General features: G+C 41.8%; 1 protein-coding gene and 1 long non-coding RNA gene across 2 annotated transcripts; both read left to right on the forward strand.

The window, feature by feature from the left end:
* Positions 1-5,737: 5,737 nt before the first annotated feature.
* LOC120056525 lies at positions 5,738-21,422 on the forward strand. The gene is made up of 3 exons (XR_005477806.1): positions 5,738-5,828; positions 11,399-11,487; positions 21,376-21,422. It is a non-coding gene; the product is annotated as an uncharacterized LOC120056525 (long non-coding RNA).
* A 994-nt stretch (positions 21,423-22,416) lies between these two features.
* On the forward strand, positions 22,417-34,019 carry LOC120057478 (solute carrier organic anion transporter family member 2B1-like). Its single transcript, XM_039006085.1, has 14 exons — positions 22,417-22,437; positions 23,162-23,299; positions 23,549-23,711; positions 23,831-24,055; positions 24,587-24,685; positions 28,540-28,670; positions 29,298-29,394; positions 29,655-29,819; positions 30,997-31,186; positions 31,288-31,438; positions 31,904-32,061; positions 32,971-33,035; positions 33,450-33,570; positions 33,833-34,019. The coding sequence occupies exons 1-14, from the start codon at positions 22,417-22,419 to the stop codon at positions 34,017-34,019; spliced, it is 1,911 nt and encodes a 636-aa protein (XP_038862013.1).
* Positions 34,020-62,601: the final 28,582 nt, after the last annotated feature.

Consider the following 62,601-nt stretch of genomic DNA (forward strand, 5'->3'; position numbering starts at 1 on the left):
GTAGTTATTCTAGTTGCTTTGGTGAGAGTTGTGATGGTGGCTGCAATGGTAAACTATGATTTATACCCGAAATATGCACATTTGTCTAACAAAACATATGCTATACAATAAATATGTTATCAGACTGTCATCTGATGAAGTTGTTTCTTGGTTAGTGGCTATTTATATCTTTATTTGGTCGAAATTGTGATAGCTACCTATGCAGGAAAAAAATGGTGGGAAAAAAAAGTTGTGTCTTTTGCTATCGTGGTTAGCTAATAGATTTACATATTGTGTCTTCCCTGTAAAACATTTTAAAAATCAGAAATGATGGCTGGATTCACAAGATGTGTATCTTTCATCTGGTGTCTTGGACTTGTGATTTAATGATATTTAGATGCTAGTATTTACTTGTGACGCTATGCTAGGCTATGCTAGTCAGCTTTTTTACTGATGGGGGTGCTCCCGGATCCGGGATTGTGTGCAAGTAGAAGTTAATAAATTACATTACTCATATCATATGTATATACTGTATTTTATATCATCTACTGCATCTTGCCTATGTCGCTCGGTCATCATACATCCATTAATTTGTATGTACATATTCTTATTCCATTCCTTTAGATGTGTGTGTATTAGGTAGTTGTTGTGGAATTGTTAGATTACTTGTTAGATATTACTGCACTGTCGGAACTATAAGCACAAGCATTTCGCTACACCCGCATTTACATCTGCTAACCATGTGCATGTGAACAATTGTCACGACTTCTTCCGAAGTCGAAGCCTCTCCTTGTTCGAGCGGTGCTCGGCGGTCGACGTCACCGGTCTTCTAGCCATCATTGATCCTTTTTTCATTTTCCATTGGTTTCCTACCTATACACACGACTTTGACAGAATCTCTGACCAAAAATGAAGTCAGCAGGAGAAGGTACACCGGTCATGGAGGTGGAGGAGCGCGTCATGGAACATACGGAGATGATTTACAATCTGAGTGCCGCCATGGATCGCGTTGTCCAGAATATGGACCGCTGGGAGACACTGAGTTTTTCCAGCGCCTCCACCAGCACAACCGGGGTCTCCCCTGAGCGTCTTTTCCCCGCCTGAACCCAGCAGGATCCATTTATCCCTGCCACAGGGGTACGACGGAGATACTGCTGGCTGCCAGGGTTTCCTTCTCAAACTAAGCTTATATCTGGCCATGGTCCACCCAGCTTCATCAGACCGTGAGAAGAGTTACGCCCTCGTCTCGTGCCTCACCGGGAAAGACCTGGAGTGGGCCAGCGCTGTGTGTGGAGAAGAGGATGCGGCGTTGGACCGTTTTGAGGAGTTCACCCGCCACTTCCGGACAGTATTCGACCACCCACCCGAAGACAGAGCGGCGGGTGAGCGCCTCTACCATCTGAGGCAGGAGATGAGGAGCGCACAGGAGTTTGCTCTGGAGTTTAGGACCCTGGCTGCCGGCGCTGGATAGAGCGACAGGGCCCTGATCGACCATTACCGCTGTAGTCTACGCGAGGACGTCCGTCGGGAGCTGGCCTGCAGAGACACCACCCTCACCTTCGACCAGCTGGTGGACCTGTCCATCAGGCTGGAGAACATGCTGGCTACCCGTGGACGTCTAGATCGGGGTCTGGTTGTTCCATCCTCCCACACCCTCTCTCCTGTACCCATGGAGTTGGGAGGGATGGTGCACAGGGAGAACGGAGGGGGTTCCCGCTCGTGCACCATATGTGGTCGCAGAGGTCACACTGCTGGTCGGTGCCGGGGTGGTTCCTCTGGGAATCGAGGCAGCAGGCAGGGCACTCTGGCGTCACCCCAGGTGAGTAGGCACCATTCTCATCCAGAGCCCTCCGTTGCACATATGTTTGTCTCTGTCACTTTTCCTGAATTTTCCCCGCGTTCCCAGCATAAGGCGCTAGTAGATTCAGGCGAGGCTGGGAATTTCATTAATAAAGATTTAGCTCATAGTTTAGGGATCCCCATTGTTCCTGTGGATATGCCTTTTCCCGTTCATGCCTTAGATAGTCGACCATTAGGGTCAGGGTTTATCAGGGAGGCCACCGCTCCTTTGAGTATGGTAACCCAGGGGGGTCACAAGGAGAAGATTAGTCTTTCCTTATTGATTCTCCTGCGTATTCTGTGGTGCTGGGCCTACCGTGGTTAGCTTGTCATAACCCCACTATTTTGTGGCCACAAAGAGCTCTCACGGGGTGGTCGCGAGAGTGCTCAGGTAGGTGTTTAGGGGTTTCCGTTGGTGCTACTACGGTGGAAAGTCCAGACCAGGTCTCCACCATGCGCAACCCCCCAGAATATGCCGATTTGGCTCTTGCCTTCTGTAAAAGAGGGCGACTCAATTACCACCCCATCGACAGGGGGATTGTGCGATAGATCTCCTGGTAGACGCTGCATTTCCCAGGAGTCATGTGTATCCCCTGTCGCAAGCGGAGACGGTGGCTATGGAGACATATGTCTCCGAATCCCTGCGTCAGGTGTACATTCAGCCCTCCATTTCCCCCGTCTCCTCGAGTTTCTTTTTTGTGAAGAAGGATGGAGGTTTGCGCCCGTGCATTGATTATCGAGGTCTAAATAAAATAAAATCACGGTGAGGTATAGTTACCCGCTACCTCTTATCGCTACGGCGATTGAGTCAATGCACGGGCTCGCTTTTTCACTAAACTGGATCTCAGGTGTGCGTACAATCTGGTGCGTATTTGGAAGGGAGACGAGTGGAAGACGGCATGTAATACCACCTCAGGGCATTATGAGTACCTCGTCATGCCGTATGGGTTGATGAATGCTCCATCAGTCTTCCAATCATTTGTAGACGAGATTTTCAGAGACCTGCATGGGCAGGGTGTAGTGGTGTATATCGATGACATCCTGATATACTCCGCTACACGAGCCGAGCATGTGTCTCTGGTGCGCCACTGAAGCTCCGCCCCTGTGCCTTCTTTTCGAGGAAGCTCAGCCCGGCGGAGCGCAACTATGATGTGGGGGACCGGGAGCTGTTGGCTGTCGTAAAAGCTTTGAAGGCGTGGAGACATTGGCTTGAGGGGACTAAACACCCTTTTCTCATCTGGACTGACCATCGCAATCTGGAGTACATCCGGGAGGCGAGGAGACTGAATCCTCGTCAGGCAAGGTGGGCCATGTTTTTCACCCGTTTTGTGTTTACCCTCTCTTACAGACCAGGCTCCCAGAACGTTAAGGCAGACGCACTGTCCCGGCTGTATGACACAGAGGAGCGGTCCATGGATCCCACTCCCATACTCCCAGCCTCTTGTTTGGTGGCGCCGGTAGTGTGGGAGCTGGACGCCGACATTGAGCGGGCGTCACGTGCAGAACCCTCTCCCCCTCAGTGTCCAGCTGGGCGTCTGTACGTTCCGTCTGCTGTCCGCGACCGACTGATCTTTTGGGCCCACACGTCATCCTGGGATAGGTCGGACGGTGCTCTGTCTTGAAGGGAGGTACTGGTGGCCCACTTTAGCTAAGGACGTGAGGATTTATGTTTCCTCCTGCTCAGTGTGCGCCCAGTGCAAAGCTCCTAGACACCTGCCCAGAGATAAGTTACAAACCTTACCCGTTCCACAACGGCCGTGGTCGCACCTGTCGGTGGATTTTTTAAATGATGTTCCACTTTCACAGGGTAACACCACGATCCTGGTCGTTGTGGATTGTTTTTCTAAGTCCTGTCTCCTCCCTTTGCCCGGTCTCCCTACGGCCTTACAAACTGCGGAGGCCCTGTTTACACACGTTTTCCGGCACTATGGGGTGCCTGAGGATATAGTGTCTGATCGGGGTCCCCAGTTCACGTCAAGGGTCATGGAACGTCTGTGGGTCTCAGTCAGCCTTACCTCAGGTTTTCACCCCAAGAGTAATGGGCAGGTGGAGAGAGTTAACCAGGATATGGGTAGGTTTCTGCGGTCTTATTGCCAGGACCGGCCGGAGGAGTGGGCGAAGTTCGTGCCATGGGCAGAGATGGCCCAGAACTCGCTCCGCCACTCCTCCACTAACCTTTCTCCCTTTCAATGTGTATTAGGGTATCAGCCGGTTCTAGCTCCTTGGCATCAGAGTCAGACCGAGGCTCCTGCGGTGGACAATTGGTTCCGGCGCGCGGAGGAAACCTGGGACGCCGCCCACGTCCACCTTCAGCGCGCCATACTACGCCAGAAAGTTGGCGCAGACCGTCACCGCAGTGAGGCCCCGGTGTTCGCACCAGGGGACAGGGTCTGGCTCTTGACCCGAAACCTGCCCCTCCGCCTGCCCTGCCGGAAGCTGGGTCCGCGGTTTGTGGGGACGTTTAAAGTCCTGAGGAGAGTGAACGAGGTATGTTATAGGTTACAGCTATCCGCTAATTACCATATTAACCCCTCATTCCATGTGTCTCTCCTCAGGCTGGTGGTGGCTGGCCCGCTCCAGGAGGCTGAAGTGCGAGATGTTCCTCCGCCCCCTCTGGACATCGAGGGGGTCCTGGCGTACTCCGTTCGATCCATCTTGGATTCGAGACGTCGAGCGAGGGGCCTTCAGTACCTCGTGGACTGGGAGGAGTTCGGTCCGGAGGACAGATGCTGGGTTCCGGTGGAGGACGTGCTAGATCCTTCCATGCTGCAAGATTTCCACCGTCTCCATCCGGATCGCCCTACGCCTCGCCCTCCGGGTCGTCCCCGAGGCCGGTGTCGGGGGGGGGGGGTACTGTCACGACTTCTACTGAAGTCGAAGCCTCTCCTTGTTCGGTCAGTGCTCGGCGGTGACGTGGTCTTCTAGCCATCATTGATCCTTTTTTCATTTTCCATTGGTTTTGTCTTGTCTTCCTACACACCTGGTTTCAATCCCACTCATTACCTGTTGTGTATTTAACCCTCTGTTTCCCCTCATGTCTTTGTCAGAGATTGTTTGATGTTCAGTTTCGTGTTTTTGTATTGGTGCGCGACGGGTCCTCGTACCCACTTTGTTTTATTGTTATTATAGTTTTGGAGTTATGTTTTATTTATTGTTATTAAACAACTCCATTACCTTATGTTTGATTCTCCTGCGCCTGACTTCCCTGCCACCTATACACACGACTTTGACACCAATAAAATGTGATTTGATATAGTAATTAATGTAGTGTTTTTGCAGATTTTAGTATACTGTAGTATTTACTGTAGTGTTTTTGCAGACATTACTGTAGTATTTACTATAGTGTTTTATTATCTTTGACATAGAAGTGGAGGCTTTTTCCTTCAGGAAACCTACTGGGGTTTACTAAAAGAGCAAATTTGCTTTAACCTGTAGGTAGGACTGAGGTCTAAAAGGATAGTTCAGAGCTTCTGCTCTTTTCTATAACATGTAGCGAACACAATATACGATAAATATACTTGGCATGTAGGTTTCTCACTTATGGGTGGCATGTTTTGGGAAATGGATATGGGAATGGGCCGGGTACATGCAAATGAAATACTTTCGTTTTTACTATAGTTTTAAAAAGTCTAGTGCTTTTGCAGACTGTAGTGTTTTTGCGAACATTATCGTAGTATTTACAACAGTGTTTTTTTGTGGATAATACTGTAGTATTTACTATATTATTCTATAGTATATTACAACATTCTATAGTAAGTACTACACATGATTGAGGGATACCACAGTTTACTATAGAATTCCCCCTCCCACTTCTAGCCCCACTCAACACAGGTCATGGAATTCCTTAACAATGAGCACGCCTATTTCATCAAGTGAGAGCTACCTCCTGTGATTCCAAGCTTAGTAGTGTTCAGAGGGAATGAGGAGTGGATACTGAACGCAACACTACACCATAGCTCTATGACAGGACTGGACACAGAACACCCCTACACCACAGCTCCATCTACAGAGTAAGTAAACAACTGTACTGTTCTGTACTACTGCTTTTAACTGTGATCCACTAACTCTAGTAGTGAGGACTCAGACACTATTATCTCATTTAGTGTGCAGTGTGTAGTGCGTATGTGTGAAAGGAAAGGTTGCTGTTTGGAGCATGTGTGTGGTTGAACTGTCCTTCTGGCATTTAGGGCATGCGCCTAACAATTAACACCAAGGGGTTAGTAATACCTCATCTTAAAAGTATTGCTTTTGTGTGTATGAATTTGAGGAGTCTGAAAGGAAGGTTATTATTTCCATGACCCGTAATTCCAATCCCGCTGTTGTGGTATATGATGGTTCAGAATTTGTTTTTGATGACATTCCACATCTGATTGGTAGTTATCTCCCACTCATCTTATCTCTGCTGACAGCAGATGCAACAACTCCTGTGTTACACAAACAGACACAACTCCCTACAAAACACTATATATGGCAGCATAAGTGCATTGGCCCTTTTTTACTGCTTTACAGTAGGAACACAATGTCAGGGTTCCCCAACTGAGTCAAAAGTTTGGACATTTTACTATTTTCCTACATTGTAGAATAATAGTGAAGACATCAAAACTATGAAATTACACATATGGAATCATGTAATAACCAAAAAAGTGTTAAACAAATCAAAATATATTATATATTTGAGATTCTTTAAAGTAGCCACCCTTTGCCTTGATGACAGCTTTGCAAACTCTTGGCATTCTCTCAACCACTTTTTTGGTTACTACATGATTCCATATGTGTAATTTCATAGTTTTGATGTCTTCACTATTATTCTATAAATAGTACAAATAAAGAAAAACCCTTGAATGAGTAGGTGTGTACAAACTTTTGACTGTTGGACATTAAAAAAACACCAGGAAATCAGCTCCAAGTGATTTTAATTTACGAAATCTGTTCCCAAGTATTCCCACTCATAACAGAGAGGCACAACGTGATCGTATACAAATGTAAGCAAGGTTTGAAATTATTATGTTTTAGTCAAACATTATATATGTTTGGGCTTCTTGCAGTCAATTTCCAGTTTACAAATTATATGTAATTATGTTCCCTGACCATCCGCTCAAGAAAAAATTGTCCCGTGGCTGAATCTAGTTGATGATACCGGCAGTATGTAATGCATCTGACTTGCCTAGTTAAATGAAGGTCACACGTCTGGAAATGCTTCTCCATAGTGTGTTTCAGTGGCCAGTGCTACGCAACCTCTACTCTTTGTGGTCTGCAGGTCAGATCTTTTTTTTTTACTGCATTGTTTGGTCTGATCTTGTGTGTAATATGCACAGTAATTTACCAAACTGTTACAATTCAGAGGGAAGCATGTCATTACAGCTTGGGAGTCTTGAGGGGAGGAGTGATGACTTTCATTGACTATCTATCTACTGTATCTATCTATCTATCTATCTATCTATCTATCTATCTATCTGTCTATCTGTCTGTCTGTCTGTCTGTCTGTCTGTCTGTCTGTCTGTCTGTCTGTCTGTCTGTCTGTCTGTCTGTCTGTCTGTCTGTCTGTCTGTCTGTCTGTCTGTCTGTCTGTCCCCCCTCTCTCTTTTTCTTTCTCTCTCACTCCCCCTCTCTTTCTCAGCATTGTGCAATTTGTGGGGGAGGATGGACAACCACACTACATCCCATATTCCAGAAATCTCCCCTGGACAGGAAAACTAAACTAGCAGAGTCAGTCCAAGGGGGATTTACCCCTTAATAGTAATCTGTACCATACACACACATATTTCAATATGATTCAATATGTTGGAGTGGGGATTTGCTTAGAGTCAAGGCTGTCAAAATGGTGTGTTAATTTTATCTCACACATGTACAACCACACACACACAAACATTGCAATATGAGTGAGTGAGAGTTACTTGGGAGTCAAGGTTATCTTAATATCTGTAATCCAGATATATTTCTCCCCTACACAGACAACCACATGCAACTGATGCAAATTAAAATCCTATATCTGTAGTCCTGGAGGATCTCCAGCTGTTTCAGTTAAACACCATGGAGCTGCAGACATGTGCACTTTGACAGGGCATAAAACTCCCCATCTCAAGTCATATAACACACCTGCCTGGGTATACAGGAAACCTGACCATTCACAGGGAAACAGCTCTTTTTCCCCATTCTAATGAAAATGCAGATCATTTCTCTTCAATCTGAATACTAACACAGAGCACCGTGTCTCAATATGATTTAAATGAATAGCACATCTGCATTAAACAATAGCAGTAGATACATAACACCAGCGGAGATTACAGTTTTTCTCAGTCGCTTTGGTGCATTTCTTAGATCAAAAGTGCAATTCTTGATACTACTTGTACAAATTCCAAATCATCTAGTCACTTGTGCACATCATTAAAGCAATTTCTTATTCCTTTGAACAAATTGCAATTGATAATGTACAAGTGTCAGCTTTTTTCCACATTATCAATTGCTCATGTCATGTTGATCAAAATATAGTAGATGGTTCTCTGTTGAATAGTCTTACCCCTCAAAACATCTAGGCATTAGTTCCTTGCATAAGCCATTACATGCAAAATTGTTGAACTATTTGTCATAAACTGTCAAGCATAGTTTTACACATTTCTATTAGACCTTTTGTACAAAAACGTGAATTGATGAATCGTGCAGGTGAAATTGACCCTCACTCATGAAGGAATGTAAAGTGTTAGTTCAACCAACAATCAACCAGTTGTCTAAATTGCTCAAAGGTGCATCTCATGAAGAATCAATTGGCAAGCATATATAGACAGACCACAACACAGAGTTGCAATTTTCCAATAATGGATGGACCAGGAAACGAACAGGGTCAACAGCCAAGAGGAGGAAGAAGAGGAGCAAGGATGCGTGGTGGAAGGCAAAACAGAGGAAGAGGCAGAAGAGGACATAGGCGCATATCTGATGACATAAGGGCCACTATTGTAGACCATGTTGTCAATCATGGCCTTACAATGGCTGAGGCGGGTCGAAGAGTGCAGCCGAATATTGGGAGATCATCCGTGTCCTCAATAGTTCAAACGTTTCGAAGAGAGAACAGGTATGTCCACCAATGTACAGTGCACTGTTACTGTATATAAGCAGTATACTGTATACTTCCTACAATGCTTCATATTACAGTAGTCCACTTGTATTTCACAGCATACAGAAATATACTCTATACAGATACATACTGCACCTTACATGCACCCACCTGTATGTTTTACAGTAAAATGTGTGTTTGCATAGTTTTTGTCGATGTGAAAGTGTGCGATGCATCACTGCATTTTTCCCCACATAGGACTGCAAGATTACCTCAAACCGGTGGCAGAGGACGCCTTTTCACACCTCAACAGGAGGAGGCTATTTGCACCATGGTCCGAGCAAACAATGCCATGAGACTCAGGGAAATACAAAGGACCATTATAGAAGACAACGATGTCTTTGAAAACATCCATACGGTTAGCATCTCAACCATCGACAGGGTGCTGCATAGAAACCAGATGAGTATGAAACAGCTGTACCGTGTACCATTCCAAAGGAATGAGGACAGAGTTAAGGAGCTACGGTACCAGTATGTACAGGTAAAATATATATCTATGTAACTACTTTACAGCAACATTTTATAGTGATACATAGTACAGTAAGCATAAACTGCACACATTTCCATTGCTGTGGAAGGAACATGCAATATATGTACATTTTATGTCACTCTTCCTTACCAAAACAAATTCAACTGTGTGTTCTGGGATATAGCGTATAATGGAGTTGGAATCAAGTGAACCCTCTCACAACTTTGTATAGGTGGATGAGGCTGGCTTCAACCTGACCAAATGCAGAAGGCGGGGTCGGAATATCATCGGTCACAGAGCTACTGTGGATTTGCCAGGCCAACGGGGAGGAAATATCAGCATGTGTGCTGCTATTTCGGAGCATGGTGTCCTAACCCATATCCCCCTTATAGGGCCATACAACACCCAGCATCTACTCAACTTTTTAGAGACTCTCTACAGGGCTCTCATCCCTGATGATGAGAGGGGTCTGTTTAGAGAGAATTTGCCAATGTATGCGGTCATTTGTGATAATGTGAGTTTCCATCGAACAAACATCATAAGGCAATGGTTTGTGACCCACCCGAGGATGCTCATAGAATTCCTCCCACCTTATTCACCATTCCTTAACCCAATTGAGGAGTTCTTTTCAGCATGGAGGTGGAAGGTGTATGATTGTCAGCCACACACACAGATGACCCTGCTGGCTGCAATGGATGCAGCATGTGAGGACATCACAGTAGATGCCTGCAGAGGATGGATAAGGCATTCCAAAAGATTCTTTCCACGTTGCATTGGAAGGGAAAATATCCGGTGTGATGTGGATGAGAATATGTGGGCCGACAGACAGGAACGTCTGGATGTGTAGAGACAGCACAACAGTGCTGCGGGCAAAGTTGTGCCTTAGGGGTGGTTTCCTGTGTTTCTTTCTAATTTAGTTTTTTTTCCTTTGTGCCCCTTGGGTTGTCCAGTCTCTTTCAATCAATAACCCACATACAGTAATATGTAAATAGTACTGTTGAAATTGATATATGCCATAGAAGTGCAGCCTTGTGCATTTTCAATACAGTAACTGTCATCCAAACTGTAGCCTAAGTTTACATCAGGTAATACTGTCAAAGTACACAGTTACATTGACAACATGCCTAAACATTTTGACGACCTTGTTCGTGAACAATGACTCAATGACTTATCATTCTGATGACACTGACATGATCATTGGCATGAATATTTACTTTTGAGAGATGTACTAAGGATTTTTAGTGACTGACTAGCTTTAGAAACATATCTATTGTATATTGCAGTTTGTCCAAATTGTTCTGAGAAATGCACTTATTATTTTGCACATGTTAGGGATGATGTGAAAAATGCACCAAAGAGACTGAGAAAAACTGTAAAGTAAGCAGAAGTCCAAAGTATAGAGATACAAAGTGAGTATAAAGATTGAGGATACACAGTAACCAGAGTACAAGGAATATAGTCTGACTGGAATTATTGTGTAATTTCTATAGTATTTTAACGAAGGCCACTGGAATTCGCACATTGTTTGTTGACTAGCGTAAACAGTCTAGTACACTGATTTACCATGAAATAATCAAGTTGTGTTTTATTTGGATGAACAGATTGTGCGGCTGGTCAGTGCTGGGGTGCACTACATGCCTTCCCAAAAACTCTCTCTCAGCATGCCTCCCACATACAGCAACTCATTTGCATAACATTGTGTGATAGGGTGAGAGACTTTCAAAAGTGTAAACATTACAATAATTGTTTATATTCCCTGGGTCGGATCAGTAAGTTGGGCAAGTGTGACAGACAGGTATCAACAACGGTGGATAAATTAAGATATCCTACTCAGGCCGTTAACCATTAGAAAAAATGGTCAGTTTCAGTCTGCTTAAGGGGGTGACTCTTCCATCGGCACCAATGCGTTAGCAGCTGGGTCTGTTCTGCTTAGTTCATTGGCAGTATATGAACCAGAAAAAACTAGCGAGTGTGATGTCTCGCTTCCTCCTCCGTCTCTGCAGATATGACAGCCAGCGACCTCCAGCTGAACTCTGATTCACAGAGGTCGACGCCTCCCTCAAGAAGCAGGGGCCCCTTCAACAGCATCAAGGTAGGCTCAAGAGTTACATGTATCATTTTCACCTGCAACTAGCTCCAAATGTCAATTCAATACCAGAAGTAGCAAAGGAATAGAAATCCATGAGAGTAACATACTTTTTAGAACGCCACGTGATGCTGCTAATTAGCATTTTACCGTCTGGCTGTTGCTGTTGTGTACAACTTCCTAAATGATTGGTTCTTGTTTGCGAGGTTGACAATAGCAAAAACATTAACAAGACAAAACCTCTTCACATCCTTGCTGCAACTGATGCTATTTGGATTATGAAAAGGTAAAAAGCAATACTAGGCAATTTTAGGTGTTTCTAAGCAGGGTCTTTTAACAAAACACCAAGAAATCTAATATGTCTTAAATATTACATACTGCTCCTGTCTATCACCTCATCTACCTGTCTCACCTCTCATCATTACTCCCAACTCTCAGTTAGTGGCCATGTTAGAGAGCATCAAATCTGCAATACTTTGTGGGTAAAATGTAACTGACTGACTGATTGATCTACAAATAATAATGAGTAGCTATTTAGGTTGCAAGCTGATTTGAGGATAATCTGTAATGTCGAATAAGCCCAAGTAATGTATCGGTCTGATTTATGGGTCGTGCTGTCACAGAACTGAGACAATACTAGGAAGTGAGGTAAAATCTGTGTCTACAGATTGCTGTTCAGGAGTCCAGACATGATGACCTCATGGGGTTAGAGGAGCATGCTAGCATGCTAACAGTAAGGAAATTAACCTACCTTCATTGACAGGATATGTTTTGGGACTGGAGAAAAAAAATCTTCAGAGAGGAAAGGGAGTGAATCTTCCTTATTTTACGATCTGTATTTTAGTTTATTTCTTACTGTAGTGAAAACATTGATGTTTTGGCATCCCGTACTGTGATTTTCCTCTATAGTCCCAGCTGGGGTTGTGTTTCCTGGTGTTTTTAGCACATCCTTGTATTGTTTCCAGATTTAGAAACACATAAACATGTCCTCTGAATGGGGTATGCATGGGAAAGCTTCTAGACACTTATGAAACCGATTAACTAGCCTGCTAATATTGTTGCACTCGCTAAGTCTAGGGGTCTTAGGCCTAGTTAACTGGTCTGTAACCGAATTGAAGATGTGCATCTAAACTCAGCAAGAAAAGAAACGTCCCTTTTTCAGGACCTTGTCTTTCAAAGATAATTCGGAAAAATCCAAATAACTTCACAGATCTTCATTGTAAAGGGTTTTAACACTGTTTCTCATGCTTGTTAAATGAACCATAAACAATTAATGAACACGCACCTGTGGAACATTCGTTAAGACACTAACAGCTTAGACGGTAGGCAATTAAGATCACAGTTATGAAAACTTAGGACACTAAAGAGGCCTTTCTACTGACGCTGAAAAACACCAAAAGAAAGATGCCCAGGGTCCCTGCTCATCTGCGTGAACGTGCCTTAGGCATGCTGCAAGGAGGCATGAGGACTGCAGATGTGGCCAGGGCAATACATTGCAATGTCCATACTGTGAGACGCCTAAGACAGCGCAACAGGGAGACAGGAAGGACAGCTGATCGTCCTCGCAGTGGCAGACCACGTGCACCAACACCTGCACAGAGTCGGTACATCCGAACATCACACCTTCGGGACAGGTACAGCATGGCAACAACAATTGCCCGAGTTACACCAGGAACGCACAATCCCTCCATCAGTGCTCAGACTGTCCACAATAGGCTGAGAGAGGCTGGACTGAGGGCTTGTAGGCCTGTTGTAAGGCAGGTCCTCACCAGACATCACCGGCAACAACTTTGCCCATGGGCACAAACCCACCATCGCTGGACCAGACAGGACTGGCAAAAAAGTGCTCTTCACTGATGAGTCACGGTTTTGTCTCACCAGGGGTGATGGTCGGATTCGCGTTTATCGTTGAAGGAATGAGCGTTACACCGAGGCCTGTACTCTGGAGCGGGATCGATTTGGAGGTGGCGGGTCCGTCATGGTCTGGGGCAGTGTGTCACAGCATCATCGGACTGAGCTTGTTGTCATTGGAGGCAATCTCAACGCTGTGCGTTACAGGGAAGACATCCTCCTGCAGGCTCATCCTGACATGACCCTCCAGCATGACAATGCCACCAGCCATACTGCTCGTTCTGTGCGTGACTTCCTGCAAGACAGGAATGTCAGTGTTCTGCCATGGCCAGCAAAGAGCCCGGATCTCAATTCCATTGAGCACGTCTGGGACCTGTTGGATCGGAGGGTGAGGGCTAGGGCCATTCGCCCCAGAAATGTCCGGGAACTTGCAGGTGCCTTGACGGAAGAGTAGGGTAACATCTCACAGCAAGAACTGGCAAATCTGGTGCAGTCCATGAGGAGGAGATGCACTTTAGTACTTAATGCAGCTGGTGGCCACACCAGATACTGACTGTTACTTTTGATTTTGAACCCCCCTTTGTTCAGGGACACATTATTCCATTTCTGTTGGTCACATGTCTGTGGAACTTGTTCAGTTTATGTCTCAGTTGTTGAATCTTATGTTCATACAAATATTTACATATGTTAAGTTTGCTGAAAAGAAACACAGTTGACAGTGAGAGGATGTTTATTTTTGAGAAATCAGTTTATGTGCGTAGTTGTTGAATGTACATGTGCCCAGGGAGACAGCAACCTTAGCTTGGTCCAGGGCCAGCTCTGTCTCTCTTGACCTCTTGGTTGGGCAGTCCAAACAGATTGTTGATTTGCGCAGATGTTGACAATAAATACAAAAAGAAAACAAACAGCATGCCCAAAGTAAAGAAACAAAACCAAACTAAAGGCCTCATGGCCACCAACCAGCAGCCTCACGACTCCAAGCTGGTACTCTGACTGACAATAACTTTTATTGGCAGTACATGTGCTTATAAATAGCCTAGTGGTTAAAGCATTGCGCCAGTAACCAAAAGTTTGCTGGATCAAATCCCCGAGCTGACAAAGTAAAAATCTGTTGTTCTGAGCAAGGCAGTTAACCCACTGGGCGCTGAAGATTTGGATTTTGATTAAGGCAGACACCCGCACCTCTGATTCAGAGGGGTTGGATTAAATGCAGAAGACATTTTCAGTTGAATGTATTCAGTTGTACAACTGACAAGGTATCCCCCTTTCCCTAAACCAGGGAAAGTCTGTCCTAACACTAACCTTACCCCATATCATAACACCACATAAATGCTTCTGTGTGTCTCTTTTAACTACACTGTTTTATGAGTCTACTGCCTCATGAATGCACTTGTATTACAATAAAACTGTACCTCAGCAAATTAAGAATTACTTTAAATAAAGTTGAGGGATAGGACGCTTGTACTACAGGTGCAGTACCAGTCAAAAGTTGACACACCTACTGGCAAGGCTCAGGAGAAGACCCAGATGAAGACAGTTTTGAAGTAACAAAAGTGTATTACTCAAACAAGGGGGCAGGAGAACAACAGGTCAAGGGCCGGCAGAGGTCAGTAGTCCAGAGCAGAGTCCGAAAGGTACAGAACAGCAGGTAGGCTCAGGGTAGGCAGAGTTCAGTAATCCAGGGTGGTATTGCAAGTTACAGAACGACAGGCAGATTCAGGGTCAGGGCAGGCAGAATGGTCAAAACCAGGAAACCAGGAACTAGAGCCAGCCAGGAGCACAGACAAAGACGCTGGTAGGCTTGACGAAACAAAACAAACTGGCAACAGACAAACAGAGAACACAGGTATAAGTACACTGGGGTTAATGAGGAAGATGGGCGACACCTGGAGGGGGGTGGAGACAAACACAAAGACAGGTGAATCAGATCAGGGTGTGACACCTACTCATTCAAGTGTTTTTCTTTATTTGTACTATTTTCTACATTGTAGAGTAATAGTGAAGATATCAAAACTATAAAATAACACATGTGGAATCATGTAGTAACCAAAAAAGTTTTAAACATTTTAGATTTTAGATTTTTTACAGTAGCCACCCTTTGCCTTGATGATAGCTTTGCACACTCTTGGCATTCTCTCAACCAGCTTCATGAGGTAGTCACCTGGAATGCATTTCAATTGACTGGTATGCCTTGTTAACCTCTCTTGGGCACGTGAGACGGTAGCGTCCCACCTCTTCAACAGCCAGTGAAACTGGTGGGCGCCAAATTCATATACAGAAATACTCATTATAAAAATTCAGAAAACAAAACATATTTTACATAGGTTTAACTTTTACCGCCTCTCAACCCCGTATCCGGGATCACCCCCCACCCCCCCCCACACTGATTAGCATCGCTAGCATAGCTTCACAAGTAAATAGTAGCATCTAAATATCATTAAATCACAAGTCCAAGACACCAGATGAAAGATACAGATCTTGTGAATAAACCCATCATTTCTGTTTTTTAAAATGTTTTACAGGGAAGACACAATATGTAAATCTATTAGCTAACCACGTTAGCAAAATACACCATCTTTCTTTGTCCACCATTTTCTCTCTCCACCACTAGCTATCACCAATTCGGCTAAACTAAGATATTGATAGCCACAAACCAAGAAAAAAACTCATCAGATGACAGTCTGATAACATATTTATGGTATAGGATAGGTGTTGTTAGAAAAAAGTGCATATTTCAGGTAGAAATCACAGTTTACAATTGCACCGACCATCACAAATCGACTAGAATTACTAGATAGAGCAACGTGTATGACCAATTTACTCATCATAAAACATTTCATAAAAATAGACAAAGCATAGCAATGGAAAGACACAGTTCTTGTGATTTCAGACCATATTTCAGATTTTCTAAGCGTTTTTCAGCGAAAACACAATAAATCGATAAGTTAGCATACCACATGTGCAAACGTTAGTAGAGCATGAATTCAAGGCAAAGGGAGCTATAACGTTATCATCGCCAAAATATATTAATTTTTTCACTAACCTTCTCAGAATTCTTCCGATGACACTCCTGTAACATCATTTTACAACATACATATACAGTTTGTTCGAAAATGTGCATATTTAGCCATACAAAACCGTGGTTATACAATGGAAATAGTCACAACTCAAGCATCAAAATGAGGGACGTCAGCTTTCAGAGTGATCTAGTTTAATCGAAAGCTAATCATATACTTGACTAAAAAATACAGAGTTGACAGGAATCGAAAGACAAATTAGTTCTTAATGCAACCGCTGACTTACATTTTTAAAATTATCCTTACTTTTCAATACAGGGTTCGCCAAGTGAAGCTATACCAAACAAAATGGCGAAATATGCGTTTAAAATATTTCGACAGAACAACGATTTATCATATTAAATATTGCTTACTTTGAGCTGTTCTTCCATCAGATTCTTGGGCAATGTATCCTTTCTATGTTATAAATTTCTTTTGGTCGATAGATGTCCTCTGTCCTTCGAAATGTCCACTACCAACGACCGAGACCCCCGAAACGTTCCCAAAGCTAAAAAGTGCACGACAAAGAAATTCCTCAGAATCGCACTAAACGGATATAAATTGCTATAAAACGGTTCAAATTAACTACATTATGATGTTTTTAACAACTATAACGAGTAAAAACATGACCAGAGAAATATTACTGGTTAAACAACGATTTGGAATGAGGCAAGTCCGATGTCCATCCCGCTTGTGACGCGCGAACAAAAGAGAGTGTACTCCCACGTTTTGTGGTTTTATATGGGCTGGGATTGTGCAATCGATTCCATTCAAAACGTGATGACGTACAGACACCCAGAGGAAGACGTAGGCAGTGTCGGTTTCTTCATAGCATTCACTGTCGCCTTAAAAACAGACTCCAGATCAGGGGTAAAAATTTCTGAAATCTGACCCCTGTCATGAAAAGTGCTGTAGATATTGTTCTGTACCACTCAGAGACAAAATTCCAACGGCTATAGAAACTATAAAGTGTTTTCTATCCAATAATAACAATAATATGCATATTGTACGATCAAGAATTTAGCACGAGGCAGTTTAATTTGGAGACCCAAATATGCTAATGCGGAACAGCACCCCCTATAGTTCCAAGAGGTTAAAGATGAACTGCTTGTGAATCCAACCACGGTGTCAGATTTTTTAACCTGTCTAGCCCCCACATTCCACTGAAAAGGCAGCGCGCGAAATTCAAAAAATATTTTTTTGAAATATTTAACTTTCACACATTAACAAGTCCAATACAGCAAATGAAAGATAAACATCTTGTGAATCCAGCCAACACGTCCGATGTTTTAAATGTTTTACAGCGAAAGCACCACGTATATTTATGTTAGCTCACCACCAAATACAAAAAAGCACAGACATTTCTTTCACAGCACAGGTAGCTTGCACAAAACCCCCAAATAGAGATAGAATTAGTCACTAACCAAGAAACAACTTCATCAGATGACAGTCTTATAACATGTTATACAATAAATCTATGTTTTGTTCGAAAAATTTGCATATTTCAGGTATAAATCATAGTTTTACATTGCAGCTACAATCACAAATAGCACCGAAGCAGCAAGAATAACTACAGAGAGCAACGTGAAATACCTAAATACTCATCATAAAACATTTATGAAAAATACATGGTGTACAGCAAATGAAAGAAACATCTTGTGAATCCAGCCAACACGTCCGATGTTTTAAATGTTTTACAGCGAAAGCACCACGTATATTTACGTTAGCTCACCACCAAATACAAAAAAGCACAGACATTTCTTTCACAGCACAGGTAGCTTGCACAAAACCCCCAAATAGAGATAGAATTAGTCACTAACCAAGAAACAACTTCATCAGATGACAGTCTTATAACATGTTATACAATAAATCTATGTTTTGTTCGAAAAATTTGCATATTTCAGGTATAAATCATAGTTTTACATTGCAGCTACAATCACAAATAGCACCGAAGCAGCAAGAATAACTACAGAGAGCAACGTGAAATACCTAAATACTCATCATAAAACATTTATGAAAAATACATGGTGTACAGCAAATGAAAGAAACATCTTGTGAATCCAGCCAATATTTCAGATTTTTTAAGTGTTTTACAGCGAAAACACAATATAGCATTATATTAGCGTACCACAATAGCCAACCACACAACCGCATTCATTCACCCCAAAGGTAGCGATCACAAAAAAACAGCAAAAGATATAAAATTATTCACTAACCTTGACAAACTTCATCAGATGACAGTCCTATAACATCATGTTACACAATACATATATGTTTTGTTCGAAAATGTGCATATTTAGCGGTACAAATCGTGGTTTTACAATGTGAATACGTAGCCAAACTGCACAAAATTATCCAGATATATTTCTGACACTCACCTAATCTAATCAAAGAACTCGTTATAAACTTTACTAAAAAATACATGTTGTACAGCAAATGAAAGATACACTAGTTCTTAATGCAATCGCCGTGTTAGAATTCTAAAAATAACTTTATTACGACATACAGCTTACGTTATAGCGAGACAGCGCCTGCAATGAGGGCGGAAAATAGTACTAAACATTTTCCACAGAAATACGAAATAACATCATAAATGGTTCCTACTTTTGATGTTCTTCCATCAGAATCTTGTACAAGGAGTCCTTTGTCCAGAATAAATCGTTGTTTGGTTTTAGAATGTCCTCTTCTCCTGTCGAATTAGCAACCAAAGCTAGCCAAGTGGTGCGAAGTTGTCCATCTTCACCAAACGCAGAGAACGGAAAACGCCAAAACTCCCAATAAACGTTCAATAATCTGATAAAACTATATTGAAAAAACATACTTTACGATGATATTATCACATGTATCAAATAAAATCAAAGCCGGAGATATTAGCCGTCTATACCGAAAGCTTTTCAGAAGGCAATCCAGGGTTCCTTCCCGCGCCTTGCTGAACAAAGGAAATTTGGGGTCACGTCATTCCAAGAGCTCTTGTTCGACCTCAGATCAAGCTAGACACCCCATTCCACCTCCCACTGCCTGTTGACATCTAGTGGAAGGCGTATGAAGTGCATGTATATCCATAGATTTCAAGCAAATTAATAGGAAGGCCCTGGAACAGAGCCTCGATTTCAGATTTTTCACTTCCTGACAGGAAGTTTGCTGCAAAATGAGTTCTGTTTTACTCACAGATATAATTCAAACGGTTTTAGAAACTTGAGAGTGTTTTCTATCCAATAGTAATAATAATATGCATATTGTACGATCTAGAATAGAGCACGAGGCCGTTTAAATTGGGCACGATTTTTTCCCAAAGTGAAAATAGCGCCCCCTATCCCAAAGAAGTTAAATGCTTTACGGCGAAAGCATACATTACGATTATGAGAACATAGCCCACTAAACAAATCATTACAAACAGTAGCCAGCCAGCTAGAACAGTTACACAATTTAGAAATAGAGATAAAATTAATCCCTTACCTTTGATGATCTACATATGGTTGCAATCAGCAGACATTCATTTACTCAATAAATGTTCATTTTGTTCGATAAAGTATCTTTATACCCAAAAACCTCCGTTTTGTTTGCGCGTTTTCTTCAGTAATCCACAGGCTAAAACGCAGTAAAAACAGGAAGACAAAAAAATCCAAATTGTATCCGTAAAGTTCATAGAAACATGTCAAACGATGTTTATATTCAACCTCAGGTTGTTTTTAGCCTAAATAATCAATAATATTTCAACCGGACAATAACGTTGTCAATATAAAATGTAAACACGAAACGCACTCTCTCGGTCTTGCGCAGGAAAAAGCTCTGTGACACGGCAGGGTCCACTCATTCAGACTGCTCTTACTTCTTAATTTTTCAGAATACAAGCCTGAAACATTTTCTGAAGACTGTTGACATCTAGTGGAAGGCATAGGAACTGCATTTTGAGTCCTAAGTCAATGGATACTGTATTGGCATTGAATAGAAAACTACAAAACCAAAAGAAAACTACTTCCTGAATGGATTTTTCTCAGGTTTTTGCCTGCCAAATCAGACACTATTTTAACAGTTTTGGAAACTTTAGAGTGTTTTCTATCAAAATCTACCAGTTATATGCATATCATATATTCTGGGCCCGAGATGCAGGCAGTTTAATTTGGGCATGCATTTCATCCAAAATTCCGAATGCTGCCCCCTACCCTAGAGAAGTTAAAAGTTAATTTGTGGAATTTCTTTCCTTAATGCGTTTGAGACAATCAGTTGGGTTGTGACAAGGTAGGGGGGGTGTACAGAAGATAGCCCTATTTGGTAAAAACAAAGTCCATATTATGGCAAGAACAGCTCAAAGAAGCAAAGAGAAACGACAGTCCATCATTACTTTAAGACATGAAGGCCAGTCAATTTCAAAAAATTTCAAGAACTTTGAAAGTTTCTTCAAGTGCAGTCTCAAAAACCATCAAGCGCTATGATGAAACTGGCTCTCACGAGGAGCGCCACAGGAAAGGAAGACCCAGAGTTACCTCCAGAGGATAAGTTCATTAGAGTTACCAGCCTCAGAAATTGCGTTCTAAATAAATGCTTCACAGAGTTCAAGTAACAGACACATCTCAACATCAACTCTTCAGAGGAGACTGCGTGAATCAGGTCTTCATGGTCGAATTGCTGCCACTACTGAAGGACACTAATAATAAGAAGAGACTTGCTTGGGCCAAAAAACACGAGCAATGGACATTAGACCGGTGGAAATCTGTCCTTTGGTCTGATGAGTCCAAATTTGAGATTTTTGGTTTCAACCACCGTGTCTTTATGAGATGCAGAGTAGGTGAACAGACGATTTCCGCATGTGTGGTTCCCAGCATGAAGCATGGAGGAGGAGGTGTGGGGGTGCTTTGCTGGTGACACTGTCAGTGATATATTTAGAATTCAAGACACATTTAACCATCATGGCTACCACAGCATTCTGCAGCGATATGCCAACCCATCTGGTTTGCGCTTAGTGGGACTATCATTTGTTTTTCAACAGGACAATGACCCAACACACCTCCAGGCTGTGCAAGGGCTATTTGACCAAGAAGGAGAGAGATGGAGTGCTGCATCAGATGACCTGGCCTCCATAATCACCCGACCTCAACCCATTTGAGATGGTTTTGGATGACTTTGACTGCAGAGTGAAGGAAAAGCAGCCAACAAGCGCTCAGTACGTGTGGGAACTCTCAAGCTGGTTGAGAGAATGCTAAGTGTGCAAAGCTGTCATCAAGGCAAAGGGTGGCTACTTTGACAAATATAAAATATATTTTGATTTGTTTAACACTTTTTTGGTTACTCCATGATTCCATATGTGTTATTTCCTAGTTTTGATATCTTCACTATTATTATACAATGTAGAAAATAGTAAAAATAAAGAAAAACCCTTGAATGAATAGCTGTGTCCAAACCTTTGACTGGTACTATATGTAAAAGATTTTGCTCTGGTTGTGAAAATCCTCATAAAGTTACTCATAGGCCTCCAGACCCTCTTGACTACTGTAGCAATATGTTTTGTTGCATTACATACTTTCTTTACAAACTTCTTAGGGATAGGGGGCAGTATTTTCACCTCCGGATGAAAAGCATGCCCAAAGTAAACTGCCTGATACTCAGGCCCAGAAGCTAGGATATGCACATTATTAATTGACTTGGATAGAAATCACTCTGAAGTTTATAAAACTGTTTGAATAATGTCTGTGAGTATAACAGAACTGATTTGGCAGGCGAAACCCCGAGCACAATCCATCCAGGGGGGAAAAAATTTGAGGTCAATCTGTTTTCCATTAGTTTTCTATGCTAAGGAATCTGGTTGCAGTTCCTATGGCTTCCACTTACATGTCAACAGTCTTTAGAAATTGGATGATGTTTATCCTTTGAGAAATGAAGAAGTAGCCCTGTTCTTTCCATGTGAACACAGTTTATCCCGTCTTAAATTGTATCGATTATTTATGTTTTACGATACCTAAGTTTGGATTAGGAACGTTGTTTGAAATGTTTGGACCAAGTTTACAGGTAACTTATTAGATACTTTGTAGTCATGTTGGGCGAGTTGGAACCGGTATATTTTCTGAATCGAACGTGCCAAATAAATTGACATTTTGGAGATATAAAGAAGACATTTATCGAACAAAAGGACCATTTGTGATGTTTCTGGGACATTTGGGAGTGCCAACAGAAGAAGATCTTCAAAGGTAAGGCATGAATTATATCGTTATTTCTGAGTTTTGTGTCGCACCTGGCTGGTTGAAATATTACTTTCATGTGTTTGTATGCGGGGTGCTGTCCTCAGATAATCGCATGGTCTGCGTTCACTGTAAAGCCTTTTTGAAATCTGACACTGCGGCTCGGTTAACAAGAAGTTAAGCTTTATTTTGATGTATTATACATGTATGTTTTGTGAATTTCTATTATGAGTATTTCTGTTCTTGAATTTGGCACGCTGCAATTTCACTGGATGTTGTCAAATCAATCCTGTTACTGGGATCTGAGCGGGAAGGGATCACTAAGAAGCTTTAAAGGTGTCAAATGTGCAACTAGATGTAGTGCCCCGTAGGGAACAAGAAGTTCTCCTGAATATTTAAATCAGACATTTGAGCTCTCTGTAGTTCATTGATCAGATCATATTATTTACTACTTAGAGTAAGCTGGGAACAATATTTTTAATACACTTCATGTATCTACAGTCTGTCTGCATACTGATGAAACCATAAACAAATATATACCATGGTTTTCCTCTCTCTCTCCCTTCCCTGTCTATCCTCTCTCTCCTGTCTCTCCTCTAGTTATTTGTGCTGTGCCATGGCATGCTCCAGCTGGCCCAGCTGTTGGTGTCTGGATATCTGAAGAGCTCCATCTCCACCATAGAGAGACGCTATGGCTTCTCTAGCCAGAAGTCTGGCATCTTGGCATCCTTCAATGAGGTAAGCCTAAACCTAACCCTGACCCTATCCCACCACTATTTTGGGCTGATCAAGATAACAGGAAGATTGACTGAGAAATTCCAGATCCATATAGGTTCAGATTATTATTTGTATTTATATATGAAAAAATTGTATACTTTAAATGTTTACATGTGAGAGTGGGCACATGAGTGTGTTAATGGTTGTGTTTGTTTGTGTGAGTGTGTTGTGCTCATGATTCTGTGTGTGTGTGTTTATGTGTGTGTGTAGGTGGGGAACATAGTCCTGATAGTGTTTGTTAGTTTCTTTGGTAGCCGTGTCCACAGACCACGGTTCATTGGTGGAGGGGCACTGGTGGTCAGTCTGGCTGCTCTGATAATGGCCATGCCTCATTTCATCAGTGGCCCCTACCAGTACACAGACCACATCAGCGGTAAGTCACATACACACACACACATACAGTACATACATATATTTGTTTGAATCTCAAAACAAAAATAGTAGTCATCACCTAACTCTTAACTCCTTCCTACCTCTACCTGTGTTCAATAGAATCCAAGGATGACGACTCTGGCCTCTGCCAATTAGAGAGCTCTTTCCAATCAACCTTGTCCAATCATAGCTGCACTCAGCAAGAGAGTCACTCCCAGCAGGGAGTATTCCCACTCCTGCTCCTAGGACAGCTACTCCTGGGAATCGGCGGCGTTCCCATCCAACCCTTCGGAATCTCCTACATTGATGACTATGCCAGCAAGAGGAACTCTCCTCTCTACCTCGGTATGAGCACTGGGAGTGACTGGGAAACAGGGAATTTTTGGAATACAGGAAATACACATTCTGATGCAGGTCTTTTAGGTTTTTAACTAGGAATCAATAGTATCACTGTTGTTTTTTTTAAATGGAGAGTTGCACCATTCTTCTCTAACGTTCCCGCAATTTTGGGCTCCACTCAATCCCCTCCAATTCTGAGAACTTGCAGGGACATTAGAAGGAGTTAGATTAGGAATTTCACACATAACCCTGGTGCAGGATGTGGAAAAATAGTAATGAAACTAAAGTGAATGTTTTGTATCCAATCATTGTTTTGCTGCTCTCAAGGCTGTTTCATGTCAAGTGTGTGTCATGTCATGTCAATCTATATGATAAAATGATACTTGAGATCAGCAAACAATGGGCAGTCTTTCATTTTCTTTTCATCAACTTCGAAGTATGATCTGGGGAGAAACTAAACGATAAGCAGTCTTTTCCGTGTCACTGTATTGATCCCACAACAGGGGTGACATGTCTGACTGTGGTTCCCCCCTGCAGGCATCCTCCTGGCTGTCACGTCTATTGGTCCTGCTTTTGGCTTTATGATGGGCTCCTTCATGTTGCGCTTTTATGTCGACATCGACAAGATGTCCAAAGGTGAGCACATACACAAAATGCATCATACTGTGACACTTTCTGTAAGTTCTACAGTGCCTTCAGAAAGTACTCACACCCCTTGACTTTTTCCCACATGTTGTTGTGTTATAGCCTGAATTTAAAATTGATTAAATTGAGATTTGAGATATGATACCCCATAATGTCAAAGTGGAATTCTGCTTGAAATTAATTAAAATTGAAAAGCTAAAATGTCTTGTCAATAGGTATTCAACCACTTTGATACAGTATGACTGAAACGAGCTGCAAAAAACAGTCAAACTGGACAGTTTTATCTCCGTCTCTTCATTCAATGACTCAATCATGGACACTCTTACTGACAGTTGTGGCTGATTCGCGTGATGTATTATTGTCTACCTTCTTGCCCTTTGTGCTGTTGTCTGTGCCCAATCATGTTTGAACCATGTTTTGTGCTGCTATCATGTTGTGCTGCTGCCATGCTGTTTTGCTACCATGTTGTTGCATGTTGTGTTGCTACCATGCTGTGTTGTCATGTGTTGCTGCCATCCTATGTTGTTGTCTTAGGTCTCTCTTTATGTAGTGTTGTGGTGTCTCTCTTGTCGTGATGTGTGTTTTGTCCTATATAAAAAAAAAATATCCCAGCCCCCACCCCCGCAGGAGGCCTTTTGCCTTTTGGTAGGCCATCATTGTAAATAATAATTTGTTCTTAACTGACTTGCCTCGTTAAATAAAGGTTCAATAAAAAACTTAAACAAAAGATATAGCAAGCTTAAATAAGTTCAGGAGTAAAAATATGCTTTACAAGTCACAAAATAAATTCCATGGACTCACTCTATACATGTATATTTGCAATAATATGCAATAATAGTGTTTTTCAGAATGATTTTTGAATGACTACCTCATCTCTATACCCCAAACATACAATTATTTGTAAGGTCCCTTAGTTGAGCAGAGAATTTCAAACACAGATTCAACCACAAAGACCAGCGAGGTTTACCAATGTCTCGCGAAGAAGGTAGAAGGGCACCTATTGGTAAAAAAAAGCAAGCATTGAATATCCCTTAGAGCATGGTGAAGTTATTAATTACACTTTGGATGACGTATCAATACAGCCAGTCACTACAAAGATACAGACGTCCTTTCTAACTCAGTTTCCGGAGAGGAAGGAAACCGCTCATGGATTTCACCATGAGGCCAATGGTGACTTTAAAACAATTTAATGGCCCTGATAGGAAAAAACTGAGGATGGATCAACAACATTGTCGTTACTCCACAATACTAACCTAAATTACGGAGTGAAAAGAAGGACGCCTGTACAGAATAAAAAATATTCCAAAACATGCATCCTGTTTGCAAACAGGATGCATGTTTTGGAATATTTTGTACGGGTTTCCTTCTTTTCAATCTGTGGTTTCGATTAGTATTGCAGAGTAAATGCAATGTATGAGGTATACAGAGATGAGGTAGTCAGTCATTCAAAAATAATGTTAAACACTATAATTGCACACAGAGTGAGTCCAAGCTACTTAACTTGTTAAGTAGATGTTTAACCCTCAACTTGTTTAGGCTTGCCATAACAAAGGGGTTGAATACTTATTGACTCAAGACATGTAAGCTTTTAATTTTTAATGAATTTGTAAACATTTCTAAAAACATAATTCCACTTTGACATTATGGGGTATTGTGTGTAGGCTGTAACACAACAAAATTAGGAAAAAGCCGAGGTTTGTGAATATTTTCTGAAGGAACTGTATTTACCTTTAAATACGATCATTTCCATTCTCAGAGCTTTAAAACCTCCCAGGAAAACCTCCCTACAACTTAAAAACAGCTTTAGTTCTCAGAATGTTTAAAAAACGTTCAGTTTTACCGGTCAGGAAACTTAGGGCTTCGTTCCCGGAACCAATCTGAAACCAAAAAACACATGTTCCCACAACTTCCAAGGAACCAAATGTGCCAGGTCTCTTACTCATTCACTCACTGACTCATTCACTCACACTCTCTCTCTCACACACACACACACACACACACACACACTCCCAGGAGGTCCTCAGATGTTCACAATATGTCAGGAGTGTCTCATCTGGAGCTGATATGGGTTAGGGTTGTGGTTGAGGCTAGGGTTAGGATTGAACCGGGATGTGGACATGAAGCTAGGGTTAGGGTTAGAATACAATATTGGGTGGGTTATGTACCAAAGGTTGGTGTTAAGGTGTGCTACAGGTCAACTTCAAGGTGCATGCAATCATTTTTTTACATTTATTATTTAACCTTTATTTAACTAGGCAAGTCAGTTAAGAAAAAAATCTTATTTACAATGACGGCCTACACCGGCCGATGATGCAGGACCAATTGTGCGCCGCCCTATGGGACTCCCAATCACGGCCGGTTATGATACATTCTGGAGGTCCTCCTCTTGTAGTTTCCTTTACAAGCCGAAATAAAACTCTGAGTGATTGTGTTTTAATAAACAGAGTTTAATGGAGACTAGCTGGAATAATGTCGATGATAACGACCATCTTATCTTTACTCCACTCCTGTGAATTCTAACAGGCAAACATTTACAGTGCATCGGGAAAGTAATCAGACCCCTTGACTTTTTCCACACTTTGTTACGTTGCAGCCTCATTCCAGAATGTATTAAATTGTTCTTTTTTTCTCATAGATTTACACACAATACCCCATAATGACAAAGCAAAAACATTTTTTTCGATTTTTTTGCAAATGTATTGAAAATAATAAGCTGAAATATCACATTTACATAAGTATTCAGACCCTTTACTCAGTACTTTGTTGAAGCACCTTTGGCAGCGATTACAGCCTTGAGTCTTCTTTGGTATGACGCTACAAGATTGGCACACCTGTATTTGGGGTATTTCTCATTCTTCTCTGCAGATCCTTTCAAGCTCTGTCAGGTTGGATGGGGAGCGTTGCTGCAGCTATTTTCAGCTATTTTCAGGTCTGGCTAGGCCGCTCAAGGACATTCAGAGACTCGTCCCGAAGTCCCTCCTGTGTTGTCTTGGCTGTGTGCTTACGGTCGTTGTCCTATTCGAAGGTGAACCTTCGCCCCAGTCATAAGGACCTGAGCGCTCTGGAGCAGATTTTCATCAAGGACTTTTCCAATCCACCTCATTCTGTGTGAACCACAGCTTTCCCTGCAAGCTTCAGACACCTCAGAAACTGGATTTACCCCAGTCATGGTCATGGACCAGTGTCCTGTCTTTCCAGTTTCATGTAATTGAACTCGTTCTTTCAGTTTGATGCATCTCATTTATCAAGGTGTGAGAGCATCGTTAGTGATTGGGGACATGTTCAAACTGTTCAAATGCCTGCTGAAGTATGTATGTGTGTGTGCGTGTGTGTGCATGTGTGTATGGCGTGTGTGGTGCATATCTATAGTTATTTACTTCTGTAGAAAAGTGCATGATATCAGACGAATTTCTGTGATAGAAATTAGCTTATTCCCTTTTTGGAGGAAAATTTGTTCTTAACTGGAATCTCGGTCTCTCTGAACATCTGGTATGACCTCATTCACTCAGTCTTTCACTTTAGTCATTCAGAATGAATGTGGAGTTTCTCACAGTGGAAAAGAATATGACTTCTTCCTGGAAGCTGCTGTAAGTTAGAAAGAGATTCAATGTTCTGTTGAAAAATGCCAAGGAAAAAAATTTACTTTCTTTCCTAATATCAACATTTTGTCAAAAGGTTATAACGTTTTAAACCAGGAAGTGTTCTCAGGGTGCACTTCAAAACATACAGTACCTTTGATTGCATTGGTTATTTCATTGAATAGTTGATTGAATATTGTTATTTTATTATTTTTGAATACTTTACTTAGCCACTAATACAGTAACATGTCTTTCTTCTATCTGCAGATCAGATAGGTCTGGAGCGAGGAGACCCTCGCTGGGTGGGAGCCTGGTGGCTAGGCTTCTTGGTGGCAGCCTCCTTCCTCTTCCTCACCTCCCTGCCCTACCTCTTCTTCCCCCGGCAGATGCCCAAAGAGGTGTAGTATGGGATACAAGCTGACACGTTGTCACAGTCATGATATATATTTGTGATTGATTGATTTTATGTCTTATTAAGCATTAACTTAGAAAATGTAATGAAAGTTGAACAATCTTCTCTTATAGAAAAATTTGGTTCAGAGAAAGAGTGATGAGGTTTGACCTTGTTGAATAAGGTCCTGGCTGATATCTATCATTCTGTAAGGGAATGTTTCAAAAGAGGTTGAGTCTTTGGTTCATGTTTCGCTCATCAGTCATCTGGCACAAAGAAGAATCATTGTGCCAGGTCTTGCTCAATAGCATAGCATAGCCGCACACACACACAAACACACACACACAGTCTCTTGAATGCTGGCCAAGGCTTTAAAAGCTCTGAAGCTTGGCGTGTAACTTGAGTGCACTGCACTGTTACATACACTTTAAATGTTACCATTTCGCAATCAGCAATCTTGTAGGCAAAACTCTCTCTTTCCCACATCATGTTCCCTAGACCTGACAAAGGCTATTAGAGAGTTAATGCAATAATGACAGGATTACATGTTTGCTGTGCCGTGATCAAACTCTAATCTGTTGTAATACAGGTACAGCGCATAATTGCGGTGTGGTTCTTTCTCTCCCCTGGTTAGGAAAATGGAGGCGATGTCACAGAGCCCAGAGCAGAAGAGGAAAAGAAACCACTGCCAGACCCCGTCCAGGAACTCACCCTCACACAGTTTCTCAAAAGTGAGACACTTTTATAAAACCACATCCGTCTGTTTTCTTTCCGTTTCTCTTCACTGTGTCTATGGGTGACTACAGGGCATTAAGGGTGACAGTCACTGATATACATACTGATAGTATATAAAAAGTAGAAGTGGTCACATTGTGTCCTCTCTCTTCCTCTATTGTTGCAACCCCCGTGGTAAATATTGTCTTAAGCAGTGAGGTCATTAGCCATTAGCCCCTCTCTCCCTCCCTCCCCTCCCTCCCCCTCTTTCTCCCAGGTTTCCCTCGTATCGCCCTGCGGACCCTGCGGAACCCCATCTACCTTTTGGTGGTGCTGGCACAGGTCCACCTGGCAGCGATGGTAGCCGGCCTCGCCACCTTTATGGCCAAGTTCATAGAGCGCCAGTTCACCCAGACTGCCTCCTTCTCCAACATGATGATCGGTGAGAGACATTATTCGTTATCTCTGTGAAACATCTTGATTTAGATTACGGTTAGGGTTTGTCTAATAAAGAAAAAATAGAACCAATGGACCAAATTAAAATTCCACTCAATGGAGAGTTATTACTTTAAAATCAAATCTGCAAAACTCAAGTATTTGGCATGTGTATTTAACTCGGGTCTGATGGGAATAAGAAATATGGGTAATATCACATTATATACACACTTAATACTAGCTGAGATTAATAATAGAGTATGCTCCAACTCTCCAGGGGTCTATGAATAGCACAGAGAGCATGGAATTCTACCACAGAAACACTGCTATTGAGCAACTGGAGGTAATCATTCCAGAAGACAAAGACTCAGAGCACAGGCAATCAAACCCCTGCCGCCCACTACTGTTTATAGCAGGGTCAAATCTGGATGGGATTAACTTTCCCTTTACCCCAGTGTTTTAGTTCTTTGGCAGGGTGCAGAATCTCCAGCGTTTGCACCTGAAGCTGCCAATATCAACATTTTACAAGACTACAAAATAAGGCCAACTATTATTAGGAGGGGGTTAACAGAGCTAGGCTGAGGGGAACCACCCTGCCTATGTAAGGGGAAACACTGGTTGCGTTCCAGGTTCTTTTTCAAAGGCAGGCAGCACAGAGCTCATGTCTCCAGAACCATGTTGTCTTCTGAGATCTAACTTCTGAGATGTGCAGGGCGACTGCAAAAAACACAACCTTAGAATGTTTTCACAACTTATATCGGAGTGACTGTTATGCTTTATTAATAAACAAATTAGGCACATTTGGGCAGTCTTGATACAACATTTTGTTACAGAAATGCAATGGTTCATTGGATCAATCTTAAACGATCCTCATACACTGATGCCATCTAGTGGCCAAAATCTAAATTGTACCTGAGCTGGAATAATACATTATGGCTTTTCTCTTGCATTTCAAAGATGATGGTTAAAAAAAAATACAAAAGAATGGTTGGTTTTTTCTTTGTATTATCTTTTACCAGATCTGTTGTGTTATATTATCCTACATTCCTTTCACATTTCCACAAACTACAAAGCGTTTCCTTTCAAATGGTACCAAGAATATGCATATCCTTGCTTCAGGGCCTGAGCTACAGGCAGTTAGATTTGGGTATGTCATTTTAGGCGAAACCTCTGTGTGCCTGTAGGTGGGGTGAGTATCCCTCTAGCGGTGCTGGGCATCGTGCTAGGTGGGGCTCTGATGAGGAGGCTGAGTATGTCTACTAGAGGCTCCGCCCTCATGTGCACGGCAGCCATCTTGATGTGTATGCTCACCGCTCTGCCTCTCCTCCTCCTCGGCTGCTCCACACAGAGTGTCACTGGCGTCTACCCCACCACGTAGGTTACCATCACCTCTCCTTAAAACAGCACTGAAGCCTTAAGTTGCCATTGTGAACTCCACCAGGTACCATTCCTCTTTCTTCTTCCTCTGTTCTCAGACAGAATGGTTCCTTGGGGTGTAAAGCTGGGTGCTCCTGTCCGACCGAGACTTTTAACCCGGTGTGTGGCTCAGACGGGGTGGAGTTCATATCACCCTGTCATGCAGGCTGCATGACCAAAGTACAGGACAACAACACCATCAAAGTCCTGGTAAACCACTACACCTGCCTGTTCATGAATAGGCTGAATCCTAACTTTCCCAGGCCAATCATATTGAGGTTAAAAAGAACACAGAGAGAAAACTAAATCACATAACATGCAGAAACATGAAGAAACATGAAGAAATTTCCAGGAAGTAGACATGTCAGACATACAGAGCTCTAAAGGGGCCTCACTTCTGCTTTACTGCCAGATGTCTACTCAATGGAAAACAGGGTTACCAGCCAGACTCAGTATTATTTAGAATACTCACACACACTCCACCACCATACAAATCTCGGGAGAAGAATATTCCCTTGCCTTGAAGCCAGAGAGACTATCAAGCCAGTTTCTTGATAATGTACTTTTATTTTGTGAGATGAGTGATTCTCATTCACACCTACTATGTCAACAGTTACTGCCAGATGCAATGGTGATTGGCTGGTGGTTAATGTCATGTGACTCTTTCTCTGACAGAACTACACAAACTGTGGCTGCATCAACGGGTCCCATGCGTTGCCGGGGACATGCGGTAGCAACTGTGAACACCTCCTCTTGCCCTTTATGGTTCTCTCTGCCCTCACCTGCTTCATCGCATCCTTCTCACAGACGCCATCATACATGATGATACTGAGGTACAGCACACACACACACACACACACACACACACACACACACACACACACACACACACACACACACACACACACACACACACACACACACACACATATGAACACACACACTAATCACCTACGTACAGAGAAAGAGAGAGAGTCATGTGCAGTCGTGTCCGCATGGTAAAGCCTGAGGTATCTGAGTTCTCTCACGCACTCCCTTAGTTATTATTGCAGGGACACAGACACTAGTTCTATTGCTTAGCCCTGAGGCAGTAGTTGCCACTGTATCATAACATTATCATCCGTCATGATGGCTCAGGTGGTTCAAACGCATTCCTCCTTCGTTTCAGCATGTTTGAGCCGACCCAAACCACACACACACACACACACACACACACAAACCATACACACGTCCGCACTGTGTGTGTCTGTTGGTTGGTCTATGATCAGCATGATTGGGCCTGTGGGGATGATAGCAAACATAATAAGGGAATAAAGAACAGAGCTTTCCGCTTCCTCACTGGGTAACACTTAGACAGTCCGCTAAACATGACCTATAGATGTTTAACCAACTCTTCACACACTGTCACTCTCATTTATCAGACAGCAACTGCACATGCAACAACAAAGATTTCAAGATAAAGTGGATGGGGGTAGTTTTTGCATATTGATATATACATATATATAGTGTGTGTGTGTGTGTGTGATACGTCTGACATAATTTACTGCATCCGTTCAGCTGTTCTGTTTCACTCTGAACTAAACGCAAACTCCATCCAGCTGGTCAGTAACTTCTTCACGCCAGAACTGGCACGGTTACTGTGACTGATGTTGACCCGCTCCCATCCTTTTCCTCTTCATCCCCTTTACCCTCTTCTTCACTTTTTCCTTCTCTCTCGCTCTCTCCCTCTATCTCCCCTGCAGGACAGTGAGAACAGAGGATAAGTCTTTTGCTGTGGGAGTTCAGTACATGCTCTTCAGAATGCTGGGTGAGTTATATCAACATTTCACAGACAGCCACACTATCACATCTTTGGCCGGGATTCCAAGAAATGTAGATAAACGACCAATGCACAGTGATTCACTTTCACAGTGATCAACCTTTCTGCTCGACATCCACGGTTTGAACAGAAAACGTCTTGGAAAAAATGCCTTTTCAAAAATCCATCCCCGAAATTCCTCTCTGGCTGTCCTGTTAGGTGACGTGAAGCAGGACCATGTACACTCAGAAAACACATCTCTACAGGGATAATGACACATATCAACACTGCCACTCAGAAGAATCATCTCACAGCCTCTCAGCCAATTGTGTATGTGTGTGCACGTGCGTGTGTGCATGCATGTCTGTGTGTGCGTGTTCACATGGATGTGTATTTGTAATTGGTGTATGTGTGTGTCTCCAGCATTCCTGCCTGCCCCAGTCCTGTACGGCATTGCCATAGACACCACCTGTATCCTCTGGGGGAAGAAGTGTGGGAGGAACACATCATGTCACTACTACAACATGGACCTCTTCAGACAGAGGCAAGCACCAGCAGATATACCCTCCACCTGCACAATGACTCATGCCTCCATGTCAGCCATATCAGCCATACTTAGAGTTTGCACTTTTGGGACCATTCCATTGCACTTTTGGGACCAATTTACCAGGCAACCTAAATCAGCCACAGCTTCATTTTTTTTAAGTATTTGACATACAGTATGTATTTTGACGCAGGTTTGTTATAGAGTATTCATAATATCTTGGATGTATGATATTTACAGTTTCCATCTCTTTAATGGCCAGGTTCCTGGGACTGCAGGTGTTGTTTGTTTGCGGAGCGTTCATCTGCTTCCTGCTCTCTCTCCTCATCCTGAGACATAGGGCAGGACAACAAGGCCAGCAGGCGGGACAGAGATACACTGTGGTGAACGGAGTAAAGAGTCCAGACAACAACACCGCCTCCAAAGAACTGCAGAGGATGCCAACATGAGAGAGGACTGAGAGAGAAAGATAATTGAACTGAATTGCAAGCTGGGTAGACAGAGAAGAAAAATGTATCAATCTAATTCTCTAGAGAATCATGAAGAAGACTACAGAGATGAGAAGCGCTCCGTGGGCATCTTTCTCAGTGAGAGTCCATCTCTTACTTTGTGTCCTCTATTTTGTCCATGGGAGGACCTGTTTCTCTCTCTCCTCCCGTTGGCCAATGAGGAGTGTTTAAATATCTCTACACTATTACTGCTCCCAAACTGCCAGTGCTGTATCTGAGCCATGGTAACATAGCGTGTCATTCTCTGGAACCAGTCTGAGGGGTCCCCTTTCCACTGATACAGGGTCAGATCTTTGTCCATCTCTCTTATGCTTAAGGTTAGGACATGGGGAGGGTAAGCTGCTATAAACTGATCCTAGATCTCTAGACGTTTTTTTATATTAGAATTTTATTGTCACATCCACCGATTAGGTGCAGTGAAATGTTGTTTTACAGGCTCAGCCATCGTAGTATGGCGTCCCTGGAGCAAATTTGGGTGCCTTTCTCAAGGGCACATTGACAGAATTTTCACCTTGTCGACTCGAGCCACCAGACCAAAGCAATCAGACCAAAGACAGCATTAGAAAACCAAACTCCCACTAAGCCAATACTCTTCAGGTGTTGGTTGTTTTTAGAAAACATGTATATACCATATATTTTTCTTTGTTTTTTAAAATGCTTTCTTGGCCTTTGTAAACAATATAAAATGGTGAATTTATGCTTTCAAAGAAAAGGATCATTATAGATTCAGTAAGCAAGTGCCTTACATTTATACAACTCCAATAAGATATAATGCTTTGAATCTTATCATGTGAAACATAATGTAAATATTTTTACGTACAGTTTACAGTATTCTTGCAATTCTTGTCAGTGGGATTTTTATTTGATGGACATTTATGCACAATGCATCTGTTTCTCCATTGCTCTTGTCATATAATGAGTTATGGTAGGCAAGCATAGATGTGGTAATGCAGATGTTCCATTGACCAGATTGGTGCACATTCAACAAATCTGATATAACTAAGTGGATATTCGTCAAATCTGTCATGATTGATGTATTGTAACAGACCCACAATGTTGTTACTTAAGTCCGATTTTGATATATTTGGCTGTTTTCGTTGCAAACCTTTTCAGGTTTAGAAGAAGTGACTGATAAATGCTAACTGCTATTTGTATAAGCTGGTTAGCATACAGAAATCGTTGATGGTAGTCAAAGTCATTTTTAACTGTAATGCATTTGATTGGTACCAATGAAGATATGAACATGTGTTGGGGTTGACATCCATACTTTTATTTATTTATTTCACCTTTATTTAACCAGGTAGGCAAGTTGAGAACAAGTTCTCATTTACAATTGCGACCTGGCCAAGATAAAGCAAAGCAGTTCAACACATACAACAACACAGAGTTACACATGGAATAAAACAAACATACAATCAATAATACAGTAGAAAAATAAGTCTATATACAATGTGAGCAAATGAGGTGAGATAAGGGAGGTAAAGGCAAAAAAAAGGCCGTGGTGGCGAAGTAAATACAATATAGCAAGTAAAACACAGGAATGGTAGTGTCACGCCCTGACCTGAGATATCTCTGTTTTCTTAATTTTTTGGTTAGGTCAGGGTGTGACTAGGGTGGGTACGTTAGTTTTTGTATTGTCTAGGGTTTTTTGTATGTCTAGGGTTTTTGTAGGTCTAGGTGATTTGTATGTCTATGGTGGCCTGATATGGTTCCCAATCAGAGGCAGCTGTTTATCGTTGTCTCTGATTGGGGATCATATTTAGGTAGCCATTTTCCCTTTGGTGTGTAGTTTCCTGTCAGCACTCATTTTGTATAGCTTCACGTGTCATTTTGTTATTTTGGTTAGTTTGTTCAGTGTTCATTCTTATTATAATAAAGAATGTACGCATACCACGCTGAGCCTTGGTCCGATTCATACGACGAACGTGACAGGTAAATTTGCAGTGGAAGAATTTGCAAAGTAGAGATAGAAATAATGGGGTGCAAAGTAGCAAAATAAATAAATAAATACAGTAGAGGAGAGGTAGTTGTTTGGGCTAAATTATAGATGGGCTATGTACAGGTGCAGTAATCTGTGAGCTGCTCTGACAGCTGGTGCTTAAAGCTAGTGAGGGAGATCAGTGTTTCCAGTTTCAGAGATTTTTGTAGTTCGTTCCAGTCATTGGCAGCAGAGAACTGGAAGGAGAGGTGGCCAAAGGAATAATTGGTTTTGGGGATGACCAGAGAGATATACCTGCTGGAGTGCGTGCTACAGCTGCTATGGTGACCAGCGAGCTGAGATAAGGGAGGACTTTACCTAGCAGGGTCTTGTAGATGACCTGGAGCCAGTGGGTTTGGCGACGAGTATGAAGCGAGGGCCAGCCAACGAGAGCGTACAGGTCGCAGTGGTGGGTAGTATATGGGGCTTTGGTGACAAAACGGATGGCACTGTGATAGACTGCATCCAATTTATTGAGTAGGGTATTGGAGGCTATTTTGTAAATGACATCGCCGAAGTCGAGGATCGGTAGGATGGTCAGTTCTACAAGGGTATGTTTGGCAGCATGAGTGAAGGATGCTTTGTTGCAAAATAGGAAGCCAATTGTAGATTCAACTTTGGATTGGAGATGTTTGATGTGAGTCTGGAAGGAGAGTTTACAGTCAAACCAGACACCTAGGTATTTGTAGTTGTCCACATATTCTAAGTCAGAACCGTCCAGAGTAGAGATGTTGGACGGGCGGGCAGGTGCAGGCAGCGATCGGTTGAAGAACATGCATTTAGTTTTACTTGTATTTAAGAGCATTGTATGGCATTGAAGCTCGTCTGGAGGGTTGTTAATACAGTGTCCAAAGAAGGGCCAGAAGTATACAGAATGGTGTCGTCTGCGTAGAGGTGGATCAGAGACTCACCAGCAGCAAGAACAACATTATTGATGTATACAGAGAAGAGAGTCGGCCCAAGAACTGAACCCTGTGGCACCCCCATAGAGACTGCCAGAGGCCCGGACAACAGGCCCTCCGATTTGACACACTGAACTCTATCAGAGAAGTAGTTGGTGAACCAGGCGAGGCAATCATTTGAGAAACCAAGGCTATCAAGTCTGCCGATGAGGATGTGGTGATTGACAGAGTCGAAAGCCTTGGCCAGGTCAATGAAGACGGCTGCACAGTATTGATTCTTATCGATGGCGGTTAAGATATCGTTTAGGACCTTGAGCGTGGCTGAGGTGAACCCATGACCAGCTCTGAAACCAGATTGCATAGCGGAGAAGGTATAGATATAGGTCTGTAGCAGTTTGGGTCAAGAGTGTCCCCCCCCTTTGAAGAGGGGGATGACCGCAGCTGATTTCCAATCTTTGGGAATCTCAGACGACATGAAAGAGAGGTTGAACAGGCTAGTAATAGGGGTTGCAACAATTTCGGCAGATAATTTTAGAAAGAAAAGGTCCAGATTGTCTAGCCCGGCTGATTTGTAGGGGTCCAGATTTTGCAGCTCTTTCAGAACATCAGCTGACTGGATTTGGGAGAAGGAGAAATGGGGAAGGCTTGGGTGAGTTGCTGTGGGGGGTGCAGTGCTGTTGACCGGGGTAGGGGTAGCCAGGTGGAAAGCATGGCCAGCCGTAGAAAAATGCTTATTGAAATTCTCAATTATAGTGGATTTATTGGTGGTGACAGTGTTTCCTATCCTCAGTGCAGTGGGCAGCTGGGAGGAGGTGCTCTTATTCTCATTGGCCTTTACAGTGTCCCAAAACTTTTTTGAGTTTGTGTTGCAGGAAGAACATTTCTGCTTGAAAAAGCTAGCCTTGGCTTTTCTAACTGCCTGTGTATATTGGTTTCCAGCTTCCCTGAAAAGTTGCATATCACGGGGGCTGTTCGATGCTAATGCAGAACGCCATAGGATGTTTTTGTGTTGGTTAAGGGCAGTCAGGTCTGGAGAGAACCAAGGGCTATATCTGTTCCTGGTTCTACATTTCTTGAATGGGGCATGCTTATTTAAGATGGTGAGGAAGGCATTTAAAAAAAATAACCAGGCATCCTCTACTGACGAGATGAGATCAATATCCTTCCAGGATACCCCGGCCAGGTCGATTAGAAAGGCCTGCTTGCTGAAGTGTTTCAGGGAACGTTTGACAGTGATGAGTGGAGGTCGTTTGACCGCTGACCCATTACGGATGCAGGCAATGAGGCAGTGATCGCTGAGATCTTGGTTGAAAACAGCAGAGGTGTATTTAGAGGGCAAGTTGGTTAGGATGATATCTATGAGGGTGCCCGTGTTTACGGCTTTGGGGTTGTACCTGGTATGTTCATTGATAATTTGTGTGAGATTGAGGGCATCAAGCTTAGATTGTAGAATGGCTGGGGTGTTAAGCATGTTCCAGTTTAGGTCGCTTAGCAGCACGAGCTCTGAAGATAGATGGGGGGCAATCAGTTCACATATGGTGTCCAGAGCACAGCTGGGGGCAGAGGGTGGTCTATAGCAGGCGGCAACGGTGAGAGACTTGTTTTTAGAGAGGTGGATTTTTTAAAGTAGAAGTTCAAATTGTTTGGGTACAGACCTGGATAGTAGGACAGAACTCTGCAGGCTATCTTTGCAGTAGATTGCAACACCGCCCCCTTTGGCTGTTCTATCTTGTCTGAAAATGTTGTAGTTAGGGATGGAGATTTCAGAATTTTTGGTGGTCTTCCTAAGCCAGGATTCAGACACGGCTAGAACATCCGGGTTGGCAGAGTGTGCTAAAGCAGTGAATAAAACAAACTTAGGGAGGAGGCTTCTAATGTTAACATGCATGAAACCAAGGCTATTACGGTTACAGAAGTCATCAAAAGAGAGTGCCTGGGGAACAGGAGTGGAGCTAGGCACTGCAGGGCCTGGATTCACCTCTACATCACCAGAGGAAGAGAGGAGGAGTAGGATAAGGGTACGGCTAAAAGCTATGAGAATTGGTCGTCTAGAACGCCCGGAACAGAGAGTAAAAGGAGGTTTCTGGGGGTGATAAAATAGCTTCAAGGTATAATGTACAGACAAAGGTATGGTAGGATGTGAATACAGTGGAGGTAAACCTAGGTATTGAGTGATGGTAAGAGAGATATTGTCTCTAGAAACATTGAAACCAGGTGATGTCATCGCATGTGTGGGTGGTGGAACTGAAAGGTTGGATAAGGTATAATGAGCAGTGCTAGAGGCTCTACAGTGAAATAAGCCAATAAACACTAACCAGAACAGCAATGGACAAGGCATATTGACATTAAGGAGAGGCATGCTTAGTCGAGTGATCATAAGGGTCCAGTGAATAGTGAGGTTGGTTGGGGTAACGGCGAGTCAGACAGCTAGCCGGGCCATCGGTAGCAAGCTAGCAAAGGATGGAGGTCTGTTTTTAGCCACCTCGTGTGTTTCCGTCGGTAGATTAATGGGGTTCCGTGTGGTAGAGGGGATCAATCCAATTGGCAAAATAGATATAGTTATAGTGACCCAAGAAAAAATTGTCCGATAGACCTATTCAGATAGCAGCCGATAAGACAGCTAACGATTAGCGGGCCACAGATGGGCGTTCAGGTAACTTCGCGACGGAGAGGCCAGTTGGATAACTCCCTCGGGCAGATAACGTCGGTGGTCCAGTCATGAAGGCCCGGTGGGGCTCCGCATCGGCAGTAAAACGGGTCCGGATAGGTGATTGTAGCCCAGGAGTGGCTGATGGAACTCTTCAGCTGGCTAGCTCCGGAATAATTGATGTTTGCTCCGGGATCGACGTTAGCCAATAGTCACACGGATAGCAGCTAGCTGCAAGATCCAGGTGTAAATGTCCATAGCTTGCGGTAGAAATCCGGGGATATGGAGAGAAAATAGGTCCGGTATGTTCTGGTCTGAGTCGCGTTGTACAAAACTGGCGATAGCTTTTCGAGCTAAAGGATAGCTGATGACCACAAACCGTGGTTAGCTGAATACTAACGTTAGCCAGTAAACTGGCTAGCTTCTGGTTAGCTTCTGGCTAGCTCCTGGTTAGCTTCTGATTAGCTTCTGGCTAGCTTCTGGTTAGCTTCTGGATAGCTTCTGGCTAGCTTCTATTGTGGATTTCAGATTTGAGGTAAATAATACTTTCTACAAGCATTATACTCTGATTTTGACCTCAACATAGTGTGAAATACACATATAAACAATAGCCTAAATGTAGGATCATTTTGCTGTGGGGCAATGAGGAGACACGGGATCTTTCCCCCACGCGTTTCCATGGTAATTACATTGTTTTGGTCGAGTTCAATTGACCTCTTTATCGCGTCTATTGTGAGTTTAAAGTTCCTTTCCAAACAGGGAAGAAATCATGCATGTTATAAACTAATGTGAACCCTTGTGACATGGAAGAGAGTATTGTTCTCTCAGAGAGGAGTTAGAGAAGGGAGTTAAAGGTGGAGGGAGGATGTTGTGATAACTGAGCCAAGATTTTCTAACTGCCATCATGAGTGATGAAACACCAGGTTAATAAACTCTATCAGCAGACAGACATGTTCAGGCCTCATAGTTTGTGTAAATGAGTCATGCCAGGAGAGCAACCGTCTCTTGCTGATGTACTGTGTGGAGTTGCTCAACTGGGACCTGCCCAGACCTACCTAAGATTTTGTGATATGCACCTTAATCTCACAATATCTGACTTAACACCAGAGAATTCTGCCATGTCCTGCAGAGGCAAGGAGCAAAGAGGCCCAATTCATGTCATACCAGAGACAGACATCCTGCTTGAATTATCTGTGTGTGTTTGAGTGTGTGTGTATGCTGGCTGACTCCAACAACGCTGCTGCTTAGATAATCCAGAACCACGGTTTCAACATTCCAGGAACTTTTAATAAATTCTCTGGTTTTCCAGAAGTACTGCTTGAAAGATTCTGAATTTCTTGCTTATTCCCTTCTGATTCTGAGAATCCTCCAACCGGCATTTCGGGAAAACCAGGGAATTTATTGAAAGTTCCCGGAATTTTGAAACTCTATCCAGAACACACTGCTGCGATTTAGGGGAGTGAGTGAGGAGGGGAATTAGTAACACAAACACACACACAGGCTCAGTGAAGCCATCAGTAACTCTGGGACCTTTCCCCCAGTTTCAGATCCAGAAAGGGAGAACAGATATTAGCTTACACAGCAGCAGTCAAGATAGACTCACACTGGTGTTCTACTCACACTGTAAAGTGTTTGCTGTGAATTTGATAGTAATTTACAGGCAGCTCAGTGGCAAGTAAAATTCTGTTTTTCATATTGTAGTACACCTACTGTAATCTAAATACAGTATCAAAGCAAGTACTGTTTAATGACACACAGTACAATACCGTAAAGTCGACTGTATTATACTGTAAAAAAAAGTAAATGGTACCGTAACTGAAATGAAGGAATGAATGGATGAATTATTTAAATTCATTGAAGGAATGGGTTTGTACTTCACAGTATTTTTTTGTAATTACAAGGCATTGTTGCAAGCAGGTTGGCTGCTAGGTATAGTGTTTACACATTACAGCATATTAATGAATATTTGGTGTTTTAAATTACTTGCATTTCTAGAGATCTTAACAAAGCCTTCCAAACTGGCAGGGCAAAACAGACTAAAAGAGACTTGCTCCCACTCCAATCTGTCCCTTATACATTATAAATTGATGGGGCACTACTACCACATACCAGTTAAACTCATACAGAATTCTCACTCACTGGTGAAACAAATATAGCCTCTTACAAGGCACATGTCAAAATATGTTAATGATCCTAAACAACAATACCATGCAACCACTAATGGTCAAACGGTCTTTGGCGCACCAAAGACACGGTATGGTTCTGAATTCTGTGGGATGAAATTACATAGAACAAATAGAACAAATCTTTCCCCGCCCAGTATGCTTCAGTAAAACATTTCTGAATATTTTAGTGTTGATAATACCGAAAATTACCGTATAAATTACAGTTTTCCGTTACAGTGCACAGACACGGCTGGATGGACATGGCAGACCCCTGCAGAGCATCCAGCACCCTCCACACACTCACACACTCGCACTCAGCCACACAGAGATACACACAAAACACTTACTAAACTAGAGACTGCCATTCTCTTTATATTACGTTTCAGCATGTCTTATTTTTTGACATCATGTCTATTATGAGTGGCTTTTAATCACGTGTGCTGTGTGTTGTTTACAACGAGTGCCTTTCACTTAATTCCTTACATTCTCACGTGTGAAATCAAATTGAAACACATGGACTATTTTGCTTGCTTGTACTGTATGTTGTGATGTGATTCCAAAGATTGGCATGGACTAAAGTGATATTGAGACAGCTGTTGCCAATTCCTTATCACCTCTTCCCTCCCCAAACTAATTGCTAAACACACCCCAGAACTAGAGTCAAAAGGAACTGGAACTTTCCTTCAGTGCACCATTTGGACCGGGGACCTCTCGAGTGACTGACATCTACCTCCTTGCTGCTCCTCTCCGCTAATCACCTGCTGTGGGAAAAAGACAACTCATACAATGTGATCAAAAGAAAGGTGCTTATTTCCAGCATGTGATTGTGACTCCAACTGTTGGCCAGTACATGCTCTAATTGTATGTTTACAGATACAGGGGACACGCCCGACGCAGCTACAAGAGGCTACAACCCAGCAGGACCAGCGTAGAATGAGAGACCGCCCAGCCATCAGCCACTGACAACTGAACCTGCCATTGATGACCAAACCAGCCATCAACTAACGACCCCTGCTCGGTAGGAAGAGCTGAACCCTGCACGGTTAGAGCCGAACGAATGAACCCTGCTCGGGAAGAGGCGAACGAATGAACATTGGCCACCGTTCCGTGAGTGAATCTATATACCCCTAAATCCTAGCCCTATTATGCATTTCAAATCAAATTAAATTGTATTTGTCACATGCACCGACTACAACAGGTGTAGACCTTATAGTAAAATACTTACTTACAAGCCCTTAACCAACAATGCTTTAATAAGTGTTGAGGATCAGCGTGGCAGATGTGTTGTTACCTACCCTTACCACCTGGGGCGGCCCGTCAGGAAGTCCAGGATCCAGTTGCAGAGGGAGGTGTTTAATTCCCGGGTCCTTAGCTTTGTTATGAGCTTTGAGGGCACTATGGTGTCCTAATTGGGCCGCAGTGATACTGTGTGTTGTCATAGTTGTAAAAGTTGAATTTATAATAAAGAACCTTGAATTGACAACACTGCAAGGAGTGTTGTATGGCATTGAAGCTCGTCTGGAGGTTTGTTAACAATGTCCGAAGAAGGGCCAGATTTATACAGAATGGTGTCGTCTGCGTAGAGGTGGATCAGAGAATCACCAGCAGCAAGAGCAACATCATTGATCTATACAGAGAAAAGAGTCGGCCCGAGAATTGAACCCTGTGGCACCCCCATAGAGACTGCCAGAGGCCTGGACAACAGACCCTCCGATTTGACACACTGAACTCTATCTGAGAAGTAGTTGGTGAACCAGGCGAGGCAGTCATTTGAGAAACCAAGGCTGTTGAGTCTGCCGATAAGAATGCGGTGATTGACAGAGTCGAAAGCCTTCGCCAGGTCGATGAAGACGGCTGCACAGTACTATCTTTTATCGATGACGGTTATGATATTGTTTAGGAGCGTGGCTGAGGTGCACCCATGACCAGGTAGGAAACCAGATTGCATAGTGGAGAAGGTACGGTGGGATTTGAAATGGTCGGTGATCTGTTTGTTAACTTGGCTTTTGAAGATTTTAGAAAGGCAGGGCAGGATGGATATAGGTTTATAACAGTTTGGGTCTAGAGTGTCGCCCCCTTTAAAGAGGGGGATGACCGCGTCAGCTTTCCAATCTTTGGGGATCTCAGACGATACGAAAGAGAGGTTGAACAGGCTAGTAATAGGGGTTTCAACCATTTTGGCTGATAATTTTAGAAAGAGGGTCCAGATTGTCTAGCCCAGCTGATATGTAGGGGTCCAGATTTTGCAGCTCTTTTAGAACATCAGCTAGCTGTCTGCATTTGTGTGAAGGAGAAGCGAGGGGGGACTTGGGCAAGTTGCTGCATGGGGTGCTAAGCTGTTGGCCGGGGTAGAGGTAGCCAGGTGGAAAGCTTGGCCAGCCGTAGAAAAGATGCTTATTGAAATTATTTATTATCGGTGGTGACAGTGTTTCCTAACCTAAGTGCAGTGAGCAACTGGGAGAAGGTGCTCTTATTCTCCATGGACTTTTGTGTCCCAAAACTTTTGGGAATTAATGCTACAGGATGCACATTTCTGTTTGAAAAAGCTGGCCTTAGCTTTCCAAACTGACTGACTGAGTATATTGGTTCCTGACTTCCCTGAAAAGTTGCATATCGCGGGGGCTATTCGATGCTAATGCAGAATGCCACAGGATGTTTTTGTGCTGGTCAAGGGCAGTCAAGTCTGGGGGGAACCAAGGGCTATATCTGTTCTTAGTTCTATATTTTTTGAATGGGGCATGCTTATTTAAGATGGCGAGGAAAGCACTTTTAAAGAGCAACCAGGCATCCTCTACTGACGGGATGAGGTCAATATCCTTCCAGGATATCCGGGCAAGGTCGATTAGAAAGGCCTGCTTGCTGAAGTGTTTTAGGGAGCGTTTGACAGTGATGAGGGGTGGTCATTTGACCGCACACCCATCACGCACGCAGGCAATGTGGTGCGTGATGGGTGTATTTAGAGGGCAAGTTGGTCAGGATGATATCTAAGAGGGTGCCCATGGTTACGGATTTAGGGTTGTACCTGGTAGGTTCCTTAATAATTTGTGTGAGATTGAGGGCATCTAGCTTAGATTGTAGGACGGCCGGGATGTTAAGCATATCCCAGTTTAGGTCACCAAACAGTACGAACTCTGAAGATGGATGGGGGGCAATCTATTCACATATGGTGTCCAGGGCATAGCTGAGGGCTGAAGGGGGTCTATAACAAGCGGCAACGGTGAGAGACTTGTTTCTGGAAAGGTGGATTTTTAAAAGTAGAAGCTCGAATTGTTTGGGCACAGACCTGAATAGTATGACAGAACTCTGCAGACTATCTTTGCAGTAGACTGCAACTCACCCCCCTTTGGCTGTTCTATCTTGTCGGAAAATGTTATCGTTAGGGATGGAAATTTCAGGATTTTTGGTGGCCTTCCTAAGCTATGATTCAGACACGGCTAGGACATCAGAGTTGGCAGAGTGTGCTAAAGCAGTGAATAAAACAAACTTAGGGAGGGGGCTTCTAATGTTAAAATGCATGAATCCAAGGCTTTTACGGTTACAGAAGTCAACAAATGAGAGCGCCTGAGGAATGGGAGTGGCATGTGTAGCCAAGTGATCATAGGGTCCAAAGAGTAGCCCTAGATGAGTCAGGGAGCCAATTCCGTAGTCGCTGCTACTCTAGGCTAGCTGGAGACACAGCGATTCAGACAGCTAGCGGGCCGGGGTTAGCAGATGGGCATCCGGTGACGTCGCAATGAAAGAGCCTGTTGAAACCACCTCGGACGGTTACGTCGGCCGACCAGTCGTGATGGATCGGCAGGGCTCCATGTCGGTAGTAAAGGGTCCAGGCCAATTGGCGAAAGAGGTATTGTAGCCCAAGAATTGGCTGGGGGACCTCTTTGGCTAGCCGGGAGATAGGCCTAGCTCGAGGCTAGCTCAAGGCTAACTGGTGCTTGCTTTGGGACAGCGACGTTAGCCAGGAGTAGCCACTCAGATAGCAGCTAGCTAGCTGCAATGATCCGAAGTAAAGGTTCAGAGCTTGCGGTAGGAATCCGGAGATGTGGTAGAGAAAAAGCAGTCCGATATGCTCTGGATTGATATCGCGTTGTGCAGACTGGCAGGAATTAATCGGGATGAGGCTGGCTGATGTCCGAGTTAACGGTGATGACCGCTAACAGTGGCTAACTGACAACTACCTAGTAGCTAGTTAGCTGGCTAGCTTCTGATGGGGGTTCCGGTTTTAAAGTATAAAAAAAGCAGATCCGTACCACATTGGGTGAGGCGGGTTGGAGGAGAGTATATTCAGTCTGTAAATGGAAAGTGAGATTAAAATATATACGAAATATATATGAAGAAAACGATATAAACACGGGACTGGACGGGACAAGACAATTACACACGTCCGACTGCTACGCCATCTTGGATTCACATAGATGAGCGCATGGTCGCCTCAAAGGCTTGAATTGACTCGAAGCAATACTATATGAAAAATAAGCCAACCAAATGGGGCTACAAGCTCTTTGTGCGAGCCGACTCAGCCTCTGCCTACACATGGAACTTTTTAATCTATGAAGGCAAGGCGATCACACCCACAGGGAAGGGCCTTAGTTATGACACTGTCATGGAGCTGATGGTCTTTCCCTTACTTGGCAGTGGGTACAAGCTCTTTGTGGACAATTTTTATACTGGTCCCATGCATTTCATAGACCTCTTGAATAAGAAAATAGGGGCTTGTGGCAGCATTCATCCTAACAGAATCGGTTTCCCCAAGATCAATGTAAACAACATGACAAAGACAGCAGAAAGGGGGACTATACGTTGGATCAGGACTAACAAGCTGCTTTTTTCAATTCAATAACAACCATGTCTCAAGGAGAGTGAAAAATGCCTAGGTGGGGCATGGGTGAGGAAGAATGTCTCCATTCTGTGATGAACTACAATGTCAGCATGGTGACTGATCTGATGCTCTGATAAGCTACGAAACAGACGCCTCACAATTCTTCAACTGGCAGCTTCATTAAATAGTACCCGCAAAACACCAGTCTCAACGTCAACAGTGAAGAGGCGACTCCGGGATGCTGGCTTTCTAGGCAGAGTTCCTCTGTCCAGTGTTTGTGTTTTTTTCCCCATCTTAATCTTTTCTTTTTATTGGCTTTTGTCTGAGATATGGCTTTTTCTTTGCAACTTTGGAAGGCCAGCATCCCGGAGTCGCCTCTTCACTGTTGACGTTGAGACTGGTGTTTTGCGGGTACTATTTAATGAAGCTGCCAGTTCAGGACTTGTGAGGCATCTGTTTCTCAAACTAAACACTCTAATGTACTTGTCCTCTTGCTCAGTTGTGCAGCGGGGCCTCCCACTCCTCTTTCTATTCTGGTTAGAGCCAGTTTGCGCTGTTCTGTGAAGGGAGTAGTACACAGCTTTGTACGAGATCTTCAGTTTCTCGGCAATTTCTCGTATGGAATAGCCTTCATTTCTCAGAACTAGAATAGACTGACGAGTTTCAGAAGAAAGTTATTTGTTTCTGACCATTTTGAGCCTGTAATCGAACCCACAAATGCTGATGCTCCAGATACTCAACTAGTCTAAAGAAGGCCAGTTTTATTGCTTCTCTAATCAGAACAACAGTTTTCAGTTGTGCTAACATAATTGCAAAAGGCTTTTCTAATGATCAATTAGCCTTTTAAAATTATAAACTTGGATTAGCTAACACAATATGTCATTGGAACACAGGAGTGATGGTTGCTGATAATGGACCACTGTATGCCTATGTAGATATTCCATAAAACAGCTACAATAGTCATTTACAGCATTAACAATGTCTACACTGTATTTCTGATCAGTTTGATGTTAATTTAATGGACAAAAAATTTGCTTTTCTTTCAAAAACAAGGACATTTCTAAGTGACCCCAAACTTTTGAATGGTAGTGTATATCTGTTGCTTTTATATTGTTTTTGTAAACAGTTGATTTGTATGTGGGACCAATACATTGGATATGCCAAGGCTAAACGATCAGGCACTTTGGAGAGGTTGAAAAAACATTTGCATATCCCCCATATGTCCCCTGACACCACCACAATGTTTGAGTGAGATTGATATGGTAGAACTTGTGTTAAAACCTGTTTATGGACAGGGGGCAGTGTTTCCACTTTGAACGAATTGCATACCCAAACGGAATTTCCTCCTACTCTGCCCCAGAAGGTAATACATGCATAGTAGTATTACTATTGTATAGAAAACACTCTGAAGTTTCTAAAACTGTTTGAATTATGTCTGTAAGTATAACAGAACTCATTTGGCAGACAAAAACCTGAGAAGACTTCCAAACAGGAAGTGAGAACTCGATTTTCAAAACAGTGCCAAATGATACCCCATATAGTTATGGATAAGCAAACACTTCCTAGGGATTCCACTAGATGTCACCGTCTTTAGATTTTGGTTATATGATTCTACTATAAAGGAGGGGCTCATAGGAGCTATTTTACTGAGTGGTCTTCAGAAATTCTCAGTCTCATTTTGCGCGCGAGAGAGAGTGCTCTCGTTCCAATGCTCTTTCTTCAGACAATGGAATTCTCCGGTTGGATCCTTATTGATGATTAATGTTAAACACATCCTAAATATGGATTGCATACATCATTTGACTTGTTTCTACGACCTGTAACGGAACTTTTTGAGTTTTTGTCTGGAGGGATTGCTCGTGCGTCATGAAAATGGATTCATGGGCTGAACATGCTAACAACAAGTGGCTAAATGATGGGCTTCATGGAACTTTTCAGTCATTTATTGTCGAACTGGGAATCCTGGGAGTGCCTTCTGATGAAGTTATTCGAAGGTAAGTGCATATTTATAGTGTTTTTGTAGCTTCTGTTGATGCCAAAATGGCGACTATTTCTTTGGCTGGATTGTGCTCTGAGCGCCGTTCTCAGATTATTCTTTTTCCGTAAAGTTTATTTTGAAATCTGACACAGCGGTTGCATAGAGGATAAGTTTATCTTTAATTTTGTGAATAACACTTGCATCTTTTATCAATGTTTATTATGAGTATTTCTGCAAAATCACCGGATGTTTTGGAATCAAAACATTACTGCACGTAACGCGCCAATGTAAACTGAGATTTTTTTTATATATATATATGCACATTATCGAACAAAACATAAATGTATTGTGTAACATGATGTCATATGACTCATCTGATGAAGATGTTCAAAGGTTAGTGATTAATTTTATTTCTATTTGTGAGTTTTGTGAAAGCTATATTTGCTGTGAAAAAATGTCTGTGCTTTTTTGGATTTGGTGGTGAGCTAACATAAATATATGTTGTGTTTTCGTTGTAAAACATTTTAAAAATCGGACACGTTGGCTGGATTCACAAGATGTTTATCTTTCATTTGCTGTATTGGACTTGTTAATGTGTGAAAGTTAAATATTTCTAAAAAATATTTTTGAATTTCGCGCGCTGCCTTTTCAGCGGAATGTTGTGGGTGTTCCGCTAGCGGAACCCCTTTGCGAGAAAGGTTAATTTACTGAAAAAATACTTGGAAACGCCCCGTGAGCACACCTGACACCCCTTACTAAAACATTTCTAGTTGTTAGGTCTATCAATCGCATATTTTTTTCTGAAATTGTTCACATGTTGTGGAAGCCAATGAAAGATGACTTTCCCCCAAAAAAATATGTTATTTGTCTGTGCTTGATTTTGTGTATTCTGAACTATGTAACTCCTATCTATCTTCTGATCATTTCCTCATCTCCCAGATGTCTTCTTTCCAAACATACCACGTTTTTGCATGTCAGAATCATGTAATTGCACATGAATAGCAGTTACTTTTGGGTATGTCTATTTAGGCAGAAATCTACATTTTGCCATTACATTTTAGAGGCTAAAGTACTACTTAATTCTTTTTTGGAGCATCTGTACTTTACTTTACCATTTATATTTCTGGTAACTATGACTTTTACTTCACTACATCCCTAAAGAAAATAATGTATGTTTTACTCCACACATTTTCATTGTCACCCAATAGTACTCGTTACATTTTGAATGCTTAGCAGGACAGGAAAATTAAAAAATTGACGCACTTACCAAGAGAAAATCCCTGGTCATCCGTACTGCCTCTGATCTGGCGGACTCACTAAACACAAATGCTTAGTTTGTAAAGATTTCTGAGTGTTGGAGTGTGCCCCTGGCTATCCGTAAATAAAATAACAAGAAAATGGTGCCGTCTTGTTTCCTAATATAAGGAATGTTTAATTATTTATACTTTTACTTTTGATACTTAAGTATATTTTAGCAATTACATTGACTTTTGATACTTAATCTTAAGGCTAGGGGTTCCGCTGAAAAGGCAGAGCGCGGAATTCAAAAATATTTTTGGGAAATATTTAACTTTCATACATTCACAAGTGCAATACACCAAATTAAAGCTTAACTTCTTATGGCTGCAAGGGGCAGTATTGAGTAGCCAGTTAAATCGTGCCCATTTCAAACGGCCTCGTACTCAATTCTTGCTCGTACAATATGCATATTATTATTACTATTGGATAGAAAACACTCTCTAGTTTCTAAAACCGTTTGAATTATTTCTCTGAGTGAAACAGAACTCATTCTGCAGCACATTTCCTGACCAGGAAGTGGAATGTCAGAAATCGATGCTCTGTTCAACTTCCTGCCTATACATGGGCATGATACGTAAGAGTCTACGTACACTTCATACACCTTCCCCTGGTTGTCAAGAGGTGGTGAGAGAAGAAATTTCGTGTTTATCTTGGTCTGAGGTGGAATTAAAGCTCTTTGTATGACGTGACCGTCCATTTCCTGTTTCTGGAGCGCGCGAAAGGGGACATGGATTTGCCTTCTGTTTAGCTGTCGTTATGGACGACTAACATCTCCGGTTTAGATTTTATTTGATACATGTGACCATATCATCGTAAAGTATGTTTTTTCAATATAGTTTAATCAGATTATTGACATTTTTTCGGGAGTTTTGCCATGTTCCGTTCTCTGACTTTGTTGACGTTGGAGAGATCCGTGCCACTTGGCAAGTGCCCATGCTAAATCAAGAGGGAAATTTGCCGTTCCAGATCCAAACAACGACTGTTCTGGACAAAGGACACCTTGTCCAACATTCTGACGGAAGATCACCAAAAGTAAGAAACATTTTATGATGCTATTTCTAATATCTGTCGTGCATGTGAACTGGTCGTCGGCGCCCAAGTGTTTCTGGCTATTGTGGCTACGCTAATATAACGCTATATTGTGTTTTCGCTGTAAAACACTTGATAAATCGGAAATATTGTCTGGAATCACAAGATGCCTGTCTTTCAATTGCTGTACACTATGTATTTTTCAGAAATGTTTTATGATGAGTATTTAGTTATTTGGCGTTGGTGTCTGTAATTTTTCTGTCTGCTTTCGGTGCAATTTCTGACTGTAGCTGCAATGTAAACTATGATTTATACCTGAAATATGCACATTTTTCGAACAAAACATATGCTATACAATAAATATGTTATCAGACTGTCATCTGATGAAGTTGTTTCTTGGTTAGTGGCTATTTATATCTTTATTTGGTCGAATTTGTGATAGCTACTGATGGAGTAAAAAACTGATGGAGTAAAAATAGTGGTGTCTTTTGCTAACGTGGTTAGCTAATAGATTTACATATTGTGTCTTCCCTGTAAAACAGTTTAAAAATCGGACATGTTGGCTTGATTCACAAGATGTGTACCTTTCATCTGGTGTCTTGGACTTGTTAATGTGTGAAAGTTAAATATTTAAAAAATATATATTTTGAATTTCGCGCCCTGCACTTTGAGCTGGCTGTTGTCATAAGTGTACCGACGTCGGGCTTGCACGCCAAACAGGTTAACTTCTTGTTAATCTAGCCATCGTGTCCGATTTCAAAAAGGCTTTACAGCAAAAGCACACCATACGATTATGTTAGGTCAGCGCCTAGTCACTGAAAAACATACAGCCAATTTCCAGCCAAAGAGAGGAGTCACAAAAGCAGAAATAAAGATAAAATGAATCATTAACCTTTGATGATCTTCATCAGATGGCACTCATAGGACTTCATGTTACACAATACATGTATGTTTTGTTCGATAAAGTTAATATTTATATCCAAAAATCTCAGTTTACATTGGCGCGTTATGTGAACATCCAGCGAATTTGCAGAGAGCCACATCAATTTACAGAAATACATAAACTTTGATAAAAGATACAAGTGTTATGCATAGAATTAAAGATATACTTCTCCTTGATGCAACCGCTGTGTCAGATTTCAAAAAAGCTTTACGGAAAAAGCACACCATGCAATAATCTGAGTACAGCGCTAAGCCACAAAAACAAGCCATACAGATACCCGCCATGTTGTAGAGTCAGTAAAAGTCAGAAATAGCGTTATAAATATTCACTTACCTTTGATGATCTTCATCAGAATGCACTCCCAGGAATCCCAGTTCCACAATAAATGTTCGTTTTGTTCGATAAAGTTCATCTTTATGTCCAAATATCTCCTTTTTATTTGCGTGTTTAGTTCACCAATCAAAATTCACAAGGCGCGGGCAGGTCCAGATGAAAAGTCAAAAAAGTTATATTACAGTTCGTAGAAACATGTCAAACGATGTATAGAATCAATCTTTAGGATGTTTTTATCATAAATCTTCAATAATGTTTCAACAGGACAATTCCTTTGTCTTTAGAAATGAAAAGGAACGCAGCTCTCTCTCACGGCCGCGTGCGTGACTTAGCTCAAGGCCTTCTGCCAGACCCCTTGGTCAAACAGCTCTTATTCACTCCCCCTTCATAGTAGAAGCCTGAAACAAGGTTCTAAAGACTGTTGACATCTAGTGGAAGCCTTAAGAAGTGCAATATGACCCCATTTACACTGTATATTCGAAAGGCAATGACTTGAAAAACTACAAACCTCAGATTTCCCACTTCCTGGTTGTATTTTTCTTAGGTTTTCGCCTGCCATATGAGTTCTGTTATACTCACAGACATCATTCAAACAGTTTTAGAAACTTCAGATTGTTTTCTATCCAAATATACTAATGATATGCATATATTAGCTTCTGGGCCTGAGTAGCAGGCAGTTTACTCTGGGCACGCTTTTCATCCGAACGTGAAAATACTGCCCCCTATCCCAAACATGCTAAGTATATTTAAAACCAGAGCCACTGGCAGTGAAAACTGGAATAGAAAGGCAGTCGGTTCACTCAACTGGGACAGGGTCACAGCTGAGAGAGCCAGGGGCCGAATGGCTGCGGGGGCAGCGGGACCTGAGAGGGAGAGAGCTGCGAGAGGCTGTGACGATAGTGCAGGTTAGTTAGCCGGGAGGCCAGAGCGGCCGGCAGTGAAAACTGGAACAGAAAGGCAGTCGGTTCACTCAACTGGAACAGGGTCGCAGCTGGGAGGGCCAGGGGCCAGGGGCCGGCAGGCACGTAACTGGCTGAGTAGGTGGATCAACAACATTGTAGTGTCTCCACAATAATAACGAAATTGACAGAGTGAAAAGAAGGAAGCTGGTACATAATAAAAATATTCCAAAACATGCATCCTCTTTGCAACAAGGCACTAAAGTAATACTGCAAAAAATTTGGCAAAGCAATTAACCTTTTGTCCTGAATACAAAGTGTTATGTTTGGGGCAAATCCAATAAAACACATTACTGAGTACCACTCTTCATGTTTTCAAGTATAGTGGTGGCTGCATCAAGTTATGGGTATGCTTGTTAAGAACTTGGGAGTTTTTCATGATACAAAAATACATGGAATGGAGCTAAGCACAGGCAAATTCCTAGAGGAAAACCTGGTTCAGTCTGCTTTCCACCAGACACTGGGAGATGAATGCACCTTTCAGCAGGACAATAACCTAAACACAAGGCTAAATCTCCACTGGAGTTGTTTACCAAGAAGACAAAGAAGAAGTGGCCGAGTTACAATTTTGACTTAAATCTACTTGCAAATGTATGGCAAGACCCAAGAATGGTTGTCTAGGAATGATCAACAACCAATTTGACAGAGCTTGAAGAATTTTTTAACAGAATAATGGGAAAATGTTGCACAATCCAGGTTTGGAAAGCTCTTACAGATTTACCCTACAAAGTATCGACACAAGGGTGTTAGTACTTATGTAAATGTGATATTTCTGTATTTGACTTTTAATACATTTTCAAAAAAATTAACTTGTTTTCACTTTGTCATTGTGGGGTATTGAATGTAGATGGGTGAGGGGAAAGTAGATTGAGTCAATTTTGAATTCAGGCTGTAACACAAAATGTGGAATAAATCAAGGGGTATGAAAACTATCTGAAGAGGCTTTAGCTAGTAATGTAGTAGTATAAAGTTGTAATTTACAATCAACAATAGAGTTATGAATACAAGTGGGTCAGATTTTCATTTTCCTTATTCTTACCTCACAAATGTATCGATTTGACATACATTTATTTTGGAAGGTAAAATCTAATCATGGATGTGGCTGTAAATACTACATCGTCATTCTCCATCAGCCAGTGTGCTTCAATAGGACAAAGTGGAAAGAGTCACTATGTGCTACCATTTGGAATTATAGTGCAGTGTACAATGCGCTGTTGAAATACTTGGATTATATATAACATTATATTCCACTCATCTGAATTTCATTGATACACTGTAAGCAGAGATATAGGCAATACTGTATCAGTTAACAAGACACGCAAAAAAGTGATCTTGTACAATGTTGCATTGGGCAGAAATGGCATACAACACTGTGCTACGATTTTACAGTAGCTAACTGCTTTACAATACCTGTATTTCTGATGATTTGTCCAACATACAGTATGTACTGTATAAGGATAATGAAACTGTAAGACTGACATGTTTCTCAACATGCTCACAACCTGCCAATGGATACAACAACAACAAAAAAATGGTCAACTTATAGTCAAATACCATATGGAAAATGTATATTTACCATCTACCATTCTTTCTATTTAGCACTTAAAAAAGAACAGTTTTGAAATGTGTATCTTGTATTTTTTGCTTTTGGATTAAGTGGTAGTTCAAATTACTAAATGGTGAACCTATCATTATCTGATGTATTGTTGACCAAAAAATCCACGCAGCCAAACAAGTTGAAATTTCAGGCGGTCTTTTCAAACAGTGCATTATCATAATTTTCACAATTTCACAGTATTATTCCAACTTCACGGTGTGGAAATATATATAAAACACAGAAAAATCATGTTTTTGACTGCACTGCCCCTTTTAAATGAAAGTGTTATCCAGGATAAAGGTCGCCCTCTAGTGGCCACAATGGAAGAGGGAGAGAGAAATGTAATTGATGAATCCATAGGCTCTAACCACTTCTGGGAAAATTGGAAAACACTGAACAAACAACAACACGAAGAGTTATCTATCCAAAATGGAGATGTATGGGTAAACCACTTCTCCAATCTTTTTGGCCCTGGAACAAAGAAAAAACAGCAAAAATATATACACGATCAAATACAAATCTTAGAATCAACTATTCAAGACTACCAGAACCTACTGGATTCTCCAATTACATTGAATGAACTACAGGACAAAATACAAACCCTCCAACCCAAAAAGACCTGTGGGGTTGATAGTATCCTAAATGAAATGATAAAATATACAGACCACAAATTCCAATTGGCTATACTTAAACTCTTTAACATCATCCTCAGCTCAGGCATATTCCCAATTTTTGGAACCAAGGACTAATCACCCCAATCCACAAAAGTGGAGACAAATTTGACCCCAATAACTACCGTGGGATATGCATCAACAGCAACCTTGGGGAAATCCTCTGCATTATCATTAACAGCAGACTTGAACATTTCCTCAGCGCAAACCATGTACTGAGCAAATGTCAAATTGGCATTTTACCAAATTACTGTACGACCGACTACTTATTCTTCCTGCACACATTAATTGGCAAACAAACATAAACAAAGGCAAAGTCTTCTCATGCTTTGTTGATTTCAAAAAAACTTTTGACTCCATTTGGCATGAGGGTCTGCTATACAGATTGATGGAAGTAGTGTTCGGGGAAAAACATAAGACATAATAAAAATCCATGTACACAAACAACATTGGCAAAAAACTGTTAAAATTGGGAAAAAACACACATCTTTCCACAGGGCCGTGGGGTGAGACAGGGATGCAGCTTAAGCCCCACTCTCTTCAACATATATATATCAACGAGTTGGCGAGGGCACTAGAACAGTCTGCAGGACCCGGCCTCACCCTACTAAAATCTGAAGTCAAATGTCTACTGTTTACTGATGATCTGGTGCTTCTTATAGCCCTGATGATCAGGGCTATTTACCAAGAAGGAGAGTGATGAAGTGCTGCATCAGATGACCTGGCCTCCACAATCACCCAACCTCAACCCAATTGAGGTGGTTTGGGATGAGTTGGACCGCAGAGTGAAGGAAAAGCAGCCAACAAGTGCTCAGCATATGTTGGAACTCCTTCAAGACTGTTGGAAAAGCATTCCAGGTGAAGCTGGTTGAGAGAATGCCAAGAGTGTGCAAAGCTGTCATCAAGGCAAAGGGTGGCTAATTTGGAAGAATCTCAAATATAAAATATATTTTGATTTGTTTTACACTTTTTTGGTTACTACATGATTCCATATGTGTTATTTAATAGTTTTGATGTCTTCACTATTATTTTACAATGTAGAAAATAGTAAAAATATAGAAAAACTCTGGAATGAGTAGGTGTGTCCAAACTTTTGACTGGTACTGTATATATATATACATACATACATACACACACATACACATACATACACACACACTTAGGCTTCCACTTCCAGCTTATAAATACTATATACATTTTATGGACACAATCTATTTTACAGTAGTTATATTTTGTTTGTTTTAGTCCTAGCCTTCCTCTATTACTGATGTCCATTCAGTTTGATGTCTATTTGCCATATATTTTTAACTGTGCTATTTCACTAAAGTTCTGAACCTATATACATTTTACACATACAGTTTTTATTACATTTGTTATCTTGTTGTTATTAGTCCCACCCCTCAGCTCCATTCAACCCCTCCCATCTATCTCTTAACATCATCCATATTGGATTTCTATTTGCCATACATTTTTCAGCTGTGCTGTGATGCTTTACAAAAGTTCTGAACCTTTCTATTCTCATAGATTCTACAGATTGTAAATTAAATATAAATATTCTTGCTAAGAGTGTTATTATATTATTGATCGATTGACTATGACTTTTCAAATCACCCAGTATTGCTGTCTGCAGCATTAGCTCCAGTTAAATGTTGCAATTCTTCAGCCATTCCTGGACCTGTGACCAAAAATGAGCTACATATGGACAGTACCAAAATAAATGATTTAATGACCCTTCCTCCTCGCAGCAAAATCTGCAGAGCTGGGAATATTGTATCCCCCATATTTATATACACTGCTCAAAAAAATAAAGGGAACACTTAAACAACACAATGTAACTCCAAGTCAATCACACTTCTGTGAAATCAAACTGTCCACTTAGGAAGCAACACTGATTGACAATAAATTTCACATGCTGTTGTGCAAATGGAATAGACAAAAGGTGGAAATTATAGGCAATTAGCAAGACATCCCCAATAAAGGAGTGGTTCTGCAGGTGGTGACCACAGACCACTTCTCAGTTCCTATGCTTCCTGGCTGATGTTTTGGTCACTTTTGAATGCTGGCGGTGCTTTCACTCTAGTGGTAGCATGAGACGGAGTCTACAACCCACACAAGTGGCTCAGGTAGTGCAGCTCATCCAGGATGGCACATCAATGCGAGCTGTGGCAAGAAGGTTTGCTGTGTCTGTCAGCGTAGTGTCCAGAGCATGGAGGCGCTACCAGGAGACAGGCCAGTACATCAGGAGACGTGGAGGAGGCCGTAGGAGGGTAACAACCCAGCAGCAGGACCGCTACCTCCGCCTTTGTGCAAGGAGGAGCACTGCCAGAGCCCTGCAAAATGACCTCCACCAGGCCACAAATGTGCATGTGTCTGCTCAAACGGTCAGAAACAGACTCCATGAGGGTGGTATGAGGGCCCGACGTCCACAGGTGGGGGTTGTGCTTACAGCCCAACACCGTGCAGGACGTTTGGCATTTGCCAGAGAACACCAAGATTGGCAAATTCGCCACTGGCGCCCTGTGCTCTTCACAGATGAAAGCAGGTTCACACTGAGCACATGAGCACGTGACAGACGTGACAGAGTCTGGAGATGCCGTGGAGAACGTTCTGCTGCCTGCAACATCCTCCAGCATGACCGGTTTGGCGGTGGGTCAGTCATGGTGTGGGGTGGCATTTCTTTGTGGGGCCGCACAGCCCTCCATGTGCTCGCCAGAGGTAGCCTGACTGCCATTAGGTACCGAGATGAGATCCTCAGACCCCTTGTGAGACCATATGCTGACACATGCACATTTGTAGCCTGCTGGAGGTCATTTTGCAGGGCTCTGGCAGTGCTCCTCCTGCTCAAAGGCGGAGGTAGCGGTCCTGCTGCTGGGTTGTTGCCCTCCTACGGCCTCCTCCACGTCTCCTGATGTACTGGCCTGTCTCCTGGTAGCGCCTCCATGCTCTGGACACTACGCTGACAGACACAGCAAACCTTCTTGCCACAGCTCGCATTGATGTGCCATCCTGGATGAGCTGCACTACCTGAGCCACTTGTGTGGGTTGTAGACTCCGTCTCATGCTACCACTAGAGTGAGAGCACCGCCAGCATTCAAAAGTGACCAAAACATCAGCCAGGAAGCATAGGAACTGAGAAGTGGTCTGTGGTCACCACCTGCAGAATCACTCCTTTATTGGGGGTGTCTTGCTAATTGCCTATAATTCCCACCTTTTGTCTATTCCATTTGCACAACAGCATGTGAAATTTATTGTCAATCAGTGTTGCTTCCTAAGTGGACAGTTTGATTTCACAGAAGTGTGATTGACTTGGAGTTACATTGTGTTGTTTAAGTGTTCCCTTTATTTTTTTGAGCAGTGTATATATATATAACATTCTATTCGTTGCAAAAATGTAGCATAATAATTTCAATTGAAAAATTCAACGTTTTCAATCCGGCATCATTTTGCGTGTCAATTCATAACCCATGTTCCATGGAATCAATACATCGAAAATCTCTTCCCAACTATTTTGCAATCTATATGGCACAGCTGTCAATTTTTTGGTCCTTAAATTAAACTGATATATATTTTTATTTATCACCATTTTTTTAACCAATTTTGATCTTTAATGCAGAGCCGACAGATAAGTTCCTTACTTTTTCCCCTTTCCACTTGCCTCTTCCATTTTTGCGGTAATGCTGCAAATAGCTGTTTGTAATTTTGCGTAGAGCAGACATTTACATGTATTTGTGTTAGCTGCATGTGTAACAACTCCACCAGTCCTATTTATGATATAATTTTCAAAGATTATACCTTTTTAAACATTTTATTGATTAGTATATTTGAGTTTAACCACAACATTTGTTGTATTATTTGTTCTGTCTTTTCTGGTGGATGAAATTAAAATTGCAGCCAACTTTCTATGGCTTGTTTAAAAAATAACGTTATTTTGGAGATTATTTCATTTTCAAATAACCAAAAGTGAGCTGTTGTAATCTGAACAAAGGGAAAAAGACCATTCTTGAACATGGGGTGAGACATTCTTACTAATTTGCTAGAGAATCATTTTGGATTTAAGTACTACTTTTGTATGACTGACGCCTTTAGTGAGAGGTCTAATGCTATAACATTTAATAATTTCTGCCCTCCAAATTCATATTCATTATATAAATAGGCCCTTTCAATTTGGCCTGACTTGCCATTCTAAATAAAATTGAATTTTTTTTTGCTCATATATTTTAAAAACTGGTCGCTAGGTGTAGGCAAAACCATAAGCAAATAGGTAAACTGTGATTTGACTAACGAGTTAATCAGGGTGTTTTTTCTGCTTTCTTGCTACCAATAAACTTTCCATGGTAGCAAGATATCGATTTTTGCTAACTTTCTATAAATATGTATTGGAGTGAGATAATTTCTTTCTTTCGGGATATGTATACCAAGTATGTCCAGACCATTTTATTGGTAAACTACATGGTAATGTGAAAGTTGTATTTTTTTGTGATGAAATACGTAATATAGTACACATCATAAATTGGTTTTAATCCAGAGAGGTTGAAAAAGTATCCACATCCTCTATGAGTGTCACGACTTCCGCCGAAGTCGTTTCCTCTTCTTGTTCGGGCGGCGTTCGGCGGTCAGCGTCACCGGTCTTCTAGCCATCGTCGATCCACTTTTCATTTTCCATTTGTTTTGTCTTGTTTTCCTACACACCTGGTTTCCATTTCCCTCATTATTTGTTGTGTATTTAACCCTCTGTTCCCCCCATGTCTTTGTGTGGAGTTGTTTGTTGTAAGTGCTTGTGCACATGTTTACTGGTGCGTGTTGGGTTTTGTACCCATGTTGGTTTATTCTTTATGCCGTTGGTTTTGATATTAAACTGCTCCGGCTATTACCTAGTTCTGCTCTCCTGCGTCTGACTTCACTGCCACCAGTTACACACCCCATTACAATGAGACTGTGGAGGGATTCTAATTATGGATTTAAAAGTAAACATGAATCATGAGCATACAATGACACCTTTGTTTGTAAGCCCTGGATTTCTAATCCCTTAATATTAGTGTTGGATCTGATTTTAACAACTAACATTTCAATGGCAATAATAAATAGATATGCCGATAGTGGACAGCCTTGTTTAACTCCTCTTGACAGTTTAAAACTTTCTGAGATGTAGCCATTATTTACTATTTTACACCTATGGTTACTATACATAACTTAAACCCATTTTAAAAGAAATTCTCCAAAATGTAAATATTCCAGGCATTTATATATAAACTCCAGTCGTACTTTATCAAAAGCCTTTTCAAAGTCAGCTATGAATACCAGGCCTGGTTTCCCAGATATTTCATATTGTTCTGTTGTTTCCAGGACTTGTCTTATATTATTTCCAATGTATCGTCCATGTAAAAAACCTGTCTGATTATGAGGAATAATATCCCAACCACACCTTTTTAATTCTAAGGCGCTAAGCATTTTGCTAGAATTTTTGCATCACAACACTGAAATGTAAGAGGCGTCCAGTTTTTTTTTAATGGACTGGATCTTTATATTTACCACTTGGATCCTGTTTCAGTACTAATGAAATCAGACCTTGTTGAGTATCTGATAATCTACCATTTATATAGGAGTGATTAAAACAGGCTAATAACGGTCCTCTGAGTATATCAAAAAAGGTTTGGTATACCTCCACTGATATGACATCCAGCCCTGGAGTTTTTTCCGAACTTAAAGGCTTTAATTGCATCAAGAAGTTCCTCCTATGTAATTTGGCCTTCACATGAGTCTTTCTGTACAGCTGTTAATTTTACATTATTAATAGGAAAAATTCCACACAATTAGCTTTGGTTAGTGGAGATGGAAGAGACTGAAATGAAAATATATGCTTTACTTCCTTTTTCGAAATACCGTTTGGTGAATCATGGGTGACTCCATCATTTTGTAACAAGTTTCAGTAAATTATTTTTGGTAACATTTCTATGTTGAAGATTAAAAAACAATTTGGTGCATTTTTCCACATATTGCATCCAGTTCGCTTTATTTTCAGAATATATTACACTGGATCTTTCTTGAATAAGTTCCTCCATTTCTTTTTGTTTTTCCTCTAACTTATTCTGAGCCTCTATGGTACAGTATTGCTATCTATCTGTATTGTTAGCCCTTCCATTTCCTTGTTTAATATGTACTCTTTTGACCTCAATTGCTTTTGTTTTAGAGATGAGTACTGAATTGCATGACCTCTAAAGGCACATTTAAAAGTGTCCCATTTGTATTATATATAGCTATTTAAATAATAATAACAATATATATATATTTAAATCCTGCTTATCTTAATTTCCATAATCAACAATTCATATTTGTAATAATGTAGGTAGTTCACAAATACACACACACACACACACACACACAACCCCTTTCCCCCACAAACAAACATAAACTCAGATGCTCAACAGTTGTTCCAACCCAGAGCCCAACTCAAGAAGGGACTTGATTTACGAATGCATATACAGTTGCAGCTGTATGAGAAGGCATGCAACATTTTGCAAAAATTGGGAGATTTAATTAACCATTGTCAAGTCGTAGGTGAGTCCTTTTGTTCTTTAACTATTTGCACATGATATGACATTTGAAATGTATTTATTATTTTGGAACTATTGTGAGTGTAATGTTTACTGTACATTTTTATTGTTTATTTCACTTTTGTTTATTATCTACTTCACTTGCTTTGGCAATGTTAACATATGTTTCCCATGCCAATAAAGCCCTTACATTGAAATTGAATTGAGAGAGAGAGAGAAAGATACATCTGCATAGTAAAACAGTAAGTTACTTGTTATTTTTATTATTATTATTGTTGTGATTATTATTCCAAATAGTAGTGGTATGGGTAGTAGGGGTGATGGTAATGATAGCAGTTTAGTGATGGTGGTGGTGGTAGTAGTAGAAGTAACAATGATGGTAGTTGTAGTACTGATGTAAAGGTGAGGATGACAGTAAGTTAGTTATAGTTTCGTTTTCTATGTTTAACCTTTTATATTTATTATATTTCTACTATTGACTGTTATTTTATTATTATTTGTATTATTTTATTACAATGTATATTGTATACATTTGTTGCTTTGGCAATATTGACGCAATGTTTTCATGCCAATAAAGCAGCTTGAATTTGAATTTGAGAAAGAGAGAGAGATTTTCCAGGCATTACTTTGGTTGTGTTGTTCTGGAAAGGGTTT

Source organism: Salvelinus namaycush, chromosome 12, assembly GCF_016432855.1.
Source record: "Salvelinus namaycush isolate Seneca chromosome 12, SaNama_1.0, whole genome shotgun sequence".
Lineage (NCBI taxonomy): Eukaryota > Metazoa > Chordata > Actinopteri > Salmoniformes > Salmonidae > Salvelinus > Salvelinus namaycush.

Coding starts and splice junctions, on each gene's coding strand:
- LOC120057478 (XM_039006085.1), top strand. CDS start 22,417: ATGTTGGGCGAGTTGGAACCG. Junction 33,036..33,449: donor CATGCTCTTCAGAATGCTGG/GTGAGTTATATC, acceptor GTGTGTCTCCAG/CATTCCTGCCTGCCCCAGTC. Junction 33,571..33,832: donor ATGGACCTCTTCAGACAGAG/GCAAGCACCAGC, acceptor TTTAATGGCCAG/GTTCCTGGGACTGCAGGTGT.